Raw genomic sequence first — 70103 nt, 5'->3', positions numbered from 1 at the left:
GAGATGTTAAGAACATGGCCCAGTCACCCAGAAAGTAGATGGCGGAGTTAGGGTTAGGCACAGTCTTCTAGGCTTCCCTGACTATATATGAAGAGCTTGGTTTGACATGTCTCACAGGCGCTCAATGAAAGTAGGTATGTGTCACAGCTCGGAGGAGCTTCCTAGCCCTCCCAGCATGCATAGGGGCAGAGATAGGAAGAAGCAGCAGAGCCCAGATGCTGCCACCTCCATCCACTGCAGGAAAATAAGGGGACCTTGCCCTGAGATCCTCCAACGGGATGCAGACACATCCTCCCAGCCAGGGTCAGCATCTTTCCCGCCAGGAAACTCCCTACAAAGCTCCATTTACCAAACAGCCCCATTGACTAGATCTTTCCCTGCAAAAGGCTTCTGGTAGAGCATCAGAAGTGCCACACAGAGACACAGCAGGAGCAAACACCATACAGGACACTGCGGTTGAGCTCCCTGGGATGGGGCAGGGCTCAGATGAAGGAGGCTGAGTTTGCCTTTGGTGGGAGTGTGACAGTGTCACCCATCCCCACCAAGCAGAGCCAGAGGAACTGGGTCAGCCCACAGGAGCCACTCTCAAGGCTGTTGCTGCAGTATGTGGATGTTTGTCAGCCCAGCCTCTCTCGGAGACACCAGGTCAGCGAACCATGACACACAGGGACCTGATGAGTCTCCCAAATATAAGGACAGGAAAGAGGTCAGCTCAGAGGAGAGACTCCAGCTCTGTGATGTTCTAGAACTGCCCAGGTAATGAACACTTGCATCAATTAGGATGACAGTGGCCTACAGGTATGTGTGGCGACTTCTCCGGGGGTGGCCTGAGGTTCTTGGAGGTGCTCTGGCTATTGTCTCTTTAGTGCCTGGTCATGTGGTGTTCACACTGTCAAAGTCCACAACGCAGGCACGGTTAGTGCTCTTTCCCGTGCATGTGTCTCCTGGGCATCTGAATAATATCTGGGGAGGGAGATGGCTCGGCCGACATAGTTCTTATACAGGCACAAGGCTGGGTTCCCAGTATCTGCATAACAACCAGTGTAGTGGCCGTGTTTGTAATCTCAGAGCTGGGAAGGCCGAGACGGGTAGACCACTGGGGCTCACTGGACAGCCAGCTTAATTAGCCTAATGGGTGAGCCTACACACACACACACACACACACACACACACACACACACACACGAGAGAGGGGGGGGATGGAGGGGGGAGGAGGGGAGGGGGAGAGGGAGAGAGAGAGTGGGTGTGTTCAAGGAACCTTCTAGATGGCCTGATGTCTTAGTTTATGAACTGTCGCTGGGCTGCTCCACCAGCAGACAGGTTCATAGCACAACCATCTTGACAATGTCACGTCTCAGTTCTCTGAGCCTCAAATTTCCTGTGTGAAAAGTGGGGTCCAGGAGGTTCTGTAGGAAAGAAAGGTGGGGTGATTGACACATAATAGTTGGTACATTAGTGAGGTGACCTGGTGACCCCTCCTTCCCAGGAACGAGGCTTGGGACTGACCCAAGGGAGGGCTGTGACACCCAGGCTCAGAGATCCTCATCTCTAGACGAGAGCTGGTCACACGCAAGGGGATTTCCATGGGACTTCTTGGTTCATCCAGGGTGATCCACATGCTCGTGGGGGTTGAATTAATGGGTAAAAATGCTAGCCACGCAAACGTGGTAACCTGAGTTTATTTCTCAGACCCCCCACCACCACCAAAAAAAAAAAAAAGCCAGTCTCGGAGGTACTCATCTGTAATCCTGGCACTCTTCTAGCGAATGGGGGATGGAGACAGGAGAATCAGTCAAAAGCTTGCCTGCCAGAGAACTGGGCAACAGAAGAGAGATCCTGCCTCAGTATGGTGGAGGTGAGAACTGTCTCCTGAAAGCTGTCCTTAGATCTCCACATGCTTATGTGGTATGTGCAGGCCCATCCCACACACAAATAATTAATGAAATAAATCAATAAAAATCTCATGCTCTTTCAAAATTCCTAGCACTCGCCATAACCAGAAGCTGGAAGGTGGTCATGGCTGGGATCTTCTTGCTCTTTCGCAGCTCCTGTCCAGCCCCTGCTGTCCCTCCGGCTCTGACCTTGACAGTCACACATCCAGACTCCTTTCTGCCTTCTTGTTTGTTTGTTTGTTTTTGAGACAGGTTTTCTCTGTGTAATAACCCTGGATGTCCTGGACTCTCATAGACAAGGCTGGCCTCGAATGCAGAGATTCACCTGCCTCTGCCTCCCAAGTGCTGGGATTAAAGGCATGCGCCACCACGCCTTGTTGCCCCCTTTCTGCCTTCTTGTTTATGAAGTGGGGCTGCTCTGCCATTCTGACGATTTCATGCCATGGGCTGGGGACAGTGTTTGACGTACTCGAGTCTGTGTTACAGACAGCTAGTGGCACCTTAAAGAAATAATGGTTAGGCTTGCCTTGTTGTTTATTTATTCTGAAGATACAGAGAGGGTGCCAACTCACACAAGTAGGACAATAAAGCCAAGGCAATAGTTTAAAATCATTAATCAAATCCCACAGTGGCCTTTGACTTGGAGGCAAGGTTGCTGCAGAACCTTGCTATTAAGTCTATAGGAAATGACAGCCCTCTTGCATGCACAAACTTCCCCTTCCTCCAGGAAGCCCATCTGTGTTTGTGTGTGTGTGTGTTCTTGGGCTTCCATCTGTACCAGAACCACTCATTTTTCACAGGAAGGTTGGCCTTCTGGGTATGTCCTTCTAGTAGAGAGATTAATAGGAGGTGAGCATGAATGGTCTGAGCCTGTGATCCCAGCACATGAGAGACTGAGGCAGAAAGATCACAAGTCCCAGGCTAGCCAGCTCTACTTAACAAGTCCCAGGTTAGCCTGATCTACTTGGCAAGTCCCAGCCAGTATCGAGACCCTTCCTGTAAGGAGCCAAAAGACACCCCAAAGGACACGGAAGAATGACTATATAAGGGCCCAGGAAGGAAGCAAGCCCTGGAGAGAGACCTCAGAAGGAACTAATCCCCACCTTCCTGTTAGCTCAGACGTCCAGTTTGCTCAAGAGTGAAAAAGGAAAGTCCCAGGCTTGGGGAGATGATATGCTCAGTAAAGTGTTTGCTGCATAAGCCCTAGAGACAGCCTATGTTGGGATCCACAGCACCCACATGATGGAACACGTGATGGAACACGTGAAATCCCACACTGGGTGGTGGAACGGGGGAGGGGGTGCAGAGAGGATCCCAGGGGCTGTTGGCCAGACAACTAGCCTCTTGTTGGCTAGTGGAAGTGGTTAGCTCCAGGGTTCAGTAAGAGACCCTATCTCAAAAACTAAAGGGAGAGAAACCTCTGGCCTCTGCCTGTGCACACATGAATACATGTGCATGTACACACATGCATATATGCTCTCTCTTTCTCTCTCTTTTCCTGTTCAGTCCAATGGCATGTTGTAATGGTAGCTCTAGAAAATTCACGTAGACATTTGGGAGCCCCAAGAAAACAGTGTAAATGTAGGGGTCCTCCTGGAGGAGTTTGGCTCTGGTAGATTGTTGGTTTTTTCATCTGACCACAAGGCACAATACAGTCCCTGCAGAGTGGCAGGCAGGTCTGAGGCAGCCTGGTCCTCAGGGAACTGTCTGTGCAGGGCTGAGATGCATGCATAGCCCACTGCCTCAGTTTCTACCCCCATGAGAAGGGAATAATGACCTTTTATCCTTTTTTCCTCTATTTTTTTTTCTTCTTCTTCTTGGCAGTGCTGGGGATCGAACCTAGGGCCTCACACATGCTAGGCAAGCACTCTACCACTGGGCTACATCTCCAGCCAACAGATTTCCTTTCCCTGTTATTAGTCCCTAACATAACTATTCACGAGGCAGCAGAGACAGCCCAGGGGATAAAGTGCTGGCTGGACAACCTTGAGGACACAAGTTCAGATCCCTAGAACCCACAGAAAAGCCAGGCATGGCTGTGCCTGCTTGTAGGCCCAGAGCTATGAATGTGGATGAGAGATGCAGGTTCTGAAATCTCACTGGCCAGCTGGTCTCCCAACACAGCAATCCTTGTGCACCGGAGGCCTCTAGAAGAACAGAGAGGGAAAAGAAGAGGGTGATGAAGAGAAGAGAGAGGAGGGAAAAGAGGAGGAGGGAGAGGAGGAGGGAGAAGAGAAATGAGAGGAAGAAGGAGTGGAGAAGAAAGTGTATTAAATGGTTCTCAGCACCTCCCCCATGTGCTAATGGATGCATCTTCTTTGGTGAGGTGCCTGTTCAAATACTTAGTTCATTTGTAATGTTCTCCTCCCTCCCCTACCGCCTCCTCTCCCCCTCCTTTTGTCTTTCCATGCTGGAGATTGAATCCAGGTGTCAAGCATGCGAGAAAAATGCTCTACTCTCCAGTTACACACCAGACTCTTCCATCTCCATGAGAGGTTCTTGGAAGGGACAAGAAGTTGAAGGCTCCTGAAGTCTAATACGCTGGCGATTTTCCCGACACTCACGCTGTGCTCTTCATGTTGTGTCAAGGACGGTGCCGATACCTGGCCATGAGGATGTTCTCTGGTGTGGTGTGTGTGTGTGTGTGTGTGTGTGTGTGTGTGTGTGTGTGTGTGATCAACTCCCCTGGAACTGACGTTACAGGTGATCATGAGGCACTTGGTGTGGATGTTGGGACCCAAACCCAGGGCCTCAGCAAGAACTAGGTCTCTTTCTTTCTTTTTTCCACTTACTTTGTGTGTACGGTATTTTGCCTTCATGTATGTCTCTGTAACATGTGTGTATAGTGCCCATGTAGCCAATAGGGGGCGTTGGATGCCCTGGGACTGGAGTTACAGCTTCCATGTGCGTGCTGAGACTTCTGCAAGAACAACCAGTGCTCTTAACCACTGGGCCATCTCTCCAGCCCGTGTTTGTTTTGTTTTGTTTAGTTTTGAGACAGGCTGGCCATGAGCTCTTTAGCCTTGAGCTCCCAGCCCCCAAGGACTGACTTACAGATGTGCATCTCCATGCCCAGCCCGTTTTCTTTTAGAAATTCTCTAAGCTCAAATCTTACACATAGGTCCACCCATCATTTAAAACAATTTTTCCTTAACATATATAAAATGCATGTAACTCCCATGGTAATCTTTTCAACTGTGCGGCATCCTGGCCATCAGAGTATTCACTGTGTTGCTCAACTGTCCCCGCCATCCGCCCACAGAACTTTCCGTCTTGCAAAACTGAAACTCTGCTCCCAGAGAGAGCATCAAGACTTCCCACTCCCCTCCCAGCCCCTGGAAATCACTACTCTCCTTGGCTTCTGTAAGTTTGAACCTCACGGAAGCTGGACTCTGTGGTGTTTGTCTCTGTGATTGACAGCTCGAGTATTTCATTATGAGATTAATGGTTTTCTTGTTTGTTCATGTTGGGAGATGTGTTGGGACTTCCTTCCTTGAGGCCAAGCAAACTGATCCATTCTCAAAGGCAGTGTATAGATGAGTGCCTAGAAGGTCCTTTCAAGTATACAACTTAGTAGTATTATGTTTTTGAGATAAGCTCTCAAATGGCCCAGACTGGCCTCCAACTCAAGATGTAGGAGAGAATGGCCCTGAGCTTCTGACCCTCCTGTCTCCACCTCTCAAGGACCAAGATCGCAGCTGCGTACCTCCAGCCTTGCCTCGTGGGAACTGAACTCGGAGCTTCCTGCATGTGCTCTACCACAGAGCTGCCTCTCCACCCCTTCCTTAACTCAATTCCCTTTTTGTTTTCTAAGCAAGGGCTGTGTAGCCCTGGCTGGCCTCAAACCCTCGATCCTCTTACCTCTACTTCCCCAGTGTTTGGGATCGTAGACTTGTAGCTTCCGTGCCCAGCTTCGACTCTTTTACAAACACATTCGTGTAATTGTGGCCACGATCTAGCCTTTGAGGCCCTCTGTGGGACTCTACCAATGATTGTCACTTCCTGATTGGCTCCACCACATACTCCTTCCTCTCAGCTAGCTAACTAACCTATTTTCTATCTCTGTGCCTCTCTCAGATCTGTATGTGAATGGATCACACAACAGTGTTTGGTGTTCAGTGAAGGAGAATAGCTTTCAGTGACGGCTTCCCCTTCCTGACATTTTCCCCCCATACTGTAGCACTTACTGACACTGGATTCCTTTCTGTTTGTTTGCTTGGTATGTCTGTGTATGTGCTCTTGTATGTATGTATGTACATTTGTGTGCATGTATGCAGGTGTTTAAGTATGTGTTCTTGTATGTATGTATACACACATGTGTCTATACATGTATGTATTTATGCAAGTGTGTGCATGTTTTCATCTGTGTATGTATGCAGGTGTGTATATATGTGTTCTTGTATGTATACACATGTGTGTATGTATACATGTGTGTATTTAATGCAAGTGTATGTATTCAGGTTATGTATGTGTATGCAGGTGTGTATGTATGCAGGTATGTGTATGTATTTGCACAGGTATGTGTGTATATGCAGTTATATGTGCATGTTTGTATGTGTTTATGTATGTGTGTGTGTGTGTGTGTGTGTAGGCTAGAGGTCCACATTATGTCCTCCTCATTCTCTCCACTTACTTTTCAAGAGAAGTCTCTCAGCACACCCAGATCTTAGCTAGACTCACTGCCCAGTGAGACCCACGGATCCTCCTGTCTTTACCTCTCAGGGCTAGAGTTACAGGCATGCCCCGCTGTGCCAAGTGGCAGGGTCTAACTCGGGTCTTCATGCTTGTGTGGGAATCATCTGCCAGCAGGGCCCTAGGATTGCAGCTTCTGTGCTGCTCTCAGTGATGGGCTAATATGTGCTTGTGTAGCCAGCCCACCTTTCACACATCCCCTGGCCCAGCAGTGGGACGCCTGCCTCATTCTTGGTTGTACTGCACAGGGTGACTGTGACCAGTGACTGTGACCAGTGTACATATCCCATGGATAGCCGGTTTTGTTTTTTTGGATGTAGATCCCGAGTTGTAACTTATGTTTCATATGGAAAACTCTACACCCAATGCTTTGAGGAAGGGCCAGACTATCTTCCAAAGCCACTCGAGGGTTCCCGGGTGTGGAATTCTCGCCATCTCTTTTCATGAGCGTTGTCTTAGTGGGCGTGAGGCGTTTTCCCATGGCTGCCTTGATTTGTATTTTTCTAGTGACTAACGATGTTAAACACCTTTCCAAGATCATCACTTTATCTCATGTGGAGAAGCTACTGTTCAAGGTCTTTGTCATTTTGAAATCGAGTTGGTTTCGCTTTACTGCTGACTCGGGAGAGTCCTTGTATGTGTGTGGGTACAGTCTATGACACACATGATTTTCTGCCACCCCGTGGCTTACATTTTTACTTTTTTTTTGATAGTATGGTTTGAAGCACAGGAATTTAAATTCCGGTGAAAACTCAATTTAGTTTTAATATCTCTTGTGCTGTTGTTACACGATTTAAGAAACCACTACCTAATCCAATGCCACTGAGATTTACGCCCCCACTTTCTTCTAAGACTTTTTTTTCCCTTTCAAGATTCATTTGCTTGTTTGATGCAGGGTCTTGCTCTGCAGCCCAGGCTGACCTCTGCTCATTGGTGAGTCAGTCTCCTGCCTTTGCTTCCTCAGTGCTGGGATCATAATCACACACCGCCATACCTGGATGCTTTCTAAAGCCTTATACTTTACATGTAGGTTTCTGAATCATATTGAGGGGAGAGAGAGAGAGAGAGAGAGAGAGAGAGAGAGAGAGAGAGAGAGAGAGAGACTCCTCTCTCCGTCTCTCAAGTACCAAGATTGCAGATGGGAGCCAGTGTCCTCAGGTTGTGTGGTGACCTGAACGCAGGGTTTCATACATGCAGGGCAAACACCCTAGCCACCGAGCTGTGTCTCCACCCCTTAACTCAATTTCCTTTTTGTTTTCTGAGCAGGGCCTTGTGTTACCCAGGTTGGCTCTTCCTACCTCTACTTCCCAAGAGTTTAGGATGGGAGGTGCATGTCGCCAAGCCCAGCTTCAGTTTCTAATTTTATACATCCCAAATGACTTAGTAGACTCAGGTGCTGAGACTCAAATTTATGTTCCCTGACAAACGTCTCAAGTACTCTTTACTGCTGAGCTGTGTTTCCAGCCCCGTTTCGCGCTAACTTTTGTGGGTGGCCAGAAGAAGGAGTTCAAACCTCACTCTTTTGAATGTAGCTATCCCGTTATCTCCTGTAGTCTTGTCAAAAAGAAGGCTTTCTCTTTATTTATTTTCTATTTATTTATTTAGTGCATTAATGTGCTTGAATTTTCAGTGTACACAGTTTCCATTTATCAGCTTCATCCATACATCTTTGATACTTGGGGTATTTTTATAAATGTGCTTTAAACACTCAGCATGTAGAAATAACTGTTGGGCTGGAGGGACGGCTCAACGGTTAAGAGCACTGATTGCTCTTCCAGAGGTCCTGAGTTCAAATCCCAGCAAGCACATGGTGGCTCACAACCATCTATAATGAGATATGATGTCCTCTTCTGGTGTGTATGTAGATAGTGTAGCGATAATGTACTCAAATACACAAAATTTTTTTTAAAAAAACCTGCTATTATTTTGCATTTTCTTATTCTACTCTGCAACCTAGCTGAACTCAGTGTATGAATTCATTATGTGTAGATTCTACAGGGTTGTTGCTAGTTGTTTTTGAGACATAGTCTTATATTCCCTGGGTGTTTGGGAACTCAATGCCAGTCCAGCCTGGTCCTGAACCCTCGGCCGTCCTCCTGCTTTCCCTTCCTAAGGACTGAGATCACAGTGTGAGACACCACATCTTCTAAAATGTAAAATAGTGATCTCATTGCTCGAGCACAGAGGCGAGTGTGTACAACTGGGACAAAGCTGCCGGTGATTCATCTTCCTGAGGATGGCGGAGGACTCAGGTGATACTGGGTCAACGGATGGGTCATCATCGCAGAGAACTTAGTGCCCTCATCCTAGTGGTAGGAATTGGTCGGACAGGGGGAAAGCTATTTTGCTTTGTTATTCATCGGACAGGGGGAAAGCTATTTTGCTTTATTTTTTCAGACCTGGTCTCACTATGTAACTCTGGCTGACCTTGAACCTGTGATCCTCCTGTCTCTGCCTCCTGAGCACTGGGAGTTCAGGCAGACACAACGCGTTGTGCCTGGCTAGATCTAGGCTTCTTTAATTACCACAGTGTATACTGTCCTGTGTCCTGTGAGTCCTTTGAGGTCACACTGGTTGGGGACGGGCTGGGCCCTTCTTAGCCAGTTTATAGACATGGTCCTCCTTTCATCAGAGGTCAGCTTCAACCAAGTGAAGACACTCTCCTGACAGCATGTGACTGGCAGCAGCAATGGCCAGACAAGAAACCTCACGGGGACTATCAGGCCGAGGCTATTAGAAGCATTCTTTTTTTTTTTTTTTCTTTGAGACAGGGTTTCTCTGTATAGCCCTGGCTGTCCTGGAACTCATTCTTTTGTTGTTGGTAGTGGGGATGGCTTATATTTTGAGACAGTGTCTCCCTATATAGCCCAAGCTGGCCTCAGACTCTTAGGAAATGTGCCTGCCTTTGCCTCCTGAGCACTGAGATTGGTCACATGTGTCACCGGGTTCAGAGACAGTTGCATTCTTTGGGGTCTTAGTGTGTTTTATCTCTCTCTCTCTCTCTCTCTCATTCACATTTTAGCCTTAAGTAGGGCATTGCCTGTGGACTATAATTGAACTTAGATCTCAATTTTCTAACTTATTTATTGATTTATTTGCCAGGAATGAATCTGGATTTTGCCACTGGTGTTTCTTGGTTGGTTTGATTACATCCAAGATATCATATGCTTTCCCCCATTTAAATCTGTACACATGGAATCATACACCTGGGTTGGATTCTTAGTGTAAAAATCAATTAACCTTTCATTCCTGGGATAAAACCAACTTGCTTATGGTTTACATTCTTGTGTATATGCTTATATTCTTGTTTCTTATAGATCCTGCCTGTCAGGATTTAGTTAAGAGGTTCCACGTCGGGCTGGAGAGATGGCTCAGTGGTTAAGAGCACCGACTGCTCTACCGAAGGTCCTGAATTCAATTCCCAGCAACCACACAGTGGCTCACAGCCATCTGTAATGAGATCTGACACCCTCTTCTGGTGTGTCTGAAGACAGCTACAGTGTACTTACATATAATAAATAAATAAATCTTTAAAAAAAATAAAAAGAGGTTCCACATCTATGGTCAGGAGGGTCATTGGTCTCTCCTCTTCCTTTTGGGTGATGTTGTCAGCTTTGTGGTCAGGATAAACACGGCTATGGGGAGTGTAGATTGAACATTTCCTCACTTGAATGGCACGAGGGAACTCCTATCCATCCTTGTTCTGGGCAGAATTGTGCTCCCTCAAAATGCATATGGTGCAGATTCTTGAACCTCCCTGGCCTAGAGCCTCAGGATGTGTCTATGTTTGCAAAGAGTGCTTTCAAAGAGGTGAGTGAAAATGGAAGCAGACCCTAACCCACTTGGTTGTCCGTAAAAACAAAAGCCACAGAGTCACCCCCACGGTGCCTCTTTGCACCCATCTTCCAGAAACAGCTTCAGTTTGTATCTGGCAGTTGCTCTCCCACAAGTGGAATTTCTGGGCCAACCAGTTTATTATTCATTATTGAGTACTAGCAGCTTGGAAAGGGAAGGTGGGAGTGGAGGAGCCTGCCTCTCCCCAAGAGGGAGGAGCCAGGCCCGGGGAAGGACCTGCTTGACTTGCTGACTTGCTCCTCCACCAGAATTTCAGGGCACAAAGTGGTTTTCTAGGGTCCCAGGTCTTGGCCACATCCTGAGTGCAGGCACTCCTGGCTCCTGCAGCCCGGAAGCTCTGTCTTCTTTAAAGTTCAGTGATCTTCATGAGAGATGGATGCAAATGTAGGCATAAACTTAGAACTTGGCTCCCTGCAGACACAGACAGCAATACCGACCGGCCTTGCCATGGCCAGTCTGTGATGGTAGAACAAGCCATTGTCATCTAGGGAAATCCTGGGGCTCCTACTCTCTGGGATCCCCAATCTGTGTCAAGGTCCACAAACCAAAACATACAGGAACCTGCAAAGGAATGCATTTCCAGATACAAATTAGAGCCTTCACGTGTGGGGATGTGTGACTTGGAGGCTGTCAGGGACTCCCTGGGGAGAGGAGGAACCTTCCTACAGACAAGAAACCTGGAAGGGTTGTAGGGGATGGGTAGGGGACAATGAAGGATGCCTGAGATAGCCCCCACTAGCTTGGGACAGTCAGAATAGGAAGTCTGAAAGTCCTGAGGAGGAAGAGACACTTTGGGGGGACCCTTGTCACCAGGATTGGAAGCACTGGAGGAGGAGAGATGTGTGGATGAAGGGATCACATTGAATACCTTTCCCAACAGGACTACTTTCCCAACCCAGTTCACTCCATCCAGTTTTTATAACAGAGCCCCATGTATGCCCCAAAGAATGAGAGCTGGCTCTTGGCGATTACAATTTCTGGAAGGAGACCTGGGTACCCCGACTTCACAGATGAGGGGGGCACAGAACAGGGAAGGAGGCCCACTGGCCAAGGTCTTCAGCCTGGAGATGGAGAATCTGTCCCTGCTCAGTCTGCTCAGGCAGCTCCTGGATCTCAGGCCCCCTCTTCTTTTCTAAGCCCACACAGTAGACAGTAATGACAGAGACCAGCCACACACACACACAAACAAACAACTGATGCTAATCCCCTGACTCAGCAGACCTTCCGCCAGAGACTATGGTACCACTCAGGGAACTTATAGTGATTTTCAAAGACATTTTTGGGGTGTGTGTGTATGTGTGTGTGTGTTTGTGAGAGAGAGAGAGAGAAAGAGAGAGAGAGAGAGAGAGAGAGAGAGAGAGAGAGAGAGAGAGAGGGAGAGAGAATGAGAATTCAGGATAGAGGTAGGAGAGCTGTTGCTGGAGGCCATGGGTGCTGTTTGAAGCCCTACGGTGTTCTAGATGGCCACATTGAGTATGGTCACTACCCACCAGGACAGGTTCGAAAAGAACCCCAAAAGGCCTTGCTCATGAGGATGCTGGGGGCTTTCTATCACATGGGAGTGCTGGATCACCTCGGGTCTCAGTCTACAGGAGATGGCCACCCACATGCTCATGAATGGAGCCCTCCTTCAGATATGAGGGGGATTCTGTCCATTTGGACAGGGGACAGGTATGTGTCCACGCAAAGCCCCCTCATCAGCAAGTCTCCTTCACTCGGTCAGACTTGGGTTCCTCTGAACTCTCTTCTAAGCTGGGCTCTGAAGGTTAGGCTCTGATGTGAGTCTCCGCAGTGTCCACTTTTAGCTGCAGTTCTGTTAAGATGGTTCAGCTGGGATTTCTGCCGTTCCTATCTGACATCTCTCATATCTGAGGAGCTCCTCGGCTTCTGACACTCCCTGGGGTAATGCCTGATCACCCCGATTTCTCCAAGAAAAGCTGTCCAGACAGCTTAGCTGGAACCTCTGCCCTGCCACGGTCTCTCCATGGTTTTGTATCCACAAACCCTTCTCTTCTCCTGGTTTCATTTACTTCTTTTTTCTTTAAAAATAATAAAAAAAAGTATATATTTGATTGATTTACTTTGCTTTTTGTTGTTTTTTTGTTTTTTGTTTTTTGTTTTTTGAGACAGGGTTTCTCTGTGTAGCCCTCGCTGCCATGAAACTCACTTTGTAGACCAAGTTGGCCTAGAACTCAGAGATCTGCCTGCTTCTGCCTTCCAGGTCACTGGAATTAAAGGTGTGCACCACCATACCCAGCTTTTTTTAAAAAAAATTATATTTTATTTTATGTGTATGTGCCTGAGTGCATGCATGTGTACTGCATGTAAAGTCAGAAGAGACATCGATCGGAGCCCCAGGAAGGGGAGTTAGAGATGGTTGTGAGCTACCACGTGAGTGCTGGAAACTCAACCTGGGTCCTCTGCAAGGGCAATGAGTGCCTTTAACTACTGAGCTATCATGCCAGGTTCTATTAATTTTTATGTGTATGAATGCTTTGCACACGTGACTGTGTGTGTGTGTGTCTGTCTGTCTGTGTCTGTGTCTGTGTCTGTGTGTCTGTGTCTGTCTGTGTCTGTGTCTGTGTCTGTCTGTGATCTGTGTCTGTGTGTGTCTGTGTCTGTCTGTGATCTGTGTCTCTGTGTGTGTGTCTCTGTGTGTGTGTGTGTGTGTGTGTGTGTGTGTGTGTGTGTGTGTCTGTGTCTGTGTCTGTGTCTGTGTCTGTGTCTGTGTATGGACCACTCATATGCCTGGTGCTTGAGGACGCAGGATCCCATAAAGCTGGAGTTATAGGCAGTTGTGAGCTGCAATGTGGGTGCTGTGAACTGAACCCAGGTCCTCTGCAAGAACAGCAAGTGCCCTTAATCACTGAGGCAGCATTCTGGCTCTTCTCCACTCCCCATTCTCTTGAGACATGGTCTTATGTTGGCCAGGGTAACCTGGAACTTGCTATATAGATGAAGATGAACTTGAACTCTGCTTCTCCTGACTCCGTCTGCCAGGTGCCAGGGTTACAGGCACGTGCCACCATAACTGGGTTTCTGCTGTGCACGGATTCAGACCCTTGTGCATTCTGGGAACTTAACCCTCTTAGCCTTGTATTTGGAAGAGTCCAATCCCACGTGCTCACTGTCAGGCCCTAATGTGGTATTCCTTACAGGAAGGTCCCTTGAAGAAAGTACCTCTTGTTTTTCTCAGACAAGTGTTGGGTAACATTTTCCTTAGCATCTTCCAGCTGGGGATGGGGAGAGCTCAGCCCTTGCTTCAGGTGCAGGGGGTGGGGCTAATTCTTAATCGATACACCCCACTCCCAAGCCCAAGGGGGTGGGTAGGCTGATGTGGGTGGGAATCTCACCAGCCGGGTGTGGGAAGGGCTGTATCAGTGGGAGGGAGGAGGTGGAGCCAGTTTCTAGGACATCTGTCATCTGCCTCCTGCCCAGGGCCATTGCCCCGGCACTACCCTGCTAGTGTGCGTGACAGCGTGAAGCTGGGGCCTGCTCTCCAGAGACTTTTGGGCATATTAAGGACCTCTCAAGCTCTATGTCGGTGGCCTTCCAAAATCCACGACATGGCAGATGGGGCACAGGCCAACCCCAAAGGGTTCAGGAAGAAGGCGCTGGTTAAACACTCCACTGGACGGAAGAGCCCAGGCCTCAGGGCCTCTCCTTCTAAAACCTCCAGGTAGGTGCTTGCTGCCCTGGAACGGATCATTCCACGGAGAGAGGCAGCGGCGAGGTAAGGGATCTACTCCCGGAGTCCGTTCTCCAGAAAGATCTCTGAGCTTCTGCACGCTGAGCAGAGATGACAAGCTGTGTCTAGTGCTAGAAGGACGTAGGGACCATTTAATCAACTTCATTTTGTTCTTGAAGCCCAGAGAGGCTGAGAGATCTGCCTGTGGTCACTCAGCATTTGCAGAGCTGGAACTAGACTCCAGTGACCCGGGGCCCTTGGTTTTAGGTTTTAAGATCCAATTGCCAGGTGGGATCCCCATGACTAGGATCCTAGGACCCCTTGGAATATGGACTCAAGAGAGCTGGCTCTGATGCATGACAATGGCTTCCTATCTTGGGGCTCAAAGTTGGAGCTGAAATTGGTTCTGGTGGCTCTGCCACTCTGGGATGTGTTCCTCCCAGGAGACACAGGCCAGGTGGGGAGGTGCTGATCAGAGGGCTGGGTGACAGTAACTTGGGCAAGAGAAAGCATGGGTGAGGCCTTGGGTGGGACAGGCTACGGGCAGCTGGAAAGGAGGGCTCAGGATGGCTATTCCTCTCTCTCAGGTCCAGCCTGGGTATGAAGAAATTCTTTGCCATCGCAGTCCTGGCCGGCAGTGGTGAGCATGGCTCCCAGGAGACCTTTCTGATTTCCTGTTCCCACCCCCACCTCCCCAGCCTTTTCCTAGAAACGTGGACGCCTGTGTTGTGGGTGCCTGTGTTGTACCACTGGAAAGCCGGTCCTTCCTTTCTCTGGACCTCTCCACTTCCCTGTCAGGCTTCATCCTGTCCTCTGGGGGCTGTTTAGTTCTGAGCACCTGTAAACAAGCCAGGAGCCTCCTTTTTTTTAACGAGCTATACTGGGCAGGTGCTGAGCAAGCCTCGTAAACTAGCAGTGTTTGCTATCATTGTGAGTCCGAGCATATGTATTAGTGACTTTCCGTGCTGGCAGGAGTTAATGAGTTTGTGCGCAGCTAGATGCGTGTCTGTGCATGAGTGTAGGTGTGTCTGAGCATACTCGATGTCTGTAGGCCCCACACGTCAGTAAAACTCGGCTCACGGCTGGCTGGCATCTCCGTGTATGTCCGTGTTCATTGTGATGTCTGTGTCCACAGTGTGTGAATGACAATGGGACACAGCGTAGCTCTACATGAGCATGTGTGTGTGTGTGCTCGTGTGTGGGTGTGTGTTGCGTGCCTTCTGTCCTAGGGCTGATACCCAGGGCTTCCTGGATCAGAAGCATGGTTGAGTGAGGCTCCTAACACAAGCCTGACTTTACGTTGCATCCTCAATGATGGGTTCATTGTGGCCAGACACAAGAAAGGGCTGATGCAGTCAGACAAAGTGACCTGTCATTTAGAAAACAACCCCTCATGTCTCTCCCAAACCACTGGTCTCAGGAGACTGAACATGAGCTATTTCCTCCGCCTGTGAACACAGTCTTAGTTCTGTATAGGCTGATTTTCCTGAGTGCCACATATGATAGCTTTGTGTACAACAAGTGTGAGTGCGTGTGTGTGTGTGTGTGCATGTGTGTGTGTGTAAGGGAGCAGGTCTATCCGTTGCATAATCATATATGTTTTTTACTCTCATGCTGTGAGAGCTGACAGTTGGTGGCCAGGAGCCTGGTACTGCATATACCCTGCCCCCAGGGTAAGATTCCTGCAGCTACAATAAGAGATAGCACTTCCAAGTCAGGGGAGGAGACAGCCAGGGCTCACAGTGACAACCAGGTACTCCAAGGCTCGCTGGGATCCATCCAGCTTCCAGCTCTCTGATTCTGGGCTTCCTGTCTCTCAGAATTTTGTTTCCTTGTCTTTGAGGTCGAAGGATGTGGGGTGGGCAGGGGGCAGGTACTGAGCTGGGTGCCTAACTCCAGGTGCAACTGGAGCAGGCCAGAGTGGAAGTTGCATGTGTACAGGCTCCGCACCGTCTGGCTTAGCATCTGGCTAAGGACAACAGACCAGGCTCCTACCTGAACTCTGCTACTATGAGCCTGTGCCACCTGAGTAAGCCTGTTTACTCTTTGAGCCTTAGTTTTCTCATCCGGCAAATGGGGATAAGACCTTCCTCCTGCTGGTGTGTGTGTGTGTGTGTGTTGCAGAAGGTGGGGGTGAAGGATGTGAGTGGCTTCACCCAGGTAGGGACTGCAGGCCCCAGGCTCGCTGCACTGACTCTGGACAGATAGCTCAGTGAGAGCCACACCCTACAAGGGACCACAGAGAGGGAAGCAGTTGACAGAGGAAGGAACGAAGGAAGGATGGCTAGAGGGCCTGACCACTGCCTGGAAGCTGAGGTCGATGGTAGCAGAAGTGACTTCCTCTGTGTGTGCTCTGTGCTGAGACACACCTACGCCAGGAGTGCAGGCAGGGACCCTGCTCCCCTTGAGCCACAGAGACACCAGACAGAGGTCATAAAGAGAGTGCAATCAAATTCCTGTAACTCGTGACAGTATGTGCCATTTGTGACCCTCACCAGTGAACCAGACATTCAGAATGACCTCTTGGGGCAGTGGTCTCTGATCTCATTAAGTTACCCAGGCTGGTCTTGAACCTAATCTATAGCCCACGCAGCCCTTGCGTGTTCGATCCTCCTGCCTCAGACTATTTCCTGAGTAGGCAGAGCGTGTACCACCAAACCCAGCTGAAATGTGATTCTGACTTTTAGTATTTTTACATTTACTCTGTGTTTATCAGGAAGTGGCTCCATCTGAGGCCATGCCTGTGAGGCAGAGGGTGTGGCTGAGGAACCCTGAGTCCTGGTTCTCTTACGTCATGTGACACCGTGACCCTAGGCAAGTTACTCAGGGCTCCAGCCTCAATTAGTTATCTATAAAAATGTGATAACAACACTGTCAAGACTTACGGTAAGAGCGGTAGGAGCGCAATGAGCGGGCAAATGCTAGGGCTTAGGACACTGCCTAGCCGGCAGCTAACATGAACCATATTTGGTCCTCTGGGCTGAAGCGAGTGACACCCCAGCCTACAGGATTTTGCATGTTTCTCCCCCTCCCATCCCTCCTCCCCTTTCCTGTCTCACTCCACTTCTTGACTCCGGGGCTAGCCTTGGCTCTGAGGAGCTCTCAGGCTAGACCTGACTCTCCCACCCTTCTTGCAGTGGTAACCACGGCCCACAGCAGCCTGCTGAACCTGAAGTCCATGGTGGAGGCCATCACACACAGAAACTCCATCCTGTCCTTTGTGGGCTACGGCTGCTACTGCGGGCTGGGGGGACGAGGCCATCCCATGGATGAGGTAGACTGGTAGGTTCTAGAGGCCTCCTGTGGTGAGAGATGGGAGCGGCTGACAGTCAGGCTGAGGAGGAAGCTCTTGTCGGTATCTTAGACGCTTTTGTTGCCCATGATTTCAACCTTCTTGCTCGAGGAAGGAGCGAAGGAGCGGCACTTGATGTCCTCCGACAGACAAGGAGGTGCCAGTCTCGTGGCTGATGCTCCACAATGGCAAGGGATACCATGGAACCCACCCCCATTAGACAGTGCTTCCTCCCTCAGACTAAGAGACCGGGAAGCCACGGCTTCTGCTCACATTCCCTAGCAGCGGCCAGCACCAAGTCTGTCTGAGGGGAGCTGGCAGTCAGCTGCCCTTTTTTAAAAGGGGTGGGGATAACTGCTCTATATTTATCCTATTGCCTATTGGCCCCAGCCCCCACCCCATCCCCCCTGGCCAAACACAATCAGGCCTGAGTTTGAAAGCCTTGGTGTCCTTCCTACCCTCCCTCCCTGACTGGGTTGCTGGGACACCAGACTCCTCTTGAAGCTCCACTCTGGACCTAGAGCCCTGACAAAGAGGACCAAGGACAATAATTCGGGCTGTTAATGGCAGCTCTGCTTTATTCTGTGACCTTGGGCATGTAGCTCTACTCTCCCACCCCCTTCTCCAGACTGTAGTCTTACAGACTGATCATAGGGACTAAAGGAGATGATCTGAGGTCTCTGCTGGTTGTTGAGGGTAGGACACAGGTCAGCCACCCACTGCTGTCTGCTTGCCTCTGCCTGTCTGTCAGGTGCTGCCACGCCCACGACTGTTGTTACGAGAAGCTCTTTGAGCAGGGCTGCCGCCCCTACGTGGACCACTATGACCACAGGATCGAGAATGACACCATGATTGTCTGCAGTGAGTCCCTCCCCTGACAGTGAGGCTTGGATTGGCATAGTGCAGGGGTGGGGGTGTGGGGGGGATCCTAACACAAACCCAGGATGACTCACTAAAATTGAATTTCAAGCAAATCATGAAAAACGGTTTTGGGGGGGGAATAAGACTATCCCAAATGAGACACACTGACACTAAAAGTTAGTTGTTGATTTCAAATTCGTATTAGCGTAACATGAGGAGTTAGAATAAGCAGCAAGAGTTTGGGTGAGAGCTACTTTTTGTTACTTGGCCCTTGCCAATCACTTCCTAGGAAAGTGGGGGCTTGCCTGACTCTTCCACTAAAGGAAGGGGTCTGGGAGAATAGATAGTGACAGATAGGGGTGGGTTTACCCCTTTACATCTTAATGTTGTCCATTTTGTGTATTTGTGTGTGCCTGCCTGTCTGTATGTGCACCGTGTGTGTGTGTGTGTGTGTGTGTGTGTGTGTGTGTGTGTGTGCACCTACCCATAGAGGCCAGAAGAGGGCGACAATTTCCCAGCAACCAGAGTCACAGGCAGTTGTGAGCTCCAAGAACCAAACCTGGATTCTCTGCAAGAGCAGCCAGTGCTCTCCGCTGCTGAGCCATCTCTCCAGCTCCCTTATATCCCTCGTTTGTAGCCTCAGGTGTCCCACCTATACAATGGCCACGTTAGACTTCAAAGATTCTCTAGTTTTACCCTGTGCCAGAGGCCCCATCCAGAGCAGGGCACCCTAAGAGTCAGGGTGACACAATACCTACTGGCTTCAAGTCATATCCCAAAGGCCCCTGGGTTCTCAGTCAGCTTCCCTCCCTCCCCTCTTGTCTTGGCATCACCCAGACCCCAAACCTCCTTTCCATGACAGCTGAGCTCAATGAGACGGAGTGTGACAAGCAGACATGCGAGTGTGACAAGAGCCTGACTCTGTGTCTCAAGGATCACCCATACAGGAACAAGTACCGAGGCTACTTCAACGTCTACTGCCAGGGCCCCACACCCAACTGCAGCATCTACGACCCGTACCCAGAGGAAGTCACCTGTGGGCATGGCCTCCCTGGGACCCCTGTCTCAACCTAGCCCAACTGAAGTCCGAGAGAAGAGACGGTGCGATGTCCCGCTGGGGTCTACATCTGATGTGTGGGGCCACATAGGGCGCAGAACTGTCCTGTGGTTCCGTCCCAGTCCTGTAGTGAGCTCAGTACTAGAAGATTCTAGAAGGCCAGGGCTTGTCAGTGGTATCATTCTGTCAGTCTTACACTAAGCATCTGGGGGCCTCTCCTGGATATGGAAAGAAATGATGACCCCCAGCTCAACTCCAAGAACCATTGAGACCTTTCACAGGCCTGAAAATCCACTCCCAGGCAGGCAGAGTGCCAGGTTGAGGCCTGGGTTCTGGGGGGACCCTGGAGCCCCACAAGCTGACATAAAGAGTCATCTCTGCTTTTCGGACTTGTGGCCCTCTAGAGTCTCATTCACAGAGTGGGTGACCCCATCCAGTCCTTAGCCAACAGGATGCATCTAGGCCCAAAGCCTGACCTCTGTTACCCAGAGTGCCTCCGGGCAGGCTCCGAGGGCACAGGGACCCCATATACACAGTAGCTGCACATACAGGGACTGGCTGGAGGTGGTCACACCTCCACGGTTCTTCCTGCCCCTCTGACTCGTGTCCAGAAGTGGTGGGTACCCCCCACCCTGTGCCATTCATTGTCCCACCCACATTCAGAGCAGCAGGCCAGGGCTGCTGGGAGCTTACTCTCTCTCTATGCAGGGAGAGGCTAGTTCAGACTGTCACTGGGGAAGACACTAAGGTGTGGGTTGAAATGTGGAAGGGAAGGTCAAATCAGGAGACTGAAAGGAAAACTCAGGTGGGGAGGGGACGGGGTAGTAAGGAAAGGAGCTGGGGAGAGGTAGAGGCAAGTTGTAATGAGGCTCAGGCTAGTTGCCAGACATGTCAGTGGGAACAGCAAGGGAAAGGATGGCAAAGGGCAAGTGTAACTGAGGGTACTGGGCCCCACAGCTCTGGGGAATCTTGGACAGAGGTGAGGGCTCCTGCTGGCAGGTCACCTCTGCTATCCCCAGCCTCATATTTCTTCAGGTGTACCTCCCCCTGTCCCCTGCCTCTCCTTCCATCTCAGGGTCAGCAGTGTCTAGCCCTACCTCATATCTGTCTTCTGCCTCCATCCAATGTCAACACTGAGGACCCAGCCTTGTCCAGATGCTGACAACATTCACCGGGAGGCTTAGCTTGTATGGCTACATGGGACACTGTCACTGGGGACAGAGAGCCAAGCAGGATGGTGTAGAGGCAGGGAAGGCTGTTTATGCAGGTAGCAGTGTCTGTAATGGCAGCACATGTGTGAGAGGGGCCACTCTCTGAAGTTTGCCTCATGCTGGTTGTGGTGTGACACAGTGGTCACTTATGTACACTGACCCAGCTTGCCCCAGCCTTGTGATCTTCCTCATTTACCCTCTCAGAGGCTCAGCCAACAAGCCTCCCTGGTCTTCCCTGCCTCACTGCTCCCATCAAGCCAGGGGCGGAGTTGGGATGGACGCCCAGAGAGATTCCCGCTGAGCTTTGACCCCAGATGTGTGGGCTCCTCCATGGGTATATTCCTATAGAGTAGGCTGGGCCAATGAGACTCCACTGTTGTGGGACCCAGCTCACCTGTACCTCAGCCCCCCTCCCCCTGTCTCCACAGAATACAGCATCTCTTCCCCAGACTAATAAAAGCCCTCCTGTCTTGGCTGCCACTGCTGGGTCCTTCTTAGGGTCAGGGTGGGTACAGGGATGCACTCCTAGGTCTCCAGTACCGAGGAAGACAGGTTCCTTTACGTGCTACGGCTGGCCGAGCTCCATCTTTCCCTCACCCCTATGCTTGTGGGGAGATATGACCCTGTGAGGCTAAAGGCACAGCTGAGAAGGGAGGAAAGTGATGCCCAGGTGATAGGCAAGGGCATGGAGACCCACCACTCCATGATGACAACCTGTGTGGGCTGCTTCAGGCATCCACCTTGCCCGGGGCACTGTCCCAAAGTCTCCGAAGCCACAGCTGTGCTCCGAATCATGCAAACGGCCATCGACTACCCCTCCCTTGGTGCTTCCACACTGATGTGCAGCAACGAGTGGCTGAGGTGCGGACACCGCCCTCTTTCAGGGCTGTATCTCTGGTTGTCCCTTCTGTGATGGAACCTCTGGCCTAAAGGTCACAGCCTGATAGGGCAGCCAGGAAAATGGCAGCTATCTTAGTGAGCTGAATGAGGGTGGGAGGGTCAGAGAGAGGCAGAAAATCCATCTCCTCCTGGTACTAGTTCTGAGGCCAGATGCCTCAGACAGAGAAAGTGGGGCAGCCACAGGAAGCCATGGAGCAAACCCATCTAGGTCCCAGCCCCCGCCTCCTCTCCCATTCAGGTTCCTTCACATCTTCTTGTCTGGTTCCTGAATGAGCACAGTGTCCAGAGGCACGAGTGCTTGTCCAACTTTGATGTCTAATGCTGAAATAATCATCATGACCAACAGGCAACCGGGGGAGCCCAGGGTTTATCTGCCTTATGCATCTCTGTCACCATTGATCATTGAGGGAAGTCAGGGTAGGGCTTTCAGCAGGGCCAGCGGCAGGAAACAGAAGAAAGCAGCTCTCTAGGTTGCTCCCTATGGCTTGCTCAGCTTTCTTTCTTATTCAACCCTGCCTAGGGATGGCCCGGCCCACAGAGGCTGGACCCTCCCATGTCAATCACTAGTCAAGAAAATGCCCCATAGGTACCACTGCTGGCCAGTTTGATGGAGGCAACATCTCAGTAGAAACTCCTTCTTTCCCAACTGTAGGATGTGTAAAGTGGACAAAACCAGCCCAGTCCAGTGTTCCTGGGGGTATGGGGGAGGAAGTTCCCAAGGGAGGGGAGGCTGACACACATAGCTTCTGTCCCTTGCCTCAGTCCTTAGTGGAGCAGCCTTTCTGCATCGCAGACCCAGCTCATTAGGAGATTCTAGAAGAAGACAGAGACTCTGTATCCTTGGTGTCTCCTGGGTATGGCCTCTGTTCCCCAAGAGCCCAGGCCTCGCGGGTGAGGAAGGCCTTAACCTTCACACACGGTGCTCTATGGTATGCCAGTACAGATGAAGATGTTCCAAGTCTGGGGGGGCAGGGGGAGAGGGGCGTCCCAGGGATGCCCGGAGGCCATTCGGGTAGGGCTGGGGAGAGAAGAAGGGCAGGAAAACCAGGACCTTGAGGTGGGCTCCTCGCTCCCACAGTCTCTCTCTCTTTTGTTACTCCCGCTCAGCCTTTCTGAGCCTTTCTGAGGTTGTCTGCTGTGCACCCGCCCCCCTCATATCTCCTCACCCTGGTACATCAAGTGTCTGTGGGGCTAGGTGCATCCTCTCCCACTGAGGCCAGATTTATGACTGTTTTCTAGGACTTGGGTGACACCTGGTGGTCAGTATAGGTCACAACTGGTACTATTCACCACATTGGCTCCTCTGCTGTGGAACTACAGTGGGCTCCCTATCCTACAGACAGATCTTAACCCAGGCAGCCAATGTTCCCCTGGAGCAAAAGGATATTACCTCCATCATCTTTTCATGGACACCGACACTACCTCTCAAAACCATCAGACGTTTCAGGCAAAGACAGTGGACGTGGACTAGGTGGTACCCAGCTCAGCCACGGGCTGGCCACAGGACCCTGGGCAAGTCACATCACCCCGCTGAGTCTCAGCCTCTGCACTCCGTGGCTGGTGAGTGCACAGCAGAGGTCTGGGAGTCGGGTGGGACTCAGGTCAAGAAGGCGCATGACCTAGTACAGGGTCTGGCATGGAGGACAGAAAGGGTTGGAGCTGGTGATGACGCCTCTGGCTCTGGTGTTGATCACCCATGGGTCCCGAAGTCAGGTAGGCAAATAGGAGCAGGAAGAGGAATGGATTGGCCATGACCTTCCCCACAAACAGAAACCTGGCAGAGACAACGCTGTGGATTAGTGAACCAGTCTGGTCCTGATTGGGGGGGAGGGGGGAAGGGAGTTGGAGGGAGCTTAAGGAGGAGGGAGAGGGGAGGACACTTCCCAAGCCCACAGGCCCTTTTGCCCTGGGCTGGGCTGGGCTGGGCTGAGCTGGGCGCCGAGTGCATACAGTAGGTACTGGGCTGGTCTGGGCTGAGCCGGGCTCCGTGTGCATGCAGTAGGCGCTGGGCTGGAGCACGGTTATTTACTCAGCCCAGCATTGACTGTGAACACAGCCCTTCCTCCCCCGAGGCTGGCACAACGACAACAGCTGTCAGGCTCCCCAGTTGTGGCTTCCTAACAAGCAGCTGATGCCACTGTGACTGTGACAAGCAAGGTTCTGGAGAGAAATACTGACGACATTTCCTAGACTCAGAGACAGGATCCTGGCAAAGCCAAACCAGACCTCCCTGTAAGGGCCACCACGCAAGAGCAGCCCACGGAGCAGGAGTCAGTCAAGGATTAACTGAGCAGCTACTGTATGCACACTGTGCCCCAAGCTGCCTTATCTCTCCAGCCTGGCAGGCACACTCTTCACCGTTTCCTTTATAAGTGAGGAGGTTAACGCCCAGAGAGGCCACAGAAGTTAGTCATTGTCACCCAAGAATTGCCCCCTGACTCCATTGAGCCATAACCTCAGAAAGCTTCGCATCTAATAGCCCTCTCCTATAAAGGGGGATAAGATGTGTCTTAGTTAGTTTTGTTGTGACAGAGTTCCTCCCTGGCAGAGCTTCTTAAGGAAGGAAGGGATTGTTTTGGGCTCTTAAGGATCTGTTTGAGGGCACACACAGTCCATTGTGATGGAGAAGGCATGGGAGCCAGAACTTGTGGCAGCTGGGTATGTTGGCCTACAGTCAGGGAGGAGGGAGGAAAGAAGAGGGAGGAGGGAGGGAGGAGAGAGGGAGGAGGGAGAGAGGAAAGAGGGATGAAAAAGGAAGGAGGAGGGAGGAGAGAGGGAGGAGGGAGGAAAGAGGAGGGAAGAGAGAGGGAGGAGGGAGGAAAGAAGAAGGAGGGAGGGAGAAGGGAGGGGAAGGAGGGAGAGGGAGAAGGCTAGTGACCAACTAGCTTTCTCCTTTACCCCTTTTTATTCAGTCTGGGTCCCTAGCCATGAAATGGTGTCTACTATATTCAGAGTTGGTCTTCTCTCCTCAGTCAAACTACCTCATAAACACCCTCAAATGAGCACTTGGAGGTGTGTCTCCTAGGTGATTCCAATCCAGATGGTTTGTAAGGAAGTAGCCATCATGCGAATGAGCCAGATTTCAAATCGGGAGACCAGGCTTGCCTTCTGGCACTCTGCAGACACAAGCCTTCGTTTCCACTAGTGATCCAAGAGTGAATCACTGAGTCCTAGGGTCTCTCCAGTGATCAGTGAGACCTTGCACGAAAAAGCACACGGGGTGACACACACACCAGCCACTCACCACAGTGAGAAAACTAGAGGAGGAGGCTGGGGGAGGTCGCCCTTATTCCAGCCAACTCTGAATCACGAGCCACTTCATTTGTGTCCCTCAGGCACAGCCAGAACCAGGAACAAGGCTTCCTGGGTAGGGGGCAGTGTTGAACCCAAGAGTGACCTCTGAGCTCTCTCCTTCCCAGTTCTGCTTCATCTGGGCTCAGCCTGTGAAGGGGAGGTCCTGGACACGGTCAGGTTCAAGCTGTTGGGCAGCAATGCCAGCTGGGCGACGGAGACCAGGGGGTTGGACAGCGCCTGCCTTGGGATGGGTCAGGAGTTGCTGGTGTGCACTAGATCAGCACTCAGAGGCTACCTGTGCCAGCAGCAGGGGCTGGGGTTGTATCTCTTGCCCCCACACTATGCTCTTGAGGGGCCTGAGCCACATCCCCTGCCATTTGAGCCAGCAGCAAGTGCTCGGGGATCCAGAGTGCTTCTCCTTGTCAGCTGGCTGTTCCCCCCGAATGATCTAAAGCCATCTTCCATGCCATCCCCTTCCCACCTTCACAGACACCCTGGAGTGAAGCTAAGGATGGCATATTAGCAATCCAGCCTTTAGCTCCCATGCATACAATCAGACCTCAAAGACAGACAGACGGCCACTCTGGGGTCCCCACCCTCCATGGAAAGCTTTTTCTACCACTGTGACATCTGATGGCTTCAAGCAGACCTGGAGAAGTGCAACAGGGTGTAAAACCCCATCCGTGTCTGGAGCCTGTATGAGACTCTAACAGCTGTGCCACATGGAGTCCCCACTGCACCTCCTCCATGTTCCTAGGTCTCAGATTCCTGCCTCCCTGGCCCCGCCCCACACGTCTACTTGCTCTACATGGATAGGCTGGGGAAGAAAGATGACTGTGTGGTTTGAGCTGGGTAGAGCTCAGGGCCCTGCCTCCCAGGCCCTCCGATGACCCTGTTGTCTCCATGTGCTTGGCTTTCTCAGTCTGGGGTTTAGCCTCTGGCACTGGTAGAAGCTGGGCTCTCAGTGTTCTCCCTGGAATTCAAAATTCCCAGACTTGAGGTCTGTGTGTGTTTCTTTACATCTCTGAATCCCTGCTGCTCAGCACTGCATAAGGCACACAGTGTGGGCTCAATACACAGATGTTGGCTGACCCACTAAGGGAAGGGAGCCCTGTGTATTCTCTACCACTCCACAAATCCAACAGTTTCCCCTAATACCTCGTGGTGGTGGTGGTGGGGACAGGGCAAGGGACCACATTCCCATGTCCTCCAAGTCTGGCCCAAGAGCTGAGAACCTGACAGTGTCAGGGAATAAAGACCAGCACCGTCAGCTTGTTAGGGGGTAGGTTCCTGAGTCCAGCCATCTCAGGAATGAGATCCACCTTGCCAGCAGGATCAAAACTGAGTTCATGTTCCCGGGCCCCAGGTCCTAACTCCTGTCCTGCCTCTTCAGCTGTTTCATGTTTGTCTGTTAACCAGTAAGGGACGTGAAGAGGGAAGATGCTGTTATCCCGTTATCTAAACTAGGGCACACAAGTCATAAATGTGCTGCCTGTCTTGACTTAATTGACTATGTGTAGCTTGCCCACTCCTTTGTTCCCTGATCATTCTAAATTCCAAGCCAGAGTCCAGGAGGGGACCTGACTGCAAAGGATGACTCAAGGACCCTGAAACCAGGTGACCCGGCTAATGCCGTCACTAATGTTAACTTCCTTGCTTAACCTCTTAGGTCAAAATATGACCAGTCAGTGCAACAGCCCAGCCTGCTGCCCCTCACTTTGTGTTCCCATCCTATAAAAATGTACCTCTCCCTTTGGGAACACGGTTCAGATCCTGAACGGGTGCTGAGCGCTCAGAAAACAAAGCCTCCATTTTAAGCTTCTATATCTGAAGTGAGTGTTCTCCGCTTCCACTCTGAAGCCAAGAGCTGTGTAATGAGCCACCCTGAAGCATCACAAAAACGCAGCTTCCTGTCTGAGGCCCATGGTTCTGTGTGCTGCAGCTCAGCCTGGGTTCGGCTGGGCTTTTCCACGCTTGCTGAGTCTCCCAGCCCAGGGATCTGCTGCTGCTGTTCACCCGGCAAGTTCTCATCATCCAAGAGGCTGAGCCCAGGCTTCCTCCCGGTGGATGTGGGGGTCTTGACAACAGACCTGCCCTGAACCTCAGAGGCTGAAGTTTGCACATTAGACCTCTGTCAGCTTTTGCTACATTATCGAGCAGAGTCTCAGATTCAAGGGATGAAACGGAGATGCTGCCCTTTTCAGATGTGCTGAGTGCGCTAGGACAAGAGAGGCAAGCGTCATCATGCAGAGAGACGAGCATGGTCATACCACCACTCTAGCCTGGCACCATCAACTTCAGACGCCAGTCCAATTAGACCTTCCTCGTTTACTGGATTTAAGTCTTACAGGACCAAAGGCTTCTAAATTGGGGTGAGGATTTTGGGTGCCTTGGGCCTCCTGTCCCGAACGTCCTCTTTTCATTTCTTGATGTCATCTTAACTAATGACATCTTTGTGGCACTGGTGCACACCATTGTTCTGACAGTGCCCACCTTCTGAGCAGGGGAGCAGCCTGCACCCTGCTGGAGAGGTCAGACCTGGTGCAAATGAGGAGGAGACTCCAGGCGAGGCTCCTGGGCTGTGTTTTCTAGAATCCCGGCTCACTTCCCAGCCAGACCTGGGTAGATGACTTGGTTCCCCAGTCAGACACACATCCTGACCAGGATAGAGGGTACAGGGGAGTTTAGGCTGGATCCTGGGGCTCTCTGCTCTTCTGGGGAGAAGGGTTTGAGAGCACCTTTCAGCTAGTCTCAGGTAGCTCAGGCTAGCCTTGAACTTACCGTATAGTGGAGGTTGCCCCTGGCCTCCTGCCTCTCCTTCCTCTCCTGCCTCCATGTCTCAAATGCTGGGATTGCAGGATGCCCCCCCCCACCCCTGCTCCCTTATGTCCTTGTTTCCTACTGCCAGCAGGTATCCCTTAATGGCCAGATACCCACGGTTTGTTTCCAGGGCAGGAATTCTCCACCTCCAGTCCCTTAATGACTGAAAAGACACACCCCAGACAGCAAAGCTCTTCAGAAGGGGCCTGGGACTAGAGCAGGTGACAGAGGGACGAGGGTGGCCTTCCTAGCACTGGAGTTTGTCCCTGCCACACTGAGGCCTGGTCGGGAAGAGCTGCTTGAAGGCCTTCTCGTAGGTGGCCAGGTTCTCCTTGAAGCAGTACACAGACTGTTTGTCACACTCACAGGCCTTCTGCCCGCAGAGGCAGCTGCTGGCCATGGTGCATCCACCTGTGGAGAAACTCGGCATCACTGGGGGGCTTGCGGCCCATCCCACAGGTGGGGGGGAAGGCTGGGACCTAGGAGGAACTACAGGGGCCAAGAGGGGGGCAAGAAGGGAAGGAGTGTGGGGTGCTCTTCCTTTGTTCACAGCCCTTCCCCAATTGCATCCTTCCTTGCTGCAATGAGCAGATGCCTAGGAGGGGGTTAATGGGATGCAGAGGCTGGTCTGCATGTTGGGGGTGGGATGAATTACTGCACCCAGGCAGCACCCAGGCCAAGGCAACAGGCAGGACTCAACCCCCCAGACCCCAGACCTATCTCCTATTCCAGACGTCGTTGTCGGCTCGACATCCCAGGTGCTGTCTGGACCGTCTCCAACTGCAGACGTTCAAAGCTACCCTGCACATATACTCCATGGCCACCGAGCCTGTATCTCTCTGACCTTAGGAATGACCGCAGCGGGGCCCCAGCAGCTCTCTAGGAGCCCTCTGCTCCTTTGACTCCGCTTCCCATGTGCTGGCTAGTCCCACAGATGTCCACGTGTTTAAGCCACTTTAAGCTCTGCTCTCTTCTGTCCATCATCCTGGCCACACCCACATCCCCCCGCGGGCCCCCCCCCAGTACTGTCAGTTCTTCCTCCTTAACAAGGGGGAAACAAACAAGCAGCCTCAAAATGCCACCTGAATTGCATCCACTCTTGTTTAAAGCCATACTGTGGTTTCCTGGCTTCAGTGGAAACCGTGGCCCTCCCTTTGTGGCTGTTCACAGCCCACCATCACAGTTTGACTGTGCTAGCCTCCCACCGGGTCTGCTCCAGACACAGGGCCTTTGTGAGTTTAGGTATCACACTCTGCCTTGTCCCAGGGCCTCTGTGCATGCTGGTCTCCTAATCTCATTTCTCCTGGGTCTTCCAGTGATGAGTCCAGTCCACAGGCGGTTTGGATCTTGATGGAGATCTTCAGAGAGGCTCATCCAAATCACCTGGCTTAAAGCTCTCCCCAGCTTCTCCCTCCCAGGTCCCCTTGCTGATTTCATTTGCATCCTGATTCGTTGTGCCCTTCTCTAGCCTGCAGAGCAAGGCTCCACGAGGCCTGGTCCATCACAGCGGCTCCCCTTGAAGAACAGAGGCTAGCCCATGCGAGCTCCTCCCCGGGATACTGCCGCAGAAAAGCCAACGAAGCCCCGAGGACTTCGAACTCTGGTCTGAGCCGAAGGACAGGTAGATTGAGGCATTATGTTGAGTAGTCACAGGCCTCATGCTTTGTGTGTGTGTTTACGTGTGCATGCATGAGCGCATACTGGGCTCTCGAAGACACAACTCCTTTCTATAGAACTCCACCCAAGTCTGCTCTCTGAGTGAGGAAGGAGGCTGCCAGACCCGGGGCTTGTATTCTGCAGCTGTTAATCTGAGAGTCTCCTCTGGATAAAGCAATGTTGACCATGTTCAAAGATTGAACAGCACAGTAAAGCCCCCTGTTAGGACGCTGGTTACCGTGGCTGTTGCTCACAGTGTGTGCCTTGATAGGCTGCACTGGCAGTGGTACCTTTGGCTCCACATACACAAAGAAGCAAGCCTCTGTCTGCAGGACCAGTGCAGTTTGTCTCTCTGTTGTCCTCCCTCCCAGCAGCCCACAATCCCACTGGGGCTGTCCACCCACCCCTGTCCGAAGACTTGATTTCTAGAGCAGACACCACTACCCCTACGCCTCAGCTGCCCCTCGCCACACTCCCTCAGGAAGGTGTGGAGCCCCCCCCCCCAGCCCCCGCTCTCACATCCCCTTCTCTACCTGTGAAGGTCTGCCCAGATCCATCAAGTCTCAGCTCCCCTAGAGCTCCCCCCACCCATCTTAGCCCCATTTGAAAACCTCTCCCTTCCTGTCCACAGCATATCTCTGTGCTGCCAAGGCCACACAGGGTGTGGGCTGCCTGAATGCAGGCCTCTGGGGACCTGGTGCTGCCACCTAGGAACTCCTAACCCTGAAGGGAGGTGTTCTCCCCAGCATCCTCCCCGCTTGCCTTCTGTCTCCTCTCCTCTCCTGTTTAGCTCTTATTCCCTTCCCCTTACTATTCAGTTTTATCCAATTATCCCTCTCCTTGGATTATGCGTATGAGCGGTTTTGTCGACATGTATATCTGTGCACCGTGTGTGTGCCTGGTACCCACAGCAGTCAGATCTCCTGAAACTAGAGGTACTGATGGTTGTGAACTGCCATTGGGGTGCTAGGAACTGAACTCAGGTCCTGGACCAAAGCAGCAAGTGTCCCTAACCTCGGGACCATCTTCCCAGCCACTTTTAGTTTTTCTTCCTTGAGATATGTTCTCATGTAGCCCAGGCTGGCCTTAACTTACTCCTGTGTCACTCAGAGATGACTCTGAACTCCTGATTCTCCTCCCTCCATCTTCTGAGTACCGAGACTCCCGGCGTGGATGACCATGCTCCTTTATGCAGGGCTTCATGCACGCGAGGCAAGCATTCTTCTACCAGATGAGTTGCACCCCGGGCTCTCTGTGCATTCTTTCTACTGTGTGGCTAAATAAATCCTCTCCTGATATACAGGTCGGAGACTGTGTCTTGCTCTTGTTGATCTCCAGCCGTATTGCTGGTCCATTGCCATTGGCTGGACCCATTTTAGCAGCTGAACTTATGTGGCCTGTGGACCACAGAAAAACATCCATTCCCGGACCCTGGAAGCCAAGTTCTAGACCCAAGTCTGTGACTCACAGACTTTATGGTCTTAGGCAGGCTGCTGCCTCTCCCAGAGCTTGCCTCCTTAGCTTTTACATGAGAGAAACACGTCAGCATCACCTACTGAATGGGGGTTTTTATCTAAGCCACCCATTAAACAAATAGGCATTAAACTCCTCGCACATGACTCGCCTTTGTCTAGAGACTTGGGGTACAGACACAAGCAAGCACACCTTCAGACTGCACAGGCCCAAGAACACCATACCATATGGACCCAGAGAATGAGTTCCCGCCATAACAAGACAAGGGTACCCCTGTTATGTTTAAATATGGATATTTCTCCCACAGATGCAGGCATTAAACAATTGGTCCCCAGAAGGTAGCACTATCTTGGGGAAGCAGTGGAAACTTTAGAAGATAGGGCCCTGCTGGGGGAGGTAGGCCACTGAAGGGGGATTCTGCAGGCTGAATTTGGTCCTGGCCTTTCTCCCTGGCTTCGTATCTGCCCTGAGTAGTCTCTGCTGCATGTTCTCACCTCTATACTGATCCACCTCACCCTCCCTTCAACCCACAAACGCCAGAGCCCAGGACAATGGACCCAGGTGTGTGAAACTGTGAGCCGAAACGCAATCCTAGCCAGCATTTAAGGTTGTCCTCTTGGGTCATACCAATGGGAAAACCCAATTAACACAGAAAACGAGTTTGAGGACCCTTGGAAATGAACTGCATTTTGCGACATGAGATGACCATTAGGCTTCGAGGGCTGAGGCACCATATTATGGGCTGGGTGTGAAATGGCCCCGTAGGCCTGTTCGGTGAAGGTCCAGGTCCTTGGCTGGCAGTGCCTCCTTGGAAAGTGATTGAGGGTTTGGCTGGGGGAGGGGTGCGGGGGTGTGTGTCTAGATGAAGGCACTAAGTCACTGTTAGCAAGTCTTTTTGGGGAGCGGAGGCTGTGGCTTGTCCTCCACATGTTTTCTGCTTGAGGCCCCAGGGCCAAGGGATGGCTGAACTGCAGAAACTGAGTCAAGTTAAGTCTGTAACATCAGGCATTTTGTCATAACTGCTGGTCACATTCTCAGGGGAGCTTGCATTCTAGCTGGGAGGTAGGGGTCACCCCACAAGTAAACAACAAAGGAGGCACAGGACATTTCAGGGTGAGGTGAATGCTGGGTGAGAAAGGGGCGTGTCCCAGGCAGTAGAGCCCTCCCCCAACTCCCAGAGGGAGGGAGGAGTCAAAGGCCTTCCGATGCAGGAGGCCGGTACTGGTGGCTAGAACCAGTCTCTATCCCCCACAGCCAGGCTCCACCGACACATATGCATGCATGTGTGGGTGGAAGGGGGTGTCAGTGCGCTGATCTCAAAGTCCCTGTGAATGCCAAGTGCTTATATAAACCACCTCAGAGGAGGAGCCGCCACCTCGGCAGTCCTGCTGGGGCAGCTGTCCCCTTCAAGAAAACTGCCCCCTGGGCTCCTTCAAAGACTTTGATGTATGCTGATCTCTGAGTGGCCTTTTAAGCTGTGGGCCCCAAGTTCTCTCCCCACCCCTAACCTACCACACCGGCTGCCACCCCACAGTCCTCACCACACTGGTTGCTAGGCAACCTGGGACCAGGTTTGGGTGCAGGATTTCAGAGCTGCTGGAGGCATTAACTCTTATGGCACAACTCTCTGAACTGCAGTGTGGCCTGGGGCAGGGAGGACCTTAACTCCACAAGGGTCACAGGAATGACTTTAGCCCCAGAGGGGCTAGCACAGGGCAGAAGTCAAAGGAGCTGTAACTAAGGCAAAGAGGGGAGGGTGGACTGGAGAGATGGTTTGTTGGTGACAAGCGCCTGTTCCTCTTCCAGAAGACCCGGATTCAACTTTTAGCACCCATATGGCAGCCAGCAACTGTCTGTAACTCCAGTTTCAGGGGATCTGACACCCTCTTCCGGTTTCTGCTAACATTGAATGCATGTGGTGCACAGACACACACACAGGCAAAACACTTACATACATGCAATTTAGAAATAGTCCTGATGTTCCTCTGCAAAGTAAAAAGCACAGCTGGGCCAAACCAGAAATTCCCAGGTCCAAATAGCAGGCGCTAACTAAACACCTGCATGGGCCAGCCTCTCTGGGGGGGGGGGGTGTCACAAGAGGGAGCACTCCTGTTGGTCACTCAGCAACCTAGTGCAATGTGGGTGAGGAGACTCAGGCTTGGCTGGGAGGGTGAGGCTGGACTGGAAAGCTGAGGTTCCTTGGCACAGACAAATGGAAAGATCTGGGGTATTAGGTTAGATCTAGGCCCGTTTACTCTCCTCCCCAGACCGGACAGAGCACCTCACCAGTCGTTAGAGGCCCAGAGACTTGCAATTGGATAATAACCCTCTCATCAAGTAGATGCCTACCCTTTAGGTAGGGTATCAGGGAGGCAGGACCACCTGGGCCCAAATCTCCATCCTTTCCCTGGCTGGGTGACCGTGGACATCCCACTCAACCTCTCTGAGCCTTGACATCCTATGCAATAATGGGGAGAAAAGTGCCTATCTCAGAGGTCTGTCCTGGAAGCCGAGGAGAGGGGTGCAAAGCACCCAGTCAGCTTTACCCTGGGGTAGCCGCTGCTCTCACCTCATGGGTGAGAAAACCGAGGCCCACACGGCTCAAGCCAGAGAAGAAGGTGCAGAGCACTGGGAAGGCCCCGCATGCAAGTCTTGATCTTGCTGGTCGCTCATTCGGATCAAGCCCTTCCCCTCCATGGGGCTCAGACTTCCAGCTGTATGTCAGAGGTTGGCTGGGATAGTCTCCGAGGGCATTTTTCTGCTCTGAAGTTTCTCAGGAGAGCAGGAGCTGGGCCTGCCTCGCTCTGTGTCTGGCTTTGGGACCACAGTGGTAGTAGACACTTATCCAACAAAGGCTGTTTCTGAATGTCACTCACTCCTTAGCAGCAGCAGGCTCGACATCAGAACCCAGGCCACATGGTTCTAGGCTCCCTGGAGGGTGACACTGATGCCCTGGGGGTGTCTGGGGGAAGTCTCCTCATTCTCTGGAGCTCTGGGCAGGCCGCTCATCTGGGGAGCATGAGGCAAGACTCGTGGGCTGCAGTGGGGAAGCTCCCAGGTCCTGCCTCTGTTTCCTGTCACTAGCTAGCACATGCCAAGCACGGATGTGCCATCTGCTATGACTGTCACCTGTCGATGGATAACTTCTTATACTCTTCCCATCTCCTGGAGTTCTGGGCCTGGAGGTACAGTTTCCAGTCCTACTTCACCCTTCTGAGCCGGCAGGGAGCAGAGGAAGGGCAGAGGGTTGGCCTAGGCCTCGGCGGCAAAGGCTCGCTTTATGTTTCAGGTCCCTCTGCCAGCTGTGCAGGGCCGCATATTAGGAAGACTGAGCTGAAGGCAATCTCCTATTGTTCCTGTGTGTGAGTGTGTGTGTGTGTGTGTGTGTGTGTGTGTTGCTGGGGTCTGAGCCTCCTGACTGTCACATTTCCTATCTCATAGCTGAAGCCAGGGAGAAATCACAGTCCTCTCTCGGGCTGCCTGTGTGCTGTGCTACAGCTCTGGGATGGGTACTGGGCATGCACTATGGAGTCACAAGTCCCCTATCCTCGGGGATGAGTGGGGGGCAAGTGGCAGTCCTCTGAACTTGGAGGTGGTGAATGTGTGCCCAGAAACACAGCTGTGCAGACACCTGGGAGGAAGTGGCTCACTGTGCCCTAAGCCTCGGCCCAGGACATAGACTCCTCTTGAATGGACACTGTGTGTGCCTATCGTCCCAGTCCCTCCCTCTTCCCTCCTGGGCAGTGCCTCATGCCTAGTTACTTTTCTGTCACTACCTACATTGGTGACAGTGCCTAGCATGCAGTCGCCCTTAGCAAATATTTGTTCAACTGAAAGGTAAGCACAATGCCTTACTAACACGTGACAGATAGAAAAGACATTGTCCGGGCTGGGGTGATAATTCAGTGGTTAAAGCACATGGGAAGACCAGAGTTCAGATACACAGAAACCAAACATTGGGTGGGTGTGGTTGTCAGCCTCTAATCCAAGCCCTTAAAGGATCCCCACTGTAAGCTAGCCACATCGGGCAGCTGAGGGTTTGACTGAGAGACTCTGCCTTAATGAATAAGGTAGAAGAAAGAGGACAATCGCTTATCTCAATCTCAAGTCTTCACCTATGCGTGCTACATACATCAACACACACACACACACACACACACACGCAGGCATACACACATGCATGCACACACACTCAGGCATACATGCACACCAGGCATGGTAGCACATGCCAGTAACCTCAGCACTCAGAGGCAGAGGCAGACGCAGACGCAGAGGCAGAGGCAGAGAGGCAGAGAGGCAGAGAGGCAGAGAGGCAGAGAGGCAGAGAGGCAGAGGCAGAGGCAGACGCAGAGGCAGAGGCAGACGCAGACGCAGAGGCAGACGCAGAGGAGGCAGAGGAGGAGGCAGAGGAGGCAGAGGAGGCGGCAGAGTCGGCAGAGGAGGCAGAGGAGGCAGAGGAGGCAGAGGCAGAGGCAGGAAGATCCCTGAATTTGAGGCCAGCCTAGCCTAGAGTTCCAGGACAGCCAGGGTCACAAAGAAAAACACTGTCTCAAAAAACCAAGCCAAACCAAACCAAACTATACATATAGACAAGTACACCACACACATACACATGAAAAAAATGAAGGGGTGGGGGAATGCTCTCAATAGCCACAGCTGCATGGAGAAACTGCAAAGTCAACAGAATCCACAGTCAACAACTCCTTGTTGGTCCATAAAACGGGGTGGGCTCTGGCTTCCTGGTGGGAGCTGAAATTCAGTGGTGGGCAAGAGAGACCAGGAAAAACGAAGCAAGGGCTCTCCAAGAAGCAAGAAGCTCTGACTCTCACACTTATATATCTCACTCCTGCCTCCCCATCTGCTTTCTAGATCTCGAGACACTTGGGACAGTCTCATTCCCTAAGATGATCAGTGGGCTAACGAGGTGACCGTTAAGGACCAGCCCAGGTCATACTGTTTCCCTGGAGGGAGAGCTACTCACAGGTCACCGTCCCATTGACAATGGTGAACTGGTAGGCATTCAAGATGGGTTGGCAGCCATATTCCTTAAGCTTGTGGTAGCAGCAGTCATGAGCCCAGCAGCACCTAGTGGTGGGGAGAGAGAGGTGAGGGACTGTGCCAATGTGCAGGTGTCCCTGGCAGTGAGCAAAAGGACACTGGGTGACGTCTCTGGTCCTGAAGGCACTGGAGTCGCGGAGGTGAGTTACTGATACGTTTGTCCTTTTATGGCTGTCCCCATGTATAAATGTGCTCTTGGCTCTCTGTGGCCTGGGCTAATGTGTGCAGGATTGAGTCTACCTTTGGTCCTCCTACAGGGCGTGGGAAGGACAGGAGGCAGACCTAGGAGTAGGTAGATCTTTGTTCTGGACCAGGATCTGCTGCTTTCCCTAGGGGTGGGAGGCTGAGCAACTCTTAGTGTGAGACCCTTTCTGTCCTCTGCTGTGAGGTGCATTACAGTGGGGGTGCTGTCTCCTGTATTCACCGTGACGGTTGAAGCCCATACGCAGACCACCGGTTCAGTGCTGGGTCCATAATGAACATCTCACAAGTGCCAGAGGCCTTCTGTGGCTCCAGATACAAGCCTGGGGACTCAAGTGTGATATGCTAGGTGTTTCTCAACATGTGGGTCGTGACCCCTGGGGGGGGCGTTATATATCAGGTATCCTCCATATCAGATACTTATAGTAGCAAAATTAGTTATGAAGTAAAATTAGAGTTATGAAGTAACAGTGATATAATTTTATGGTTAGGGGTCAGCCCGACATGAGGAATTGTATTCAAGGGTCACAGCACTAAGAAGGTTGAGAATCGCTGGGCGATGCCAAGGAACATTTCCCTTCTTGGTTTTTCAAATGGGAAAAAACACACACTATCCAGTCTTCCCACTGGGCCCTTCCCCAAACTGTAGTAGCTTTCGCTTTTTCTAAAAGTCTACACCGCCCACCCTCAGATCCTTTGAGCTGTCCTGGAAGCCAACTTTGTACGGTACAACTGCCTCCAGATGGACAACTTTTTCAAACTGGGCCACTTGACTTCACTCTCCTAAAATATGGAATTAGGTTGGGAGTTGGCAGGGCAGGCACTGAGCGCATCACCCTAAAAAATGGAGCAGATGAGGAAGGATCACCTTTGTAGGCAAATGGGAGAGGCCTCCAGAGCTCTGGGCAGGACTGACTGTGTAACACTGGGGCCCTGGGTGGAGGCTAGCAGGATGGGGCTTGGGGTAATCTCTGTCCAGCAGGGATGAGGTTCTGGGTTTGAGTGGTACCTAGTGGCATATGCCTGGAATCTGAACACTTGGGTGGCTGAGGCAGGAGGGTCCAGAGTTCAAGTCCAACCTGGACTATATAGTAAGTTAGGAGCCAACGTGAGTTGGAAGATAAGACCCTGTCTCAAGATGGCAACAGCACACAAGCCATACTAAGGATCCCAGGCATACAGGCCCCTAGGCAGTGTCACAGGTCACACAGAGGAAGGTGGCTCAGCTCTGGCTTCCTCAGGACTGACCCTGCAACTCTTCTTCATCTTGTGCTGTCCTGTAATTGTTTCTTCAGGATTCCCAACACCCTCTCCCTGGCTGTAAAGCCTCCACTTCAAAGCAAATAAAATAAGGGTTGGCCCAGGTCATCCGCATCACCTGTCTGTGGCGTCCACAGGGAGCCCTTTGCCCCCAAGCCCACAGTAGCAGCCATATCCGTAATAGGAGAAGAAGGCGCTGCGCCCTGTGACGTGTTTGACCATCCTCTGGAACTGCCAGAAGCTGCTGAGGGTGGAGGTTGTCCCTGCCAAGGAGGAAACAATAAACAGGAAGAGTGTGAGGGCCCACGGGCCTTGCTGGAGTGTTTGCAGAGGGGCGGACAGCCCAGAACCCTCCCCCAAGACATCAGCCTCCTTCATAGGAAAGAATTTAGGACTGGTGTAACTCCATCACTCAGAAAGTGTCTTGCTAACCAGGATGGGGCCCAGGCTCCCCATCTGTCAGGGGTTGCTCTACCACCATCCAGGTCTGAACAATGTTAACTGGGAAAATTCAAAACCACAGGTTCCAGTTTGTAGCCGGTGTTTTCTCTGTTGACACTGATCCTGTTAGGCCCTCTAAACTGAGACTACAGGTAGCATTTAAGAAGAAGGTGCATCATCTGGCCACAAGGTCAACGGGTCGCATGGCTGTGCACAGCTCCTTAGAAGTAAGTCAGCTATCTGAGAGACCCTCAACAGAGAGGCTGACGTTCCAGTCAGTCCCTTCTCTAGGAAGCATCAGGCAGTTAGAGTCTCACAGGAGCAGAACACAGGGGTAAGAGAAAGTAAAACACCCTCGATCCAGCCTATAAAATGGCAAATACACACAGACCCACCTATTTTGTTTTAACAGACAGGGTCTTGTCTTACCCAATAGAGACCAGTCTCAAACCTCTCCTCTCTGCCTCCGAGGTGCTGGACTTCACAGGCATGCATCAGTAGGCTTTTTCACTTTTACAAAATGCTCAGTCACAACAACGCAGAGATGCATATACAAGGGTGTTGGCTGGCAGCGTGGTAAGATCAGAACACTGGAAATGTCATATGTCCACCCACAGGAGAATGGTCACCAAAGTCTTGGGGGATATATCATTTCTAACAGCTGAACTCTGTGCAGTGAGACTGAAGCAGATGGGAGAAACAACCAGGCCACATGCAGTTTGCATGCAATTCCATGTACCTTTCTTCATAAGCATGCTGTGGTGGTTTGAATAAGAACGGCCCCACAGGCTCATATATTTAAATGCATGGTCGCCAGGGAGTGGAACTGTTAGGGAAGGATTAGTAGGTGTGGCCTTGTCAGGGGAAGTGCGTCACTGGCGGTGAGCTTTGAGGTTTCAAACGCCCACACCAAGCCTAGTCTCTACGTCTCTCTGCTTGCTGATCAGGATGTCGCTCTCAGCTATTTCTCCAGCACCCGCCAGGATGATAATGGACAAGCCTCTAAAACTGTATGCCAGCCCCAGCTAAATGTTTTCTTTTAAGAGTTGCCTTGGAATAGTGTCTCTTCACAGCAACTGGGCAGTGACTAAGACACATGCTTTATTTTGTTACAGCATTTTGACAGTGTGTGTGTGTGTGCGTGCTCACATAAGTGAGTGTATGCATGTATGCATGTATGCATGTGCAGTCTCCAAAGCAGTTGTTGCATCCAGGTGTATGAAGTACTGGTTTCTAATGAGGCTGTACCTTTGTTGCTATATATTTCATGGTATATAAATAATAATGACGTGCACAAGCTAGTCACAAGGCTAACAGACTACATGGCTATGTACAGCTCCTTATGAATCAGCTTCCTGAGAGACCCTCAACAGAGAGGTTGACGTTCCAGGCAGCCTCTGCTCCAGGTAGCATCAGGCGGTTAGAGTCTCACAGAAGCTGGCTTTCAACTCCTATGTGGCTACGGATGACCATGAACTTCTACCTCTGCTGCCCCTACCTCCATCACAGGTGTGTGCCATTCTGCCGGGCTCTATTCAGTGCTGGGGATTGAACCTGGGGTTTTGTGTCTGGTAGGCAAGCACTCTACCAGCTGGGCCCGTATATTCCCCAATGACAGGCTTATCTCTGGTTTTCGATACAAATTCAGCAAAGGCATGGACTCAAAGGAGAACAGTAAGAGTGTCAGGAAGGTTTTCTCAAGCTCCCTCCCTCCTCAGTGCTGAGTTAGATGCCTTGACCTGAACTCTCCATCCTCCTGCCTCCGCTTTCCAAATGCCAAGATTATAGGCCCTTACCATTTCCACCTTGCTTGGTGTGATTTTGAAAGCTGCAGAGCTCACTAGGCAAACTTGGAGAAAGATTGAGACCTGATTTTGATACGTCTGACTTACAGAACCCCAAAGGTACTGCGGCATTGCTGAGACTGGTTTTGGACCAGCTGCTAACCCAGACACTCGGTAAGAGACACTGGATTTTGTTTTGTTTGTTTGTTTGTTAAGCAAACCTCAGATGGCTTCTCAGAAGCCCTTGATTTCTTTGGAGAGGTGTGCAAACTGAACCCTGGCAGCAGTGACTCAGTTGGACTGAGTATCCCACAAGGCATCGCCAGGTCGCCTTCCCCAGAAAAGTTACCCCAGCTGGCTAGAATCATGCCTGCTGTTTCTGCACCACAGCACACATAGCTTTAAATAAAGGCAACCAGACCAGGAAGGAAGGAAGCCTCCCAGGCAGGGAGTGCTGACACCACAGTCAAACTCAGTATGTGGCCTCTGGATTCCAAGGTGCTCTGTGATGGCCCAGCACATCCGATGGCACAACCAGAAGTTGGAGAACTCTGGAGGGAACCTTGCTCTCTCCTGGATGCCTTGGACCCTCCCTTCACTCAGTGCTACCCGGGAGGGGCCTCCCCTGTGACACAGGTACAGCCCCCCCCCCCCCCCTCCCAGATGGCTTCACTTACAGTAGAAGATGAAGACAAGGAAGACAGCAATGCCCTTCATTCCCGAGGTGACCAGGGGGTCCACGGTACAGGGGTTTCACCTTCATCTGCCAGTTTGGCTCCTGTGTGGGGAGGAAGTAAGAGGCCATGTGGGTATAAACCACTGTTGGGATAATTATTCTGGGGGTTTGCCACACCCCCTTGTTGTCTTTAAATATCTGTTAAGGGTTTGTACCCTACTTAGACCATAGAGTTCCCAAATAAAAGACACAGCAACCTTTATATTGATAATAAGCCTTAGTAGCACTAGAGCTGGGCAGATATCAACACACTCTGCTATTTTGCCTACTTCCCTCTCAATGACACCAAGGTATCAATCACTTGCCATATTCCACCTGCGTCACTGTTACTCCAACTGGCCAGCCCTCATGGTCACACGCTCCCAATCCACCTATTCCATGGCGACTTCCTTCTCCTTCTTCTCTCTTCTCATCATGGTCTCTGCCTGAGACCCCAAGCCCAGGAACCTTCACTCTGCCCCTTTCCTTCTTCCAGGCCCAGGCTGTAGGCATCTTTATTAATCAACCAGGGATAACTTGGGCAAGGTTTACCCAACAAAAGCAGTTATATGTGAGAATCTCCACATCAGGAGAAACCAGGTCTTGGGGTAGAGAATTTAGCATCTGAAAACATTTAACAGTGCCAGACCAACCCTCTACAAAACAGGCCTTTGGGTGCCCCCAGCACTGGGCTTTAAGAGATCTTTGCCAGAACTAGTGATATCTGCATGTGACACCCTTTCCTGTCACTTTGACCCAGATGTCAGAAGGGCTCCGTTTGAAAACAGTGAGTGCTGCAGGAGTCTTTCTTTCTCTGTGAACACTATCACTGCCTGTTCTTTTCTCTGTAGAAGAGTCAGCATCCCCTGTGATCCCAGGTTTCGAAGGCATATATGGCGTCCATCTTGGGAGTGTGGTTTAGGAAAGCCAAGGCTGTCAACATCCTCTGCCATTTGCACGGTTTCTCTTTTGATCTCCTGGTACCAGAGTTACAAACTCAGCCCCGCTAAAGCACGGTTTCTTCTGATGGCACGCAGGAACAAACCTCTCTGAATAATGTCAACCATCGACCATGTCATAGTTATAACATCTAGAGACTCACATCAGCTTCAGAGTTTTTATCTCCACCAAAGAGATGGGATAGGGCCGGGGATGTGATCCAGCTGTCAAAGTTCTTCCCTCACACCACAAAACCCTGGCCTCTGTCTAGTCATGGTGGCCTGGGTTTATAATCCCAGCATGTGGGGGGTAGAGACAGGAGGAGTAGAAGTTCAAGGTCATCCCTGACTACCTAGCAAATTTGAAGGATCCTATTTCAAAAAAAAAGGAAAGATGTATGTATGGGTGGATGGGTGGAAGTATGTGAATGGATGGGTGGATGGATGGATGGATGGATGGGTGGATGGAGAGAGATAACAGAGACACGGAGAGAACAAACAAATTCCTACAGATGTCCACTCCCATGGACTTGTGGTACAGACGAGCTGGCAAATGACAAAAATGCCTGGGACTAAAACCAAACTCACACATAGATGTGACATTCACATTAGAACCATAACAAGATGGGAAGACTATAATATGGCACACTTCCACTGGGGCAATGGGGGAAGAGTGTGCACGTTGGCCTCTCCATGGACTGGCCCTACCATCAGCACACAGCTTACTTGCAGTCCAAGTGTTCGCTACCAGCCCCATGAGGCATCAGGCTACATCTGACTGTCTCAGGTCCCGAAGAGGGCACAACAGAGTCACAACATCGGAGTCATGAGAACTTGGCAGGTCCAAAGCTTCAGAAAGGTTTTCATTCTGTGGTCAACTTTCCCAGGAAAATGTCAAAACGTCAGACCTATGGCAAGAGCTCTGGGAGAGCTCACCTGGTGTCCCAGCTGCTCTGCCTTCTTTGGTACAACACTGGAGGATGCTGAGAGGCTGTGGGGTCCTGACCAGGCTGGTCCTGGCCAACCATCATTTTGACAGCTGTACAAGCTTTACTAATTAAGTTCTGTCTCCATGGGAACCTGACAAAACCAGGCCTGGGTTTGGGCTACAAAGGAAAGACTCAAAGCTTTTGAACCAGCAGGTGATGAGACTTCCCAAACAAAGGGGCCTGGAGTGCTGTTCCTGGTAATGAAATTCAACTGAAGTGCCAACTGTGTCCTCAGCTAATGAGATGATCCCAAGGAAGGTCCAAAGGACCGAGGAGCTGACTACAGATAAACAGAGCCCAGGCATAGACCAAGAGCCCCATAGGGGCCTTGACTTCTGTCAACAACATTGTGCCCCAAGCACAGCTGCTGACTTTGGCTTTGTGTAAGAGGCAGCAGTGGTGGGGAGCGATGAACTCTGAGTCTGTGTCAAAGAGAGTTGGCATAGACCCAATATTTCCTGTCAGTGAACCTACACTGCAGGACCCCGAGCTTCCCGTCTGTGAAGTGGAGCCAATGACCTTTGTCTTCTGTGGCGCCGGCGAGATTCTAGATTCCTGGTGTGAAAGTGCTTGGTCAACATGGGGCCAAAGTAGGTGACAGTTTGATGTATTCCCTTGAACCAGACCGGATGTGCGAGACATGCTTGGTTATGTTCCAGAGAGATGCAGGGAGCAATGGAACACTGTGTCTCTTTGGTGACTCCATTTTATTATCCAGAAACTTCTCTGTTGAGAATCTCTCAGGAAGTTGATTTCTAAGGAGCTGTGCATGCGGCCTGTTGGCCTTGTGATTAGATTATGCCCGTTCTTCTTAAATGCTACCTGTATTCTAAATCAATGGGTCTGACAGGATCTAGATCTCAGTCAACAGAGGAAAACACTGGCTGCAGACTGAAATCTTGAAGTCACCAATTCAAAATAGGACTACAGACTCTCTGGGAACAAACTGGGAAAAAACAAAACCCAACCCAAACCACAAAATCTGGAGGGCTTGCCTTCAGCCAGCCCCAAGGGAAGCCATTTACATTCCAAACTAGTTAGCCTTAGGGTGCTTGTGGGTCTTTCGTCAGAATCAATGTCACCAACAATTTCTCATTTGTTGGGCATCTGCCACAAGTAGGCTTTGTGAGGGCTAAGCGTGGGACTGAGGGAGGACAAGCAAGTTCCTGCCCTTAGGCAGTGTCATCACCACACCCGAAGGAGAGTGTCAGGTAAGAAGTACAAAGTAGTGCCCTGTGCCAGGCGCCAGGCCAAGACGGCTAATGGATGACATCACTTTCTCTCATAGCAACCCATCTAAAAGGCCCATTCTATAGATGTGCAAACTAGTCTAGGGAAGAAGTTAATGGCATGACCAAGGTGTCCCATGGGAAAGTGATTCAAGGAGCAAGGTTTCAAACTGCTGCTTCTACTCCAGAGACCACACCCACAAGTCCCATGGCCAGCCTAGCAGGCAGGTCCAGATGAAGTGCCACTTGGGAACCTGAGAGTGGGGGTGGTACACTGTGGGCTGTCAGACCAGTTTGTGCTAAGTTCCCAAATTGTTCTACTATTCATTAGCAAAAGGCCCCCAAATTCAGTTGTTTTTTAAAAGACAAAGCAGCCCCAAATGGGTGGTGTCTCTGTGGAGAAGATTCACAGACATCTGAGGAGCTGACCTGGGAAAGGTACACACACGGTGCATCTTGGGCATGTTGTCACTGACCAGAAGGGACCTAAGATAGACCATTGGGAGGGATTAGGGGGACAAAGTTGCTTAGGAAAAGCCTTCGCAGAACAGGTGACTTTTAAGAAGGGTCTTGAAGAATCAAGCAGTTTAGTGTCACCTTGGAGAGGGAGAAGCAGGATCCTGGACAGGAAAACACCAAAGGCCCATTTGGGGAACAAGCTGGCTGGAGCCCTGGAGAGAGCCGGCGAGTGGAGGCATGGTACAAAGAAAGATGAGTTGACTCATAAGCAGACAGGAGGAGAGTAGCCTCCAGCCATCTTCCGAGAATCTAGTGTGTGTGTGTGCATTTCAGCGCAGCATCAGAGGGGACATTCTTTGAAGCTCCTCTCTGTGGTACAGGTCAGGAGATAAAGGCAGGGACTAGCTGACTGCCTCTTCTTCCCCACGGGGCTGCATCACACCATGCAGGGGAACAAAGACTCATGTGTTGCTGAACATGAAATGGACCACGGGCGGAAGCAGCATTTCGAGATGCTCCAGCAAGGGCACGCACACCACTCTCGCACACCCGTTGGGGAGCAAGGGATTGAAACAGATTCGCTTCTCACAGGCCTGCGTAATTCTTAGGTGATGTTAAAATAGCTGATGCAGGATCTACTTTAATCTTTTCCGAGTGGGCGCTGAAGGGCTGGAGACTTCTGACAGATTCATTAACAAGATGTAAGTCAGCAACTCTTGCGACGCAAAGCAACCAGCGTCTGAAGGTACCAGCTGTACCTTCCTGGGGCTACAGATGCCTCTGCGATATCTGGAGACAGAACTCCCAGAAAGGAGGCCAGCCTAGCGCAGGCTCCGGTCCACAGCCAGGTGCTCTCCTGGGGTCAGCAGCTTCCTCTCTGAGATGGGCTAACAGCCCATCCCTGAAATGAACTCCTCCATGCCAGCTCTCAAGGAAAGTGCCAGTGGCACCAAGCACAGCATACGTGATCGCATCCAACAGGCTCTCCTTCCCTTGGCTCGAACTTTACTGAAGACGGTATTCTTTACAATTCCATCCATGAGCAATGTGTCTTTCCAACCCAACTGTGGGTGTGCTGGCAAGGCCTCAGAACTGTGCTCATATCAAAATCCCATCCCTGCATGAGGCAGGTAACAAAGATGTGGCCATGAAGTTAGGTAACGAATCTGTGGTTCTTAACTGTCTATTAGTAACTTCTACTAGTTCGATCACTAAATTACTCTAAGGGTCCGTCTAGAGCAGAGTCCAACGGGACTCCTTTTAAAGCACTGTTGTTTTTTTCTTGTTTGTTTTGCTTTGTTTGTTTGTTTTTTGAAACAGGGTCTCCCTATGTAGTCATGACTGTCCTTGAACTTGCTCTGCAGACCAGGCTGGCCTTGAACTCAGAGATCCGACTACCTCTTCCTCCTGAGTGTCAGGATTAAAGGAATGTGCTGTCACTTCTCAGCTTTAAAGTCATCTTAATGCCAGCTTGGAAGGAAGACTTGATTAGATTAGAACAAAGACAGGGAGGAATTGGGCAAGTGAAGGAACAGGCTAAACTATGGAAGAGTCTTCATTCAAGTCGAGGCTTCAACAGAAGCAAGGATATTGGGCCTAGGGAGGGGGAGCGTGTGCGTGTGTGTGGCCGTGGTTGGGAAGCACCTCGGAGACAGCTAACAGGGATGGGATCAGATGACCATTCTAACAGACCAGAGGCAAGAGAGCAATGGTGCAGAGGCTGGGAGCCCTCTGGTCTGACAGCAGATAACTAAGAAGCCTCATGTTCAGTGGTTTCTATTTTCCTCTGCGGAGGGCAGGAGACTGTCATCCCACAGGGAGGGAGGAAGGAAGACGGCATGTGGGAGGTTTTTAGAGGACAGATAGGATTTGAAATAGCCATCGGAGAGGGCAGGAAACAGAAGGCTGGCCAGGGAGGGCTGAGGGTCTCATGTGTGTGACATGTCACGGCTCGGGGTGGGCTGGACAAATTCCAGCTAAGGCATCCGTCACATTGATGGGATGACAGTAGGGCCAGGAGGACTCTTACCAACAGAATGGCTGAGGTAGTGGACCATAGCTTCTGAGAAAGCAGTCAGGCTGCGGGCCTCCAAAACTCAAAGCTGTTGGGAAACGCGGTGAAGTGGCTGGAGTTGCTGACTGTATATAGTTAGACCCTTAAGGAGGAAATAGGAGATACAGGGTGGCGATCACAAGACTGGTGGGCCCGGGGGTGGGAACCCCCATGATAACATACCCTAAAAATATCATCACTCAGATTCTAAGGGTCTTGTTTTAAAACAGTTGCACAACCCTGTTTAAAACAAGGACACTGGCAAAGTCAGGCCAAGGATTGACAGGGATTTGTTCCTGGTCCCTACCCCCCCCCCCGACTCCAGGGCAGGGCCTCCCTCTCCCCTGAACGCACATTCCCCAGGAGACACAAGAGTCAGGCCAGGTCAGGAAAAAGAGTTCCGATGGCAGGGGTCCAGGCCCAGGGCCCTGTGGCCTCCATGGGGCAGGGCCACACCAAGGTCCTGAGCCTGGAATCCGTGAACCACCTCTGCCCTCCGTGCCCTAGTCCAATTCAGCTTGCGGTCCAGGTCAGGCAGGTTCCGGTCCCACCGGAAGCACGTGGCCCCCACCCCTTGGCGGTTGCCAGGGAGACAGGGCTGTTTACCAGCTGGTCGCAGCCAGGCACCAGAGACGGATGGAGCTGAGCTGCGAGGTGAGAGGCCCGCTGTGGGTCCCCAGAAACTGAGAGGCAGGCCTTTTGAGCGGCCCTCCCCAGGGACAGAGCCAACCTGGCTGGAGCCTGAGTCTGCAGCAGCTAAGGGATCTCCTGGGAGGGGCGTCTACAAGCCAGTCCCTGGACGCAGATCCAAAGAGAGAGAAGGGAGTCTGGGTCATGTGCAGAGGCAGGAGCTGCAGGGAGCATCCCACAGCTCCATGCCCTTTACCCAGGTCTGCATCCACGTTCCAGCCCTTTCTGCCATTCCCCGACACTCCTCCTCCTTCTGCACTTGAAGCTTTGCTTCCAGACCTGCCAGACCGCGGAAATAATAGAGGCCTCTCCCCAACCCCCTCGCCCGCCCTTCTATCCTGGAATCAACCCCGGTTCTCTCTCTTCCGCAAAGCTTCGCTCACTTGGTGGCTTGTGGTTTCCCACATTCTAATCTCTGGTTTGGGGTAGCGCAGCGAGTGGTTTCGATCCTCTCTCTCTCTCTCTCTCTCTCTCTCTCTCTCTCTCTCTCTCTCTCCCCATCCCCCGGTGTTGGTTCCTTTACAGAGTTTAATTTTGTAAGCCAGGCTGGGGACTATGGGGTGGCGGCAGTGGGTGGTAGTAACTGATAAACAATTTTAAAAAACCAATGCACGTGTACGTGTCCCGGTATATGCCAGCAGATGGTTCGTAGGGGGGTGTATTTTGCTGCTTTCGCTGTAGGTTTAGATTTGGGCTGTGAAGTACCATGGTCTGACCCCGTGGTGGCTTGTGGGCACCATTGGAAAACCATGGGAATCTTGATTTCATTTGTATCCAATGCCCCTTCCTTCCTGTTCGTGTGGTGATAATCCTAAGGAATGGGCACCTGCCCTTCTGGCGGGCAACATCTTGAAAATGGTGGCCAGTGTTTTGTTTCCTGCTTCCTAGCAGGCGTCTGCCTCCTAGCTATTGTGTTTAAGTAAACAGGCTACTTGTCTCTTCTGCTGGCAGCTCGATGGATGCCTACGCCTAGACGTTGTCAAATCACTTTGTGGTTGACTGTCTGCCAGGCCCTAGAGGTGGTGAAATAAATGAGCCATGCAGGGATTGTGCTGTCGCAGGAACCTAGATGGAGGGCAAAGGCAGAGTTTGGGACCCAGGGTGTGTGTGTGTGTGTGTGTGTGTGTGTGTATGTGTGTGTATCTGAAGGCACCATGGCTGCCTTCTCCAAACACCTGTTTCCTGTAGCATCCTGCCCTCCTTCTGGGTGGGGGTGGGAACTGGTGTTCCCTCCGTGTAACAGATGGTCTCTGTGCTGGGGAGGAGGCGGTGGGTTATAAAAGCAGGTTGGGTGTAACGGCTTTACCTGAAGGAGGTGTTAGTCTCGAAATAGCCTTGAGTGGGCTTATGGGAATTAGTCATAATTGAGGTTTTTCTCTTGAGATAGCTTGCAAGTCATGTTATCTTATGACCAGGGTGTCTTGAATATGACACCCCCTGAACACGGCTAATTATACAGAGCACCAAAAGGTATAGCAACGACACGCACACACTCAAGTTTGACTGTTAAAAATAACCCCGCAGAGTGCCTGGGAGAACGCATGACTTTTCTCATCGAAGTTGTTAGGGAGAGGTTTCTAAGTTACCAAACTTCCTGACAGCCAAACCTTCCCCAGGCATGTGTGGGTGTTGGAAGCCAAGCCTGTGATAATTCTGTGGAAGCTGTGGCAAATTAATAGCCATTCCCAAGTGAGAAGGATGGAAGCTCAGCTAGAGGCTTATCCTCGCCTCAGCTGGACAGCTATGGCTTTCTCCTGCCACTCCGAACGAGAAACTCATAGGGAAAAAAAAAAACTTTATGGTTGATCAGAAAATAAATGAGCAAGGGAAGGGGCAGGCATTTCTGGCGTCAAAACTTTTCCCTCAGGAAGAAGTTTCTGAACTACCTGCCTCCAGATTGCGCATGGAGAACAGAGGGGGAGAGGGGAGGGAGGTTTGGTTGTGTAGAGCAAGGATAGCCACAGAGCCTTTTCATCCGTTAACCAGGGTGTGTGTGTTTGAGAGTGGGGGGGGGAGGGAGGTGACGGCTCAGTGGGGCTAGCATTTGCCCAAGGTCCAGAATTTGGATCCCCACAATCCATGAAAGCACTGGGTGAGTGTGCCAGCTCACCTATAACTCCAGCCCTGGAAGGCAGAGACAGGATCCCCAATCTAGACTAGCCATATGGATGAGCTCTGGGTTTGATTGAGAGGTCCTGCCTCAATGAATAAGGCATAAGAGCCATGGAGGCTGATTTCCACTGACATCAAACCTTGGCCTCTATCTGTGCGTGTGTACCTGTCTACACATGTACCCCCAAAACATGCAAAACACACAGACACACAGGACACATGGATAAAGAGGATTAAAACATGAAAAGGGAAGGGAACCTGGTCAGAGATTTTGAACAGCAGGCTGCCCTGGATTCGTAGAAATAGTATGTTTTGGTTCCTTGTGGCCTGGCTCCTGGTGGTCTAGTACAGGAGAGAACACACAGAGCATCCGGGGGCAGGGGTCACACATAAGCCCACGGACCTGGACTAGTGCTCCCGAGGGCTGCATGATGGAGGAGCTTGGGGGAAGTCAACTCTTAGGTGAGTGACAGTGGGCAGGTGGAAGGGATGAATCAACCCAAGAAATGTTTTGTTGTCTTGAGGCAACTGCATGGGATGGTGACGGGGGAGCCCTGAAGTCAGCCTCCTGGCCATTCTGTGCAGTGGACAGGGCACATTTTGGGGCTGCCATCTCTCAGCTGTTTAACACTAAGTAGGAGAAGAGCCACAACCAGTGCCTTAGGGAAATGTTCTAAAGCAGGTGTCTATGGACAGTACAGACGGAAAAGTCAAAATAGATGCTCTCTAGGTCTTCCTGAGGAGGCTTGCTGTGACCATAGTGGTCCCTGTCCTCTCGCCACTGACCAGACTGGGGAGCCTTGTTCCATGTGACCTGTGTGTAAGGGCAAAGTGTAGGCATCCCATGGCAGGAGGGCTGGGTGGGAATCCCAGAGGGTGGTGTGTCTATAGTGAGTGATGTCATGGCAGACAGACTGTGTCCCTTATCTGGAGAAGTGACCTGCCATTGAGTAGAGCTGAGCCTGGTTGCCCTGCAGAGAGTCTTAGCAGGGTTGCCTTCCCCTCTCTAAGCAAATACAGTCTGCCTCTGACGTTCTTCATCTGCATCTGAGGTCTGTGTTGAGCCACTCCCTAAGGGAGCTTCCAGCCCAGGGAGCCAGAAAGGACTCTGGAGCCGGGCACATTTTGCCTGATGTAGGACTTCCCCGGCGAGGCCCTTCTGTCCCCTGGACACTTTTCTGGGTTGGGCCCAATCAGATGTTACCAGAGCACAGTGCACTCTCTTGAGTGTGTGACCATACTGGTTATGTCCCAGTGCAGTAGTCAGAACAAACAAAAGCATCCATGGATGCCTGTCCGTGACTCCAGCTTGTCACATGGCTCGTTCCCTCTCCGATTGACCTTTCTGCGTGTAGGCCCTTCTCCATGACAGCGAGAATTGGCTTTTCTTTTCTTCATAGTACTTACCGTTCCTTGAAAACATGTACAGACCCGTGGCTTTCACTCCCTTTAAGGATTTAAGTTCCAAGGACTTTAGATCACTGATGTGTGTCCCAAGAGCTTGTCATGGACGAGCCACGGTTGCTCCTCCAACTCAGAAAACCAGAGGTAGGCCCCACACTGTGGTCCATGGGTGCTCACTCTTCCAGTGAGCACATGGCAGAAGAGGGAGCCTCAGTGTCTCGGGAAGCTTAACCCATGCCGTCTCTGTTTCTGCCTGCTCCTTAGGGGTCCTGAGAAGCAATGGCCATAGAAGCCCCTGTGAACTTTGCACCACCTGAACGTAGCGCTGTGGTCAGCACCGCAGGCGACAGCTCCACCTGGCAGCCCAGCTCACTCAGGATGCATGTCATCAGGCCCAAGTCTGCCAAGGGCCGGAAGCGGCCGAATTTGCACAGACCACAAGGCATGGGGGACAGCTCCCCCAGTGCACTATCCTCTTCACCTCCACCACGGTCCTCCGGGTCTCCCAGCAACCAGAAACCTGGAGTCTGTGCAACGGTCTCAACATCTCAGGGAGCTCCTGACGAGATGCCAGAGCTGCTGCTGCAGCAGGCGCCGACACGGACCGCCTCATCTCTCAACAAGTACCCAGTCCTCCCATCCATCAACAGGAGGAGCTTAGAGGTGGGAGCCGTGGACACTGTGGCCAGCAAGACCAGTTCACTGCAGCTGAGCAGCGTCCAGGCCCTTTACCAAGAGGATTCAAGCCAGGAAGACTCCAGAACGCAGGTCTGTGCCTTAGAGAATAAGTTCATCATCCGGACCAAAAGACAGAGTTCCTCCCGGGCCTCCAACATTGAGGAGCCGTCGGACAAAGAGCCGAGGCTGCTGCTGGCTGTCCGGTCACCCTCAGGCCAAAGGTTCGTGCGCTACTTCAGGCCCAGTGACGACCTCCAGACCGTCCTTGAGGTGGCCGAGCAGAAAAACAAAGCCACCTACCAACACTGCAGCATTGAGACGATGGAGGTGCCCAGGAGACGGTTCTTCGACCTCACCAAGTCCCTCCAAGAATGTGGCATCCTTCATAAATCTGTGCTGGGCATCTCGAAGGAGGAGGGGGAGGCGTGGCCCTGAGCCCTCTGCACCAGGCTGGGGCCCCAGGTCTTTGAGCAAAGAGAACGAACGTTGGGCAGCCTGAAGCCTCCAATGCAACCTTGGTTTCAGGTGCCATGTGAGCCCAGGTCAGCCAAGACCCCTAGGGCCTTGTTCGTATAGCAAGTCTGTGGAGGTGGGGATGAATCCACACACAGGAAGAGACCTCTCTAGAAAACTACGTTGTAGCCCCACATTCTCTCCGACAGCCATGAGGAAGTTCTACATCCATCCCTAGACTGTGGCTGCAGCCAGGATAATCTACTTTCCACTGCTGGCTCCTTCCAGAATCTTCTGTCAGTGCAGTGAACTCTGGGTCTCTCAAAGCCAATACTTTGTCTTTCTGTACTTGACACCAGATTAAACTCTTCCCAGAGAGGATTCCCGTCTAGTAAACAAGTGGGGACTTAGGGATCACGGCACTGACGCTGGCATTTCTTGCAATGTTGTGAGAGGCAGGCTGTTGAGCCTGTGTTTGGACGCAGCCTCCCTCCCAAGCTGCACCAGCAGAGACCCACGAAGGTCCCTGTTGGTATGAGGTGGCAGCAAAGGGAAGAGCTATCTTCTGCTGTCGCAAATCCCTCAGCACACATCTCTAAAACACCGTAGAGCTAGAGGCCCATAGAAATGGCCTCTCCAGCCATGGACCAGCCAGGGCTACTTTTGAATGGACTGATGGTTGGAGCTTCTTGGTATCACCTGTCTATGTGCAGGATCCTTCCAAAATGGAAGTAAACTACGCAGCACCCTGTTTTTAAGATGCACACAGCTACGCTTCTGCACGAGTTTATACTAACAACCCCTTGGCCTACTTGAGCACAGGTAAATTATTTTATTTCCCAGTCTCAGAGTCTCTCTCAACCACGTCAAACATGGAAGGCCAGTGCCCCCAAAGTGGGCTCTGGTGTCAAGTCCTCCGTAGGAGAAGGAAGGCAGCTCATTGGGGTTTCTTTCCTGTGTCCCTGTCATGCTGTGCAGCCGGCTCACCAGCGTGGAATGCCCCTTCCTGCCTTAGCCAGAGCTGTCACAAGCACTGTAGAGTCTTGTTTTTCTGGGGATACAGATCATTTGCCAAAGCTCTCTCATATTGCAGGTTCAGCCAGACACCCACAAGTCATCTGCATCCCTTGACGGCCAAATCCCCATTTGGAGTCAGGAACACTGAGACCTTCTGGGCACTTTGTCCCCCTTGGAGCCTGAGTACCACATGTCCTGGGTACTGACTGGTACATGCCCCCCACACCCTCAGTACCCAGACAAGGCAGGGTTTAGGAGTTGTTGGAGCATCTCAAAGTGTCACTACCTCAGTAACAGGGGCATTTTGTGCACAGGACACCAGCAGCAGTTATGGGTGTTCCTTCTAGCACACTATCCCTTGGTGACAGCAGTGATTACTCTCTCAACAGTGTCATCCTACCCCAGACACCTCCCACACCACACAGATCACTCTGGACTAGGACATTTCCTGAACGTTTGCAAGATGTACAGGCCTGCCTAGGTTAGCGGCTCCTTTGATGGCAAAGGTCAGCTGGAACTTGACTTTGAGGTGGCAGGCCCATGCAACTGGCCACCTCCTCCACCCAGTGACCATGACAGAAGGGACTGGTAGCTTGAACTTGGACCCTCCAATACAGGCAATTCCACTTACCCCCAAGTGTACAATTCTGCCCTTGATCTAGGAGCCTATAAAAAAAATCACACACCTACTCTATGGTAGGAATAAAACTCCACCCACACACGCACAACTTGGTGATTCAAAGCTTTAGAATGCTCCAGTGAGAAATGGAGTATGCTTAGTGGAGGGAGGAGCTTCTGGATTTAGGGGTTTGCTGCTGCTATTTGGCTTAGTATTTGGGGGTGGTGGGGCAAAGAAAGGGAGAGGCACAAAGCATAGGACTGTTTTAGGATCTTCCAGGAGACATGATTAAAGCTAGATTTGAGCCATCGTAATCACCTCTCCTTTTTTTTTCTTCTTCTTGGACAAAAGATAATGATACGAACAATAAAAGCTGATTTGTGTGAAAGCCTGTGTGAAGGCGTCCAAACTCATGTTTTAGCCTAAGACTTGAGCCACCCAGACAGGAGTGCGCAGAGTGGCACATGAATCTCATCTTCAGGTGTCTCCCTGGGAAACTGAGTATCCCACAAGCCATTGCAGACAAGGCTACACACGTGCGCGCGCACACACACACACACACACACACACACACACACACACACACCACAGAATCCCACCTTGGAAGCCCCCTCAGAAGTGCCTCTGCACTGGGCAGTGGTGGCACACGCCTTTAATCCCAGCACTTGGGAGGCAGAGGCAGTCGGATTTCTGAGTTCGAGGCCAGGCTGGTCTACATAGTGAATTCCAGGACAGTCAGAGCTACACAGAGAAACCCTGTCTCGAAAAACCAAAACCCAAAAAATAAAAAATAAAAAATAAAGTGCCTCTGCTTCTGACCTAGGAGGTAGCTGGGGAAGAGTCCCCTCCAACTCGCCTGTGTCATCAGGGATGCTCTGGTCTAGTGGTACCTGCCTGGTTGTACATTCATCATGGTGGCCTTTGGTTGGTTGTTCTTCCTCAGTTTGTGATCACAGACCTTCATTGTTTGTTAAACCAGCAGTCATCTGCTGAGAGGTCTCCCCTAGGACAACATAGTGGTTGGCATGAGCAACACCAACGGGGTGGTTTAAATATGTGGCCATAGGGAGTGGCACTATTAGGAGGTGTGGCTTTATTGAAGGAGGTGTGGCCTCGTTGGAGGAGGAGTGTCACTGTGTAGGTGGACTCTGAGGCCTACTATGCTCAGGCCTTCACCCAGTGTGGAAGAGTCCCTCTTCCTGACTGCCTGCAGAAGACAGTCTCCTCTGGCTGCCTTCAGATCAAGATGTAGAACTCTCAACTCTTCCTCCAGCACCACATCTGCCTAGATGTTGCCATGCTTGCTCCCCCCCCCCATGATGCCCATGGACTGAACCCGAAACTGTAAGTCAGCCCCAATCAAATGTTTTCCTTTATAAGAGTTGCCTTGTTCATGGTATCTCTTCACAGCAACAAAATGCTAACCGAGACATCCCAAGAGACTGTTAGCAAGGGAGTACAAACCACAATTGAGCACTCCCTCTTAGGTTGTTCAGTGGCTCTGCTGTATCTGACCGGCCCAGAGTAGGGGCAGGGGTCACACTATGTCCCCCCTGTATCTTTGTCTCCTTCCTGCCACTACCAAACATATCACCTCCACTTTTCCAGTGGCGGTACTGGAAAGACTGCTCATCCTGGGCGCAGACTTAGCAGAGGATGCGTGATCCCAGCGTCTCTTCCAGTAAAGACAATAACTGCATCACCCTCGGCAGCAGCAAGAACAGAAGGAGAAGCAGGTGACTCATCACCTCCAATCCAAAAAAATAAATAAAATGCATTAACAGATGGCAGTCAGCTCTGACACAGCCCTTACCCTGACTGCACCCGGAGATGTGGCCAACAGTCAGGTCAGGGTGGTCCCTGTCGAAGAGACAGCCTGGGAACAAGATTGTCGGTGACCTGAGGAGGGCAGATCCATAGCCTTGCACAAGTAGATGCAGGGGAGCTAGGCTGGGATGAACAAACTCTCAGTTTCTTGGTGTTTGATGTATCTTTCAGAGGAGCCTTTCATGTGATGGGGTCCATTGCTCTGCTTTCTAAGCAGACTCCTGGATGGGCTTCTGGTTTGACATCAGCTTGGAAGTTTTTTTTTTATCAAACACAGCTATCTGTTTTCTTCATCCACGACCACACATCGCAATAGTGGAGCGACAGTTAAGCCTACACTACAACTTAATCACTGCACCAAAACAGCTAGGTCACACCATAGAGGCTTAGACCCACTGTGGAGGCCCAGGCAATGGAAGCAGGATGGACTTTTGGTGAGTCAGTTATGAGCATGCAAGTCAGTAGTTCCCATTATAAAAAATAAGATCAGATGTTTTCCTTTCTGTCCCCACTTCCTTGCTTAGGGATGTCCCTCCCAGCCCACTCTGATGTCCTTTTGTCTTCCTGTACATTCAAATGTCCTGGAGGCATCTGCTCCCCTGAATAGTCAACACAGAAGAGCAAGCCAAGGTATTTCTGGACACTTAAAAGGGCTGAACATCCACTGTGACACACACTGGTGGGTGAAATTCAGCCCCCACTGGTTCAGCCTGCCCTGACTGAAGGGACTCTCTGGCTGGTGGCTGAATAGATTAGGGGGCTGGGGCAGAAGATGGAAGATCAACTCCAGGAAGTAGAGAGTAACTAGGCAAGGGATGGGAGGAGGGGTGGCCTGGGCTCCTGGAAGCTGGCCAGATTTAGGGTACCCAATCTCTTCTCTTTGGAAAGAAAAGGAAAAGGGTGTGGTTGAGAGGCTGGGATGTCCTTGAGTTGGCCTAACCAATATTTCCGATGTGCAGGTCTTGTAATGACAAACACAAGAGTGCTAAAACCCACACAGTAGGCAGGGGGATAGCCCTGGGCATCTGTGGCACTGCTACAAAGGGAAGACACAACGTGTTTATGGACACAATGTGTGGAGGCAAACAAGGCTATTAACTACACTTGCTGAGGACAGGTGCGCCTTCAAAGGTCCCCGACTCACTGGTCCAGGTTAGGCAGAGTTAATGCTAATTGCCACCTCCTCCAGGGCTGTGATTCCTGACCAAGCTTGCTTCTGAAGACACCTGCTCCAAGGAAGCATCATACTGGCTCCATGGCTCCTCTGTTCCTCCCTCCCCTGATGCCGTTCATTTTCTTCATTTAAACCCCAGAAGCTGATTTGGAACCCGAGTCTTCTCCAGAGGGTATAGTGACCTAACAAGCCTCTTACTTTATTAACTTTCATGACCGTCCGTTGACAAGGAGGGTTCCAGGGCTTTGGGTCTTGGTCATTAGGTAATCAGCTGAAAACTCACTGTTCGGATTGATATCTGTCCTCTGTGATAGAAGACATACCCACACTGTTTCATGAGCACGTCCCGGGACAACTTGGGCCTCTTTGAGCTCTAGCGCCCTGTCATGAAGGATCTAACATTTGAGGAGAAACTCAAGGCAGTGGCTGCAACTCCCACCTCCCAGGAGGCAAGTATGGTCTGGAAACGGCTACCCATGCTCCACCACTAAATCCAATCATGGGATGCTTCGATGTCCACTCTGACAGGCTCAAATATACCACAACCTGGATCATCTGGAACATATATATACATTAAGTAGGTACATGCCAAACATATTAGACCCATCAGGTAACAGAACAGACTCTAATCTCTATACTTAAGGAGTTACATTTGGTAGAGGGAGAGACAGGAAGTGAATGAAGTCCATATTACATGGTACAGAATGGTAGAAGGAGACAAGGCTATCAGTAGAGTCCAAGTCAAGAAGCAGGGTGGGCGGCTGTACAACTCTTGGAAAGTGACAGGCTTCTGGGATTTCAGTCAATTATCTTTCTTTTCCCTCCCTCCCTCCCTCCCTCCCTCCCTTCCATCCCCCTCCCCTTCTACAGGATCTCATGTTAGATCCAGTAGCCTTGAACTTGATACATAGCTGAGGATGGCCTTGAACTTCTGATCCTTCTGTCTCTACTTCTCAAACGCTTGGGTTAGAGGCACGTGTGCCATGACACCCAGTTTAGTCAAAGCTGGGGATCAGACCCAGGGCTCAGAGCATGCCAGGCAAGCTCTCTCTAACCACTTAGCCACACCCCCAAACCATGTTTACTTTTTTCCAAAGTCATGTCTTCAGTTTTATTATAAAATATCAAACTTGATGCAGATCTATAGCATGTACCATCTTCATCATACATTATTTTCCCAGACCCCCCTCCCAAAAAAGAGGCAGTTATAGCCTGTCCTTCAAAGACACCTTAAGTTGTTTTGGTAATGTGAAAATTGAGAAAACTGACAGGGGACGAAAGCCATCCTCAACTCCTCTCATCAAAGACTGCCATGGTTCATGTCTCGGCACGCACTGTTTTTATCCTCAGAGATTACACTTACGTTGCATGCTTCTTTCTTGCCAATAGACACACATGAATATTTTTTAAATTTGTGTTCCCAGCAAGAGCTTGCATGTCCTCAATCCCAGCTTTCTAAGGACCCACAATTATTTTAAAGTTGAGTAATACTCAACTCCTTGGCGTCTCATCATCACTGAACTATTTTCTCTTTATGAAGCATTCATGTGTTCCCAGTTTTGTTTTTAACCACAGAAGTCAAAGCTAAAACTCTACACATATGGTGTGTGTGTGTGTGTGTGTAAATTATTTCTTCAGGGCAAATATCCAGAAAGACAGTCAAGGACTTTACTCTGGCTCTTCTCTGTAGTCCTGTAATCCAGGTAGACTTTGAGCTTGCAAGCTTCTGCCTCAGACTAGGGGGAGACAGAATGGAAGACCTCAGCTTTCAGGTCCATTGTCTTGGTTTTGCTGTTTAAGTGGCCACAAAGCAAAGCTAGCAGAAACTTAGGCTATTGCTTTTAATGATTTATCTTTTACTAAGTTGAAAATACAAACTAAACACTTAATTTTGAATATCATGGGCTATTGCTACTTATTATTAACATTGTCTGTGTCTTTGAAGACACTTCTAAAAGTTATTTATTTATTCATTTATTTGTTTGTTTAGTGTGTTTATGTGTGTGTTTGTGTGTCTGGGGTAGGTTCTGGGATTGAACCCAAGTCTTCAGATTTATACTGCACACATTTCTGCCTGCAGAGAATGCACTCTTTAGAACTAAAATAGAGGACAGAGAGAGAGAGAGAGAGAGAGAGAGAGAGAGAGAGAGAGAGAGAGAGAGAGAGAGAGAGAGAGAGAGAGAGAGAGAGAGAGAGAGAGAGAGAGAGAGAGAGAGGCAGAGACAGATACAGAGACAGATACAGAGTTCAGCAGTTAAGAGCACTGCTTCTCCTGGGACTGGAGAGATGGCTTAATGGTCAGGAATACCTGCTGCTATTCTAGAGGATCAGGGTTCGATTCCCAGAATACACATGATGGCTTACAATGGTAACTACAGTTCAAGGGGACCTTCTGGCCTCTGACGGTACCAGGCATACAGGTGGTGCATAGACACACATGCAGGCAAAGCACCTATACACATAAAAATAAAATTTAATAATAAAAAAATACTCACTGTTCATCTAGATGACCTGGGTTTGGTGCCTAGAACCTACATGGCAACTTGTAATTGTCCATATTCAGTTCCAGTGATCCACAGCCTCCTCTGGTCTCCAAGGGCACTACCCATGGGGTGTGCACATACATAGCCACATACATACATGCAAGCAAAATTCAGATACACATGAAATAAAATTTGAATTTTGCCGAGTGTGATGGTGCATACCCTTTATGCATCTCAGCACTTGTGAGGCAGAAAGAAATGAATCTATGAGTTTGAGACCAGCCTGTTCTACATAGTGAGTTCCAGGACAGCCAGAGCTACAGAGTGAGACACCCTGTCTAAAAAACAAACAACAATAATGTTTGTTTTAAAAATTAAAACTGAGATAGATTCTATCTGATGAATATTATGCAAAGCAGGGACAATCTCTGTTTTATCTCTATCCGTATTTATGTAGTGTATTGTACTTTGCAAAATATATATGGTATTGAACTATATGAACACTGGCTCTTGTTCAACTAATTGATAATTGTCAGGACAGGACCCCATTGCATTGCTTAGGCTGGTCTTGAACTCCTGGACTCAACTCCCAGTCAGCATCTCCAGTACTGGGAATTCAGGCCTGTTCTAATGAGCTTGGGTTCGAATGAGTCAAATCTTGTATGTTTTCACTGCGCTAACAAGATGAACAAGGACACAGCACACCAGGCACAGAACATGATGGTGAATCAGACTAGATCTGTTCTCGAGGAATTTCCAATCAAGTTGGGGAAAACCCATGTGAAAGAGACGCTGGTGTATTTGCCAAGCATCCTCCATCTCATTTGGTGAGAGTCGGAAACCAACTAAGCACTTGGTGGCAGGAAATATCCCCGAGCATCTGTGACAGCCTCCAGAGGGAGTCCATATGCTACCTTCACAGAGGGCAAAGCAAAGCCATCAACACTCAGGACGAGGGCTTCTCATGACTTTCTGTCCACATTTTTCAAGGGTGGTGAGGAGCGGTGAGAGGCAGGTTGTAGCAGAGACCAACATGGGATCCTGGAAGTCAGTCCTGTTTGCAGAGAGCATTTGCCTTTCAATGTCAATCGCAAGGAGAAGGGGCCACCAAGGACACGTTCTAGGACTTTCTAGAAAAGTCTCTGAGGGAAGCCCAAGGGGGAGTCAGGTCAGGAACCTCTGGACAAACCGGATCATCTCAAGTCCACGTCATGATCCATGACTTCTCAGGTTAGAACAGTGACCTGCTTCCAGACCTCCCCAGGACTTCCTGCTCTCGGGTCTTCTCCTGTCAGGAGGTCACTGCTGTGCTTTCTTTGTCTGTGAAATGTCCTTCATGGGCTCGTTGGTTTGAACACAGGGTCCTCAGCTGCAGGTGCCGTTTGGGAAGCTTGTGGGAGAAGTGGGTCACCAGGGGTGAGTGTTGAGGCCCGTAGAGCCCAACCCCCACTTCCTGTCCACTTTCGGCTTCCCGGATTCAGACACCACATGACTACCCTGCCTCCCACTCCTATCCGCATGCCTTCCTCACCTGCTGTCTTCTCAGCCCTGAGGCAGGGTAGTGCCCCGGAACTGTAAGTTCAAGTACACCCTCCCTCCCTTGAGTTTCTTTTTGTTTGGTTAGTTAGTTGGTTTTTGTCAGCATAATTTATCACAGTAATGAAAAAGTGAGATAGCCATTCTTGTAGGCTCAGCTTCAGCCCGTAGGCTCAGCTTCAGCCCGCAGGCTGCTCTCTCTTCCCTGGGCTCCTCCAGTTCATTTTATCTTCCAATTAAAAAAAACAAAACAAAACCGTGGGGCTCGAGAGAAGGATCAGCAGTTAAAAGCTCAAGATGTATTTTGTAGAGGACCTGGGTCTGATTTCCGGAATCCACATGGCAGATAATAAGCTTATATAATTCCAATTCTAGGGGATCTAACATCTTCGGCTTCTGAGGATACTGCGAGCCCATGGCGTACTTGTATACATGCAGGCAAAACACCCATATGCATATAAAAAGGAAACATTCCTGTGTGGCACAGACACTATGTAGCATTAGGATGGAAAAGTCTTGTGGCCTACATCTGTGTGGGCGTGGCCTACATCTGTGTGGGCGGGACCAACATGTAGGTGGGCGGGTCAACATTTCTCCAAGCCTCAGCATCGTTCCGTTCACAGAGCAAGACGGCTGCTTCACCTGGGGCTTTATGAGGAATCACACGAAGTCATTTATTCGCAGGATGTTTTGACACCTGTAAGAAGTATGTACAAATGGTAATTTTTATTTTAGCAACCATCTTATATTGCCGTCATTTCTTGTTCACCTGTCCCCCCACGCGCTTAATGAGCCAGAAATTGGCCCAGAAATGAAGACAGGTTCCCTGCCCTCTAGGACCAGCCTGCCCACTCAGGGAACATCGGGAGGACTAGAAGCTGCCACCTCCGCCATGGATTAGATCAACCGTCCATTTTTCTTATTGATGTGTGTCCAACAGCAAACAGTGCCAGGCACACAGCAGGTGCCCAGAGGTGTCTGTGGGTGGAGTGGGTGCATTGAAGGGTATATAGACTCACAGATTCGAAGATGGGGAGGTTGCAGTCTAACATGGGGGCTGCTGTAGTATAGAGGTCATGGATGGAAGCATCCAGGGAAACAGACCTGAGAACCAGTACCCAGCTGGCCTCTTCCCCAAGGCTGCAAGGCCTTTGAATGCCAGCCTGTGACAATGGCATCATTCCATCTTTCTGGTGCCTTGTCGTGTCTCTGCACATGTTGGTGCCAACCTCCCCGAAACGAAACCATTGAGAGAGCCCAGAACTTGATATGAGAAACCAGCTCAGAATCACGGGCATCAAGCTAACGGGTTATCTGGGTCAGCCAAGCCCTTCAGCCAGGGCACGGTGATGCGATTCACGATGCTGCCATCCCCAAAGAGCTTGGCATGGTTGCAGAGCTTCCTGTGGAGAGCTGGCAAACGCACACAGCTCAGCCCATCTGCCATGCTCCTCATCTGCGTGTTTCAGAACAGGCATCTCATTACCCTAATAAAGACAACACGGTCTTTGCAGCAAGAAGCCAGGCAGGTACTCTCTGCTTTTCCAGGTACTTTATATTTTATAAGAACAGAAACACACACACACACACACACACACACACACACACACACACACGAGACAGTATCAGTAATACAAGACTAACCAATGGCCCGAGACTGGGGACCTTTCAGGGACCCCCATCTCTAAACAAAACACTGAGACCTAGGTTCAGGCACTAGGTTGGGGCAGAGTGGTAACCAGGCAGACACTAGGGAATGTCTGGGAATGTGTGATGGAGGTCCCTCTGGGGGGCTCTACCTATGAATCTACCCAAGAAGAAAAACAGAAACCCAGGATGAAGGCAGCATCTGTCAATCACAGATACCATAGCCCCTCAGGGGTGGAGTCTTTATCGCCCTTAGCTGACTCTTTTTTTCCCCTTTAGGCAAGCACTCTGTAAAGCTGTAAGCATGAGTGGGCTTTTCTCTCCACAGCGTCCAGCTCTGACCTTCCACCATTGTGGCAGAACCCTGCAACATGGCTGCTGCTGGCTTTCTAGCCTGCCTAGATCCTGAGAGCTGTATTCTTTACACAGGGGACCGGGCTGCTGGCAAGGCTCACAGCCAGCCTAACGGAGCCTCAGGAGAACCGTTGGCATTTGGAGAACATGTCTTTCCTCATTTAATGCTTTGCCTACACTTTAAGTGATGGCATGTCAAGATGGGGGAGGAGGGGTGTGCTGGGTGGGCGTAGAGGTCCCTGTGCAAGTCAAATGACATTTTCTTTGCTTGGAGGAGATCGCAGACTTAGGAAGCGCTTAGTTGATCTGGTTCCTGCACCAGCTTGCTATGAACGCCGCTTTACTGCTTCTGACCAGTGTCTCCACACTATCCCACTCAAGAAACTTGACTTGGATTATTTTTTGGTTATTGTCCCAAGTCATCTTATTTACACAAGTAGGCTCCAGGGGCTCAAGCACACCCTCTCCCTCTCCCTCTCCCTCTCCCTTCCTCTCCCTCTCCCTTCCTCTCTCTCTCTCTCTCCCTCTCCCTCTCTCTCTCTCTCTCTCTCTCTCTCTCTCTCTCTCTCTCTAGACACACATATGCCATAGTGCAGATGTGGAGGCTGGAGGATAACCCTGGATGTCTGTCCTTGACTTCTGCCTTGGTTGGCACAAGGTTTCTTCTTGTTCACTACCTTCTTTGCCCTGGAAGTTGACCTGAGATCTTCCAGGGACTCTCCTGTCTTCATCTTCCACCTCACTGTGGGAGTGTCAGGATTATAGACATGCACACTACCACATCCAGCTTTCTGTGGGTTCTGGGGAATCCCCACTGAGAATCCAGCCCAATGCCTGTTTCTGCTATTAGGAAAAGATAACCTAAAAAGCACACGGTTGAAGGGCAGATGAGAGCCACTTGCTCTTTGTGTGGCATAAAGGTGGGGACATGCGTATCCCCTGGGTCCAGACCCCCAAGGCTCCATCCCAGGTTCCCCTTCTAGCATCCGTACCTATTGAGACAAGTAATTTCACCTTTTTTTTGTTTTGTTTTTATGTCCCAAGGTTTAAAAGGAGGGTGTTACCTCCCAGCGCTGAGGGAGCTAAGTGCACGAATACTCAGGGATACCCACTGAGCAACACGGTCACCTGTCCTGTCAACAACCCTGCAAGAGAGGCTTTTAGTTCCGGTGCTTGTTTGTTTGTTTGTTTGTTTGTTTTAAATAGAGGTATGCTTAAGACATGGTGAAAGGTACTTTTGGCCTAAGAGGGCACTCCCGGGCCTAGTGAGTGACCAAGGTCTTGTCCACAACCCGTTCTGTGTGTCAGAGCTCTCTCTGCTTTTGCCCTCATGGGGCACCCTTCTTGGTCTCTCCTTGGTCCCTCTCCTAGGGACAGGTCACCCTAAAGCGCCACCTGGTGTTCTTCCTGGTGCTACGCCAGCACTCACCAACCTGTCTGCATACCAAGATTAAACAGAAGAGAAATAAACGTATGTTGAGTAGCTGATCTTTGGTGCTGTAAAGGCCATGCCCCCTGCAAACCAGCCACTGGCCCTCAGACAGGAAGTACAACCTTTGAACCCTTCATCAGGTGGCATCTGTGGCTCAAGGTTTGAATGGGCAGTAGAAAGAGGAGAGAGGGAGGCTATTGCTCTGATCCTGCATTGTAAGGAGATGCTCATGGACCTAGTGGCCTTCTGTATAACCTGGGGTAGATTCTTAGCTGGCCCGAGGAAGGACCAGGGTGAGTAAAATTGCCAAGTCTGAGGATCTGAGAGGAATTCTGTAAAGAAAATCTTACTTAATTTTCAGGGCATTTCCTGGAAGCAAACATCTCATTTCCATTTATAGCTGAGGACATGGAGTCAGAGTGGCTTGGCCAAGGTCACGTGGCCAGGAGCAGGGAACTGGGAGGCACACCCAATGCCTAATGCCAAGTCCTGGTCAGTGGCTCAGGATGTCTGCAGTGGGTGGAGGGCAAGAGGACATTTTAGTTGTGACCAGAGAGTCAGCCCTATCAGTCACCACCAATCTGTGTGAGGAAGAGTCTGCAGGTGGCTCAGAACTCCCTGGCTCCCACTTCGAGCTGAGAGCCCTGCTAAAGAACTCAGTGGACACTTCAATTCCAAGTCCTGATGCGTATCCATTTGGTTATTGCAAAACTAATGAGACAATTTAATGGTGTTTACCGCCTCCTAATCATCAATTATGCAATTTTCACGTCAAGGACAATTTCTGCTATAACTGTTCACACTGAGTCTTGAACGGAGGGGCTGGCACAGAAAGCATAGGACAAGTCTCAAGAAATATTGTCTGCGCCCAAGCCGTCCGAGCTGTGGGTCTCAGTAGCACCTGCTATAGCTGGCCCTGGGAGCAGGGGCTGACTTTTGATTGACAGGGTGGTGCAACTTTCACCTACCACAAGCAGGAGCCTGTGAAGATGGAGGCAAAGAAAGAAAAAGCTTGAAGGTGACAGATTCTGGGTCCCCTCAGAGCTGGGTACGGATGTGGCGACACAGGGATTTTATTTCTCAGACCATAGGCAAAAAAGAAAAAAAAATTTAAATCCAACTCCAGCTTTTATTTGCATCCATCAAGTGTGACCTTTAGAAATGTGGTAAGGCTAGGATAGTGAGCGGTTTATGCCTTTAACACCAGTACTCGAGAGGAAAAGGCACGTGGAGCTCTGTGAGTTCAAGGCCATGATAATCTACATAGTGAGTTCTAGAAAAGCCAGGGCTACATAGTAAGACCCTGTCTCAAAAAGAATCAAACACACCCAGGAAGGATAGAATCACATAAAGAGACACACTCAGCTAGCACTGTGCGTTTGCTCTGTATTCCACCCCAGGCTAGGCTGTGGGGACCTCTCCAAGGAGATGCAGAACTTGAGTGCATAAAGGTGCTATAGCAGGCTTCAACACAAAGGGGTGTCATAGGCTGAATCCTGGTGACTAAGGTAGGCAGGGAGGAGCGTGTGGTGAACTTTGAGGCAGGAGAGGTGCGGCCTGCCCTGCTAGGGATCAATGAACTCAGAGCAGCCGGGGCATGTCCTTCCTGCACAGGTAGGTGTGACGGCACAGGACCCTGAATGCCACATCAAGGGGCGTGGACTTGACCCTGTAGGACAGGGGACTCAGCATGGGTTTTGAAGACCGATGCATCACAGTCCAAACTGGAAGCTTGTCTGAGAGACGCACTCCCCAGAGCTCTATGGAGGGACAACGAGGGTAAGATGGGCTTGTTGGAGTCAGATCTGGGGGGGACATTCCATAACCTTTCCTGAGTGGAAATGCAGAAACACGTACTGACTTCAGATAGAAAGGGCGCCAACCAACCAAAGGAGTCTGTCCAAATCCAACTTGATGAACCAAAGGTGATTGGAATTGTTTCCAGGATTGTAAGTGACTCGGAACAGCTAAAATACTAGCAAGCCCTTTGGGAAGCTGAATCTCAGCTGCATCGCTGAAGAGGCCACCCAGAGTATGGCTGGCTCCACTAAAGAGTCCCAGGCAACATACAGGCGCCATACTACCTAAGGTTCCCCGCCCAGGAAGGGGAGGAGCTATGGGAGGGTTCCCCACCCAGGAAGGGGAGGAGCTATGGGACTGAAGCGTACTGAAGGAAGACTTCACTGAAGAGCATCTCTGGGTAGCAAAGCCTCACCTCCTCCTGGAGGGAATGTCAGCACTTCACCGTTTCCACTAGAGAGCATCATCGGGCCCCAATCTCCAGAAGGTCCTGTGCAGGTGACCACAGCTTCCATGACTTAAGGCAGGGATGGTCCGTCCCAGCCTGGAGGAAATAGCCGTACAAATGCTGTCGATAAAGCTGCTGTCCTCCCAGTAGAGCCTCAGCCAAAGCCTACAGGCAACCCTAAAATTCTTAGGTCCGACTGAGCTTTTGTGTTCTCAGTCCTGATGTCAGCACAGCCCAGACTCCCTGTGCACGTGGGAAGACATGGCTGCATTTCTCAGGGAACACATTCTCCATCTTTGACCCATGGCCCACCAACACGCAGCTTGGGTCTCCTCCAACCCCATCATCCAGGTTAGGAAGCCTGTGAAAGGTAAGATCCAGGGTAAATGGGACCTTGTACAGTGACCAAGGGCATCGGCTCCCCCTGTCCCCTGTCTCTGCATTCCTACTTATAAAATGGAGACACTGATCTCAGAAGTGATGGTGTAGCACATGGGACAATGGATCCCTCAAACCCAGCAGTGAACTTCTAGAGTCCTAGTAATGGGTTCTAGAAGAACAAAACAAACAGACAAACAAACAAGAAAGCATGTCAGGACAGAGGTCCTTGCAGGGCATGGGGAAACAGCCAAGAACTATAGGGGCCTTGCCATTCTTAGTCAGCTGCTTTCCAAAAGTACACTTTGTACAAAACTCTTTCCCATCATCTCTCCTGTCCCAAAGCACATCAACAAGCCAGGTAGTTTGTGGTTTTGTTTGTTTTTGTTGGTTTTTTTTTCTTTTGCTTTATTTGATTAGCTCTTCATTAATGGATGAGGTAGCCCTTCTTGGAAGGTTTCCATTCCTTCCTAGCCTGGGAAATGGCTCTACTATCTAGTGAGATGCTCTGTGGATTTTACAGTGTGCTCATTAGCAGCCATACCTTCTCGGTTCCTGGTTTTAAAAAGCCCTTAGACTCCCACGGGCACGCAATGGATCTCTTCACCCTTAGCATTTACCCTTCTGTAATGAGGCTCAGAGAGCGCCTCGGAGGCCGTTTCCTGCCGAACATAGAACAATATTGGGGGTGTGTTGAGGGGTGCTGCAGCTTGTCCAAATTATAAAGATATGAGTCAGAGCTGGGCTCTCTGTTATTCACCGAGGAAGACAGACCAGCTACAAAGACAGTCAAGACCAGAGACTCCTAAAACACCCTCACAACGTTCTCATGGACCAGTCTGAAGAAACTGCTCTTTGATTAGCCAGGAGCAGGTGTTTCCTTTGGACGGAGGTCCTTCTTGCTAAGTTGAAGATGACAGATCTTTATTCCTTTACCAAAAGGCCAGCAGAGAATGTCGTGGCTGTTAGGGCTGCATGTTTGGGAAAAGAATCTGGAGGTTCAGCCAATGTGCTGGTATAATCCAGTGGCCAAAAGGTGTCAACAATAAAAACAATCTTTGGTCTGGGCACCCAAGTGGGGACCAAAGAGCAGAAGCCCTGTAAAGACTTTCCTGGAGAGTCATGGGTAGTTAAATAAGAACCACACAGAGAAATGTGTGCTGTGGTCCTGTGTCTCCAGCTCTGAGGAAGGTGGTATTCAGAAGAACAAAGGGCTCTGTCTGATAGAGCATGGGGACTCTTCTGGGTTATCATCAAACCCCAGAGTAAGGTTAAGGGGGTTAACACCAGAAACACTTTTTCATGAGGACACCTGCCCTGTCCGACCAAGGCTCGGCGAGAAGCATTTGCAGACCCACCGTGGCATACGTAGGCAAGGGCGTTCAGCCCCAATGCCCGAAGCCCTGGAGTCATTCTTCACCGCTGTGTGCAAACTCAGAAAGCACAAACGTCTTCTCAGCCCTTCTTAGCCTCAGCTTTCCTATACTCAATGCAAAGAATAGCACCTGCCCTGCCCACCTGCCCCACCCACCCACCCACCCAAACTGTCTCGACAAACAAAGGGAGAGGATGAATGAAGAATCACCTAAGGGTCTGTCCTGTGCCAAGTGCAGCCTTAAGGTCACTATGGCTCTTATTGTCCTGTGTCCCCAAATGTGAGCAGTAAGAAGTTGCGGGGTTCCATTTCGTAACTTTCCAGATCTAAACTTCAAGGTCTCCTGTCTCTCCTGGACTAACTCCCAGTTGGAATAATCCTGAAGGCTTAGAAGTGCATCTTCAATTCATGGTCCCAGATACCTGTCTAAAATAGATAAAATTCTTCATCTGTCCTACAGATGCTGACAGATGTGTTGTCCAAAACCAGTCAAACAGGCTGGAGAACAGGTTCAGCATTTAAGAGAGCTTAGCTGTTCCTCCAGGGCAGTTCCCAGCACTTATATTGGGAGGGTCGCAACCTCTTGCAACTCCAGCTCCAGGGGATCTGGCACCATCATCTGGCCTCTGCAGACATTGCACACACACAATTAAAAATAAAAACAAAACCATATATATATATATATATATATATATATATATACACACATATACATATACATATGAACAGCAGCCAAACTTTAAAAAAAAAAAGACGTAGTGTACTTGTGCTAAAAATTATCAAAATGTCCTCCAAATGTGAGACTCTGGTGTCAACTACCCAGAATTCAGTCCCAACCCCTGAAGCAGTAACCGGCTTTCTCTCCTCTCCATCAATCAGAGAGTCATAGTTACAAGGGCCTCTGGCTATTTTCTTCTGGGACAACAGAGGAAGCAAGACCAGTTGCCGCAGAAAACAAGGGCTGAGGTGCAGAGTGACCTGGTGGTGGTCAAGAGCCCAAATATAGAAAGAAAACCTTTCCCCAGATTTTGCTTCCAGAAGGGAGTCACATTCTGCACTTGTAAAACTATTTCCTGGCTGAGAGCTGACCTATATTGCCGTCCCTGCCCACACTGGTAATTGTCTACCACAGGGCGCCTGCTCCCGGGCCAGCATCCTTTCTCTGGTTTTTCTGCCTGCTAATTGGTTTCCAGTGGTTCTGTTGAACCAACTGTGCTGAAACCCTCCCTGTGATCCGCCGCTGCTCCCTTGAGGCGACAGATGACCCTCAAGGGCCTCACGAAGACCCCAAGGAGGTACTCCCTTCACAAAAAAACCATTCTGAAGAAAGATTCATTTGGCTCGTGGAGGTTTTGAAAGAATGGTTGCAAACACAGAAAAACTGAGACGAGTTGGTGATAACAAAGGGAATTAGAGAGGAGGGTAGACTCGGCAGCCTGGATGAAAGTCTCCTCCTTTTTCCTCAAGACCCTGCAATCAAGGTAGGGGAGAATATGAGGGCAGAGAAGGAAGCTGGCTGGAAGTTCTCACTGGAGAGCAAGGCTCTCTGCTGTGATCCAAGAAGCCAGAGTCTGGAGTGTAAGTGATTGGCAGCTGAGAGTCCTTCCCTGTGATCAAGTCCGATTTTTTTTTTCATTCTCCAGATGGTCAGGCTAGATCAGAATGGGAACAGTGATTGGATGATCAATGGAAGAAGTGTCTAACAGGCTCCACTCCCTGCAATGGCGGCTCTACTCCTTGCGCAGGGGCCCCTGATGGTTTCCTCCAGACTTCCTCCAGAGTGGGCAAGATCTCCATAAATAACACATGAAAAGATGAAGCCCCGTCTCAGCTCCCCTTTCCCCTTGAGTGGAGGTTGGGTATAGTAGGATGCTTTCAGGGTTCTGGCCTGTGTGTGTTCTTAGGGTTCTCTTCTATGCTAAGCAGACAGGGTTTCCAGTGTAGGAAAGGGCATTCATCACGATGTGGGTTATGGTAACACATGGAAGTGGGATGGTAAGGAATTTGGTGTGGGAAGAGCTCCAAGATGACGAACAGGAGAGGATGGGGGGGGGGTTCTGGTGGGTGTGGCTGGCGAGGGGCAGCTTAGCTCAGAACTCTAAATAATGAGCCTAAAGCCTTGCTGGAACTAGAAGCCGAGGGCAGCACATAGTTCCTGTGATGAGCAATCACAGGTATCTGGCTTTTAAGACTCGCTGCTGGAGATGGCTGTGACGCATTTGGTGTCTGGCCACTGTTTGGACACACGTCCCAATTATAACAGTGTTCCCACGAGGAAGTTTGATCTGCAATGTGAATACGTTCCTCTTTATAACTGCCTTGGCGGGGCATGTCTGTTGGGTTGGAAGACAGGGCTGACTGTGTGGTTACACTGCAGTGGACTTCCGGGTGCTACAGCCAAGCCTGGTCTCTCTCTCTCTCTCTCTCTCTCTCTCTCTCTCTCTCTCTCTCTCTCTCTCTCTCTGTGTGTGTGTGTGTGTGTGTGTGTGCTGGGATAGAATGCCTTTTGGAAAGCAGGCCAGGGACCTCGGCTAGTGGTGAAGCAGGTGGGGCAGAGCCCAGCTGGGGCAAGCTTTTATTTGGGGATCACCTGACAGTGGGCTCAGCCATCTGGAGAACTTAAGAGATTGTTCTACTCAGGGCAAGACAGGCCATGAGACACTTCACAGTGACTCATCCAGGGCCCTTGGCATTAAAGGCTTTGTCTAGGCTTGGCCGGTTCAGGACATTCCAGACAGCAAAGGTCTTAGAGTTGGATTCTTTGAGATAGAAAAAGCAAAGAGGCAGAGAAGTTCTCCAAACTCAAAGGAGCTTGGAGCAAGGAAGGAAGGAAAGAGGGAGAGAGGGAGGGGGGGAGG

General features: G+C 50.7%; 3 protein-coding genes across 3 annotated transcripts; 2 read left to right on the top strand and 1 right to left on the bottom strand.

The window, feature by feature from the left end:
* The first annotated feature begins 13887 nt into the window (after positions 1-13887).
* Positions 13888-21026, top strand: Pla2g2f (phospholipase A2 group IIF). The gene is made up of 5 exons (XM_021161566.1): positions 13888-14118; positions 14715-14767; positions 17265-17409; positions 18171-18280; positions 19143-21026. The coding sequence occupies exons 1-5, from the start codon at positions 14006-14008 to the stop codon at positions 19352-19354; spliced, it is 633 nt and encodes a 210-aa protein (XP_021017225.1). The 5' UTR covers positions 13888-14005; the 3' UTR covers positions 19355-21026.
* Positions 21027-27074: 6048 nt separating this feature from the next.
* On the bottom strand, positions 27075-46352 carry Pla2g2c (phospholipase A2 group IIC). Its single transcript, XM_021160959.1, has 6 exons — positions 46173-46352; positions 45795-45921; positions 40113-40213; positions 37329-37473; positions 35673-35776; positions 27075-27973 (listed from the first exon to the last, which is right to left on the bottom strand). Exons 3-6 carry the CDS (start codon positions 40150-40152, stop codon positions 27810-27812), a joined length of 453 nt encoding a protein of 150 aa, XP_021016618.1. The 5' UTR covers positions 40153-40213; positions 45795-45921; positions 46173-46352; the 3' UTR covers positions 27075-27809.
* A 59-nt stretch (positions 46353-46411) lies between these two features.
* On the top strand, positions 46412-53151 carry Ubxn10 (UBX domain protein 10). Its single transcript, XM_021160367.2, has 2 exons — positions 46412-46472; positions 50289-53151. Exon 2 carries the CDS (start codon positions 50304-50306, stop codon positions 51135-51137), a length of 834 nt encoding a protein of 277 aa, XP_021016026.1. The 5' UTR covers positions 46412-46472; positions 50289-50303; the 3' UTR covers positions 51138-53151.
* The last annotated feature ends 16952 nt before the right edge of the window (positions 53152-70103 follow it).

Source organism: Mus caroli, chromosome 4, assembly GCF_900094665.2.
Source record: "Mus caroli chromosome 4, CAROLI_EIJ_v1.1, whole genome shotgun sequence".
Lineage (NCBI taxonomy): Eukaryota > Metazoa > Chordata > Mammalia > Rodentia > Muridae > Mus > Mus caroli.
This window is presented reverse-complemented; position numbering and strand designations above follow the sequence as displayed.

Bases quoted from the DNA above. Each gene is read 5' to 3' on its own strand.
- Pla2g2f (XM_021161566.1), top strand. From the start codon at position 14,006: ATGGCAGATGGGGCACAGGCCAACCCCAAAGGGTTCAGGAAGAAGGCG. The intron at 14,119-14,714 runs GTAGGTGCTTGC...CCTCTCTCTCAG, and splicing joins TCTCCTTCTAAAACCTCCAG to GTCCAGCCTGGGTATGAAGA. The intron at 18,281-19,142 runs GTGAGTCCCTCC...TTTCCATGACAG, and splicing joins TGACACCATGATTGTCTGCA to CTGAGCTCAATGAGACGGAG.
- Ubxn10 (XM_021160367.2), top strand. From the start codon at position 50,304: ATGGCCATAGAAGCCCCTGTGAACTTTGCACCACCTGAACGTAGCGCT.
- Pla2g2c (XM_021160959.1), bottom strand. From the start codon at position 40,152: ATGAAGGGCATTGCTGTCTTCCTTGTCTTCATCTTCTACT. The intron at 37,474-40,112 runs GTAAGTGAAGCC...CCTCCTTGGCAG, and splicing joins CCTTGTCTTCATCTTCTACT to GGACAACCTCCACCCTCAGC. The intron at 35,777-37,328 runs GTGATGCGGATG...CCCCACCACTAG, and splicing joins CCTGTGGACGCCACAGACAG to GTGCTGCTGGGCTCATGACT.